Consider the following 72,089-nt stretch of genomic DNA (forward strand, 5'->3'; position numbering starts at 1 on the left):
GAGATAGTGATAGGAGAAGAAAATCATCTACATGTTTATTTAGTCGTGAATTAAGTTTTCAGTTATTAACATGTGTTTTGGCGGGAGGGGGCACTTGGAAGTTGATTGATTTTAATATCTTGTTACCTGATATCCATTTTAAGAACATTCTTAAATAATCATGTTGGAAAAAACACAGATTTGGTATTTCTTAGGTACTGACTCTTGCAAATTCCAATAACTTCTCCATCCTTCTTCTGCAATACCTATGTTCTCACTCCAAAGAAAGTATCAGTTATGAAAACTTTGTATTGATTATAACCTAACTTCTTTTCTATTAGTCGCATCTTTCCTTTTCTCTTCTCCAAGTGTTTCTCCTTAACCTGAAAAACTTACACATAGCTATCTATCCTGTATTACTCTTTAAATAGTGATAAATTTCAATAGAAGATGCATTTTTTTAAAAAATTGAAAGTGAGCTGTTTATAAACTTTAATGTGTCAGAATCACCTGTAAGGGGGTGGTGGATATATAAATAAAAATGCCTATGCTCCATCCCTTAAGATTTTCACTTAGCCGATCTTGATTTGAGCTCAGAAACACCTACATGAGAAAACCCTTACTCAAAGTCCAAGAAAAGTTAAGCCAAGACTAGATTTTTGAAAACACTAATTATCAGAAAATTCAGAAGCCCTTAGAAGTCAATCTGTTTTCAAGATCTGAAAGAAATAGGGTTTTCCAAATGGCCTCTTCATCTCACATCCCACAATAGAAAGGTGATTTTCTTAGCAATTACTACATGTTTTAAATATGTTTTTAGGCAACCTTTCTCATCTGTTGAGGTGGATACTTGGTAAGCCATTTAAATCTGGAAACATAGGGCACTCAATTCTGGGAATATAAAATAAATTTCTATGACAATATCTTCCCCAGTGTTTTGTCTATTTCTGAAATTTTCATTAATTATATATGACGTCCTGAGTTGAACCTGCGATCTTTTCATTCCTGTTACACATTTGTTTATTTAGTTGTACTTTCCGGAAGTTTCAATCAGTTTGATCTTCTCACTATTTATTGATTTTTCTAACTTCTAACTATCTTAGTTTAAATTTTCATGTTCCGTCTTTTGTTCTCTTTAAAACATTTTTTCCATTTTTCATAGAAGCAGTATCATATATTTTTGAAATTTATTTTTTCTCATTGTTTCTGCTTCCTCTACTTTTTTTTTTCTTCTTTAGTCTCTCTCTTATTTTTTTTTTTTTTTTTATTCTTGGAGGCTTTCCTCATATATCTGGTAACTCATGGCTGGCATTTCTTTTGGGGATATATTGTATTGAAATTAGAAGTCCTATTTAATATTTCCATTGTGTTCCTCACAGGAAGGTGTTGAGATGACCAGCCCACTTTTATTTGGAGGAACCTAAAGTATTCATCCATCTTTTCTGTAGGTAACTTAGTTTCCTCTGCAAAGGTCCTGAGAGCAAAGTATGAGACTGGCCTGCAGTATTCTGGAGGTGGGACTGGGATGAAGGAGTTTGGCCCCGCTAAGGGAGTAGTCACACTTACTGTTTAAATTCCTGATTCTATTCCTGTGCCATAGCACTCCCTCCTCTGTGCGTGCAGAACCTCCCTATTTTTAAATTTCTGAGAGACTGCCTTTAGAGACTGGAGAAGGGAGAGGAGGTATTGTTTGTCTGCTCCATGAGGTGGGCGAGAAATTGGGACTCTCACAGCATTTGAATCAGATGATCTGGCAATCCTTTGCCTAGATTTTCCTCCAGGACATCTGGTGTTCCCAGATCTTAAATCTTTCTGGGGTCCTGTGGTGGGTACGTTAGCTTCACCATCATTAGTACATTCCTCTACACTGCTTGGAGATCTTGTCCCTTTATTGATTCTCCCAGGTTGTTTATTATTCCTACATCTACTCTTAGGAGTTAAGGATATTTTCTACTCTGTTACTTCACTGAAGGCCACCGCTCTTATTGAGAAGCTTTTTTCTTACAAGTATTCTTCCAGATTCCATTAGTTTCTCCTTCTCTTTGCCATGTTCAGACTAGGGCTGGTACCTCCCTGATGTTACTAACCAGAGGGCACTGCAATATTCTTTGCTGTTTTTTCTTAATCCTGTGACAACAGCCTCTTTATTGAACTCCCTCAGTTTCTCCATCTGAGGGTAACATGTTTTCTGATTACACCCCAAATGGAGAAAATAGCAAAACAAAAAACCATAATCTATGACATATTAAATGCTATGTATGTGATTTTACAAGATTTTACAAGAAACCAACCTGTCACAATCTACAGTTACCTGACTGAATCCATAATAATAATAATAATAATAATAATAATAATAAGGCAGATTTAAACAGAACTGACAGTGTTTCAAAGCTGGGAAGACTATAAAAGTTATCCGTTGCAATGATCCAGATGTAATTATTTTTCTCTAAGATCATTTGATGAATGATCTCCCTATTTGTAGCATGTTCTGCTCTGTGGGTCTTTTCAAGGCACTTACTCCTAGTAAGTGATCACAAAGAGCAGGAGCGGGACCAGACCACATTTTATCCAGAGTTCATAATTAGCATTTACTTACTGACAACATGCAAGTGTATAAGATGTGCTATTGTGCACCTGAAAACAAAGCGAAAGACATTCAGAGATTTTGAAATAAGAATCTGTGGGTCATTTCTATCATGAAAAAACTGAAAATATTTCTAGCATGTTTTATATAGCAGAACCTCATAATAGGCTTGGTAAATTTTAACAATGCTCAGCAACTAACTTAGGAATTGGGATGGATGCCTGACCACACATGTCAGCCTAAGACAAGTATTAAAAATTGACCCTCGGCCGGGCGCGGTGGCTCAAGCCTGTAATCCCAGCACTTTGGGAGGCCGAGACGGGCGGATCACGAGGTCAAGAGATCGAGACCATCCTGGCTAACACGGTGAAACCCCGTCTCTACTAAAAAATACAAAAAAAAAAAAAAAAAAACTAGCCGGGCGAGATGGCGGGCGCCTGTAGTCCCAGCTGCTCGGGAGGCTGAGGCAGGAGAATGGCATAAACCCGGGAGGCGGAGCTTGCAGTGAGCTGAGATCCGGCCACTGCACTCTAGCCTGGGCGACAGAGCGCGACTCCGTCTCAAAAAAAAAAAAAAAAAAAAAATTGACCCTCACAGGAGAATGGCGTGAACCCGGTAGGTGGAGCTTGCAGTGAGCCGAGATAGCGCACTGCACTCCAGCCTGGGTGATAGAGCGAGACTCCGTCTCAAAAAAAAAAAAAAATTGGCCCTCATAGCACATCACTACCACAACATTTTAGTTCCTCCAAACCCACTTGCAACAAATTACCAAAATCACAATTAATTTACTTATGTTTTTTCTAGAAAAATCCTACATCTTCTGAGTATACTTACGGAGAAAATATATTAAAAATACAAAAAAACAACATTACTATATTGCAAGTTTTAATTTAGTATTTTAAACCAGACCTTGCAGAGTTTTTATCTATTTACTCAGACTTATCTCCAGAACAGTTGTAAAGTGAATCAAATATATGTAGGGCAACTGCTCTTCAAAAAACAAGAAGTGCTAACAGATAAATGCAGTAAAGTTGTTGACTCCTCATAAATTTAGAAAATGTATCTATTGATGGACATTCTGCAATATCCATCCAACTTCCCTAAATTGCTTTCTAATCTGTTCCTTTTATATTCAACAATAAATCAAACAATAATAATAATATGCCATAGTCATTTCTCTTATTTTCTTTGTTACTGAGTCTTAAAGAATAAAGTCAGTTATTAGAAATGTAAATTATTCGTTTGTGCCTTTCAGTTCTTTTGATGTTAAATCCGAATCGATATTCCACATAAGAAATATGCTAAGTGATAATTAGAAAGTTAACATTTTAATAGGTTTATATAACACTTATTTTTAACTCCTTTATTGTTTTTGGATAAATATAGAATTGATCATTTTTCCTATAATTACTATATGGAAATTTTCTATTCATTTTTCTCCTCTGTACATAATAGAGAAAAATATTTTGCTTTGAAAAACTTTCCCTAACATATTTTGTCTTGTATTTGTTTCAGGCCTCAAATTGTACTTGAGAACAAAGAAATCACATACTTGGCATATACGAAAGATGTGAAACGATTCCAAACATAAGAGTCTTCTTGTCAATATTCTGTCAATACACTCTCTGGCTTGTGCATTACAAAGTATTGTTATTCTTGTTCCTAAGTATAGTTCTTTCTCTCTACAACTACATGGTGACTCTGAATATTTTGGTCTGTTTGTGAGTAGGCCAGATTTTAGACAATTGATGAATGCCATTTTGTTTGTAAAGGAATTGGAATATATTTTAGAACTAAGCATTAATTTTGTAAAATATGTTAAGGAAAGTAAAAATATAATAATTGTTCCTTTGGCTTGCAGGGCAATAAATTACAACAGTGGAAAATGAATGCATTTGCTTGCAGGGCAAATGTGTACAGCGTGACTTATTTAAAAAGACACCTGGAGTAAAGAAAGTCCAAAAATGAACTAATGGGTCATTTAGGGTAAAACTTTTTATCTTTTTGCTGAGCAGAAACACATTTTGTTCAGGTTACACTAAAAGGAATTGTATATCTGGCAAAGCTATGAACAGTACCAATTCTTTCAACTTCTCACCGAAGAGCATCCAGGGAGTACTTTTGTGCTCTGCTCATTTTCATATCCAAACTGAAATGAATTGTTTTACAGTTTATGAGACATTTCCCTAAGCTGTCAAGTTTGAAGTAGTCTGCTTGAGAATAAGACTTATCTAAAAACGTAAGCTCCTGCAGCCCTGAGGCCTTCTGGATGATATAAGTTTAGAAATTTTAGAATTGAGTGAAATCGAAAAAAGAAACAAAGCAAAGAACACTTCCTAGTGAGACTGCTATTGCATGGCTAAACCAGGAAAGAAAAATCTGATGCTTGGTTTGCTTGTTTATCCTGATTCCTATCTTTTTGGTATATCTGTATGATTCCGTAAATACATAAAGGACATATTTTCTAATTTCTCTCCCAGGAAGTGAAAAATAATGAATCTTTGTAAACTTTGACCATAATGTGGGATCTCGTGGACAGAAGACCTACCTGGATTGTTGGAGGTCTCTATCCTTATAACATCTGGAAAAAGCACTTTTAAGGGCTGAATGTCCTTTTCCCTCATTGGTGGGGATATCCTATAAAGTTGTCTGAGTCATAGTTGTAATGGTAGGCTGGGCCCCACCTGTTTGCTCATCTGCTTCAAAGTACCAAGGTGGCAGTGTCAGCTTTGAATTGCAGGATCTCTTACAGGTTTTATGATCAATGAACTCAGACAGAGAAAAAGCTGGGGTTCACATATAATAAATTTTGAACTTTTTCTTTAATATGGAATATAGACTGGAAGAAACTTTCAGACCAGTTTCTATCTGATGCTCTCCTGGCCTTTTTAATTTTTTTTTTTTTTTTTTTTTGACAGAGTCTTACTCTGTCACCCAGGCTGGAGCACAGGGGCATGATCTCAGCTAATTGCAACCTCCACTTCCTAAGTTCAAGCAATTCTCATGCCTCAGCCTCCTGAGTAGCTGGGATTACAGGTGCCTGCCACCACACCCAGTTAATTTTTTTGTATTTTTAGTAGAGACAGGGTTTTGCTGTGTTGGCCAGGCTGGTCTCGAACTCCTGACCTAAGGTGATCCACCCACATCAGGTGATCCACCCACCGCAGCCTCCCAAAGCACTGGGATTATAGGCATGAGCCACTGTGCCCGGCCTAATGATTTCCTGGACATTTTTTTATTGCACCTAAGGAATCTATATCGGAGACATTTTGTCTCTTAATAGTTTCTAAAATGTTCATTCAGAGAGACAGCCTTTGGCCTATTTCCAGTCTGGACTGGTACAAGAGATTCTGGAGAGAGGCAGGAATATAAAGAGTATGGTCTATAGGAATATTTTAAGGCAAAATTGTATTCATTAAATTTGGGCATAAAAGCATTCCTAGCAATTATAAATATGTAAAAGGCTGTTTTATAAGGGTAAACATAAATATTATTGTCTAAAGTGAGACTCATGTGAAAAGAGACACTAATACATAGATATATAATTTATTTCTTCACATAATGATTCTATTACATAGGGAACTTAACAAAATATTTCCATTTAAATATAACTTTAAGAATAATTTTTTTTTCATAAAAATTAAAATATATTCATATGCATCAAAGGAAAAACAATTCCTTATATTTATTATTTAAATGTTAAATAATATACAGGCTTTGTGTCAGAGTTAGGTCTGTTAATCAAATTCTTAACAATATCCTTGCTAATGCCCTTCCACTGGCATTTTTATAACAAAGGCAGTTTATAAAAATATACTTTTGAATGTACAATATTTTAAATCATTAACGGAAATTTTTCTTCTAATTAATGTATGTATTTTAATTGACAGAAAAGTATATATAGTTATCATGTACCGCATGGTGTTTTGAAACGTGTACATTCTGCAATGTCTTAATTGAGCTAATTAACACACACATTACCTCACATACTTAATTTTTGTGGTGAGAACACATAAAGTCTACTCTCAGAGATTTTTCAAGAATACAACACATCGTTAATAACAACAGTCAGCATGTGTACAATAGATCTCTTGAATTTATTAAATTATTTTCAAAATTTCCAGTCTATGCTTTAAATATTTGAAATAGTTGAAACCTTTATTTAGCCTTTTTATTCAACTGTGATATTTAGTTTTAATTGAGAAATGCTTTATCTACAAGTGCAGAGGTACTTAGTAAGCACACAGAAAATTCTAAGCGGAAGATATTCTCAATTCTATGTTTTCACACTGAAATGTGCCAATATTTCGATCCAGATATTTTCATAGATAGCATTTTCTCCTATCTACTTGTGGCGTTTATTTATGAAAAAACTTTTATAACCAAAACTTGTTAAATTAGTGCTCCTATTGAAGTTTTTTGCAATGATTTGCTTCATTTAGATGCTGCACAATTATAGACCAATTAATTTTATTCCATTGAAGTTGAAATTGTAAATTTATATAAATAAAACTATGAACTCAATCAAGTATTATTACTAACCTCAAGATATGCCCAAGAACAAGTAACAAAATTAAATACTAAATTTTATTTTTGTATACCACTTGAGCTCTCACTACTTAGTATTTTTCTGTTTCTTTCCTTTGAAATAAAAATAAACTTAAAAATTCTCCTTTTTGCAATTTTTGTTTCCAAAAATTATGGAGGTGTTCTAAGAAATGTTTTCAAGTGAAAACTTTCAACACTTTTGAAGTAATTTTAAGATATACCATTATAATAGATTCAAGGCAAGTGCATAATGCTCAGTGACTTACAAGGTAATTATTAAAAGCCTCAAGTCTTTCTAGAATCTGATTAATAAGGGAGAGAAAAGAACATGTACACTGTTTTGTTGAATATTTTTGCACATTCAGTATCAGCTTCATCACACAATTTTGTAACTTAATTACTCTATTTGCATATACATAAATATATGTCAATTACTCTGTCAAATTACAGCTTTTTTATTGAACAGTGCAGCTTGTTTGGAGATATGATGTGTGATGTATGAATGTTTCCAGGTACATTTTGTTTCCAAACTTTCTTAATTTGGTGAGAATAGTATTTTTACCATGACTGTGTTCTACCAACATGCATATGTTGTGATGATCACTGCAAAAAAATAAAATAAACTTACTTTAATGGTTAATTTTTAAACTGAATTTATACTACTAGTCACTATAACATAAGACCTTTTACCTTTAAATTATTTTAATTTCATTAATTGAAAAATCTGACTTCTTAGAATTAACTTAACTGATTAATTTAGCTGATCGGATTTTTTAACTCTGCAAAATTCACCTCAAATTCAAAATGGAATTATTGCAGTAAGAGTTATAACTTCATTTACATATTTGCAAAAAAATTAGAATAAAAATGAATAATGTTAAATTAGAAAACATTCATTTAATATAAATGAAAAGTCATGCTTATGGAATGATGTGTAAATACACTTTCTGAAACCTCAGGAAGTAAATTGCCGGCTTTGAAAAAGCCTTCTTAAATAACCACTTTTTTTTTTTCTTTTTGAGACGGAGTCTCACTTTGTCACCCAGGCTGGAGTGCAATGGCGCAATCTCGGCTCACTGCAACCTCCACCTCCCAGGTTCAAGTAATTCGCCTGCCTCAGCCTCCCGAGTAGCTGGGATTACAGGCTCCTGCCACTACATCCTGCTAATTTTTGTATTTTTAGTAGAGACAAGTTTTCACCATGTTAGTCAGGCTGGTCTCGAACTTCTGACCTCAGGTAATCCACCCGCTTCGGCCTCCAAAAGTGCTGGGATTACAGGCGTGAGCCTCTGTGCCCGCAATAACCACTAACTTTTCAAGAAAATGATATTACACAATCCTTTCTTCTAGTTCTTACATAGTCAATTATATCACTGTTGTCTCCTTGTCTGGGTGATAATTGTCAACATTCTGTGCTAGTTACATTTTCATTAATATTATTTCAATTTATATATATTTAAGATATGCAACATGATATTTGATGTACATGGAGGAGCTTCAAAAAGTTCATAGAAAAAATCAAATTAATAGATAAAGCCAAAACATATACACTTTATTTCTCAACATATGCAGTATCAAGTTCAAGTCATTTTTGTAAGCAATAAGACCAGTCATTTAGTCCATTTCTATAGAACTGAAGGTTCTAGGAATTTAACCAGATCAGTGTGGTTTGTTTGTTTTAATTAACTGAAGGAAATGAGTGCCCTTTACAGTTTTGTTGTTGTTGTTGTTTTGTTTGTTTGTTTAAGATTAGAAAATAAAAGAGCCAAACCAAAGCTGTGAGGTGGACGCCTTATGATTTCTCATTGGAACTCTTGCAAAATTGTCCTTCTTTGATAAGAGGAATGAGCAAGAGCCTTGTGGTGGTGAAGAAAGATTCTCTGCTGAAGCTTTCCAGTAATATTTTTCTACTCAAGCTTTGGCTAACTTTCTCAAAACACTCTCATAATGAGCAGATGTTACTGTTCTTTGGCCCTCCTTACAGTTAACAAGCATAATGCCTTGAGCATCCTCCCAAAAAAACTGTTGCTATGACCTTTGCTCTTGACTGGTCTGCTTTTGCTTTGACTGGACTTCTTTCACTGCTTCTGGCCACTCTTAGGAGCCATTGCTTGGATTGCGTCTTGTCTTCAGAATCATATCTGTAAAGACATGCTACAATTATTCAAAGAAATGCTTAGGATCTTGACCTCACTTATTTAAAATTTCCATTGAAAGCTCTGCTTTTCTCTGCAGCTGATCTAGTTCCAACTGTTTTGGCCCACATTGAGTGGAAACTCTGCTCAAGTTAGATTTTTCAGTAAGAATTGTGTAAGCTGAACCAAAGAAATGTCAGTGGTGCTGACTATTGTTTGTGCAATTAATCATTGGTCCTCCTCAATTAGGGCACAAATAAGATTTTTTTTCTTACAAATCAATGTGGGTGGTCTGCTACTGCAGACTTCTGGCACCATCTCATTCCTTCTTAAAACAAGTTATTCATTTGTAAATTGCTGATTTCTTTGGGGGCATTGTTCCCATAAACTTTTCACAAAACATCAATGATTTCACCATTCTTCCACCCAAGCGTCATCATAAATTTGATGCTTATTCTTGGGTTTTTTTTTGTTTTTTTTGAGACGGAGTCTCGCTCTGTGGCCCAGGCTGGAGTGCAGTGGCCGGATCTCAGCTCACTGCAAGCTCCGCCTCCTGGGTTTACGCCATTCTCCTGCCTCAGCCTCCCGAGTAGCTGGGACTACAGGCGCCCGCCACCTCGCCCGGCTAGTTTTTTGTATTTTTTTTAGTAGAGACGGGGTTTCACTGTGTTAGCCAGGATGGTCTCGATCTCCTGACCTCGTGATCCGCCCGTCTTGGCCTCCCAAAATGCTGGGAGTACAGGCTTGAGCCACCGCGCCCGGCCTTGATGCTTATTCTTGCTTCAATTTTAGCAGAATTCATGTTGCTCTGAGAGGGATACTTTTCGAACCGATGTCTTATTTTTCTTGGTGCCTCAATTAGAGACTCTTCAGATATGGTATAATAAGTTAGTATCAGTTTATTTTGGTGCTGCAAGAGAAATGAAATTCATGCATACTTTTTCATAATATGCATTTTCTATGAAATTTTAAAGATCTATGATACACAGTGAAATGATAACTCTAATCAGGAAAATTAATATATCTATCACTTAACACAGTTCACTTTGTGTTTGTGTGATAAGAGCACCTAACGTCTAACCTTTCTTTAAATTTTCAATATAGAATATGCGGGTTGGTGCAAAAATAATTGCAGTTTTTGCCATTAAAAGTGCAAATTACCTTTGCACCAACTTAACATGAACTATAGTCCTCATGCTTGCACAGTAGATCTCTAGGCTTATTCATCCTACATAACTGCAACTTTATACTTTTTGACCTACATTTCCCCATTTGCCCCCGCTCCACACCCCTGGTAATGACTATTCTGCAGTCTGTTTCTATGTATTTGACTTTTTAGAAACTTCTGCTTATAGGTAAGATCATGAAATATTTTTCTCTCTGTGGCTGCTTATTTCACTTAACATTATGCCCCCCAGGTTTATCCATGTTGTCCCAAGTGGCATATTCCCCTTTATTTTTAAAGGTTGAAAATTTAATTGTATACCACAATTTCCTTATCCATTCAATTATTAACAGACATCTAAGTTATTTCCATATCTTGATCACTGTTGAACAATGTTGCAATAAGCATGGGAACATGTTGAATAATGTTGCAATAAACATGAGAACATGAAAACTCTACAAGGTGATAATTTTATTCCTTTTGGGTATGTATTCCAAATAAGGATTGCTGGGTAACATGGTAGTTCTATTTTTAATTTTTTGAGAATCATCCATACTGTTTTCCATAATGGCTATACCAATTTATATCCACCCCACAACAGTGGACAATGATTGCCTTTTCTCCATATCCTTACCAACACTTATCTCTTGTCTTTTTGATAACAATCATCCTAATTGGTTATATGGTAATAGTTCATTGTGGTTTTGATTTGCTTTCCACGATGATTAGCAACTTTTTAATATAGCTGATGGCCACTTGTATGTCTTCTTTGGAAAAAAATGTCTATTCAAGTCTTTTGCCCATAATAATTTAGTTGTTATTTATTTATGTTATTGAGTTGTACGAGTTTTGTATATATTTTGGAAATTAACTTCTTATCAAAAATTTGTTTGTAAATATTTTTCCCGATCAATAAGTTGCTTTTTCATGTTGTTGACTGTTTCATTTGCTGTCTGGAAGCTTTTTAGTTTAATATAGTCCTACTTGTTTATTTTGCTTTTTATTTGTATATTTTTATAATATTCTTGATTAATAGAAATTCAGTTAATCAAGAAATTCAGTATGCTTTTTGTTAACACAAGGTTTCAGTTTTTAGTTTGTTGATGTAAAACCAGTTTTAACAGAATAAAAAGCATTGCCAAACAATCAAATGAATAAATTATTTTGGTTTTACTACTTTTTACCTTGCAATAAATTTCAAAATCCCAGTAGGTGCCTTGCAATAAATTGCAAAACCCCAGTAGTCAGGTATTCAAACCATGCCTTTTCTAAGGCAGGGATCCCCATCCTGTCACTTGCATTTGTTTCCCTTAGACCTAACCTATTATTTTCCATCTTTTTTCATTCTTTCAAAAGACTGGAAGCCTGGGAATCAGGGACCTAATAAATTTCCACTATAAGAATGGCACTACTGCTTATTATACCAAGCAGCCCCCTGACACAGGCTAGACTACTTCTCTCACCACCAAAGAAGACTAGAAATAGCTGGTTATCTCACCCCAGTCCTGTTCAAGCACACTTTATTCTATCTGTGTGTCCTCTGAATTTTGCCCTTTAAAGTAAGATGTTAATTAAAATCTGTCTAGAAAGGGTCAAAAAAAGACAAGTGACCTCTTGCTGTCTTTCAGGTTTTGCCACATGTTCAAGTACGAAAGTTGTTCATTGCACGTGTATCTCAACAATACTAGAAGGGAAACTTGTACAGACTAGCAGAAAAAAATATAGGGGGTTAGACCAAGCACAGCCAGGCTTATTTTAATGCAACCAGTAATTTATTTATTTTTAATTATTTTTATTTTATTTGTAGAGACTGAGTTTTGCCATGTTGTCCAGGCTCATCTCAAACTCCTGGGCTTAACTGATCCCCCGACCTTGGCCTCCTAAAGTGCTAGAATTAAAGCCATAAGCCACCATGCCCAGTCACACTATTAATAATAATACATTAAAATAGGAATTTCTGTCATGAAACCTAAAGTGGATGTGGTTCTTGGACAACAGGCCAAACTCAGATATATATATAACACTAGCTATAGGATAAAATGATAATGGACGTTTTAGTTTAAAAAGGAAAAAAATGAGCCGGGCGCGGTGGCTCAAGCCTGTAATCCCAGCACTTTGGGAGGCCGAGACGGGCGGATCACGAGGTCAGGAGATCGAGACCATCCTGGCTAACACGGTGAAACCCCGTCTCTACTAAAAAATACAAAAAACTAGCCGGGCGCAGTGGCGGGCGCCTGTAGTCCCAGCTACTCGGGAGGCTGAGGCAGGAGAATGGCGTGAACCCGGGAGGCGGAGCTTGCAGTGAGCTGAGATCAGGCCACTGCACTCCAGCCTGGGCGGCAGAGCGAGACTCCGTCTCAAAAAAAAAAAAAAAAAAAAAAAAAAGGAAAAAAATGTACAAATGCACAATTGTGGGTTCAGGGGACTAGAACTATGTAAATAACCAAGTTAAAAGAGTGGTAATTTATTTTTTAAACAAGACTATCAGTGAAGAGCCTTTAGTAAAGGTCATTGTTACCTAAGAAGCTCCGAAGAGCTCCGTTGCTGTATAAGCCCCACAAATTATCCCCCTGTCAAGGAGGCAGAACTATTTGACCAAGACATTTGCTGAGTTTGCATAGATCTTCTTGCAGATTCAGTCTCAAACCTCAATAACTTTTATATCTTCAATCATAGAGCATGGCCACACTCATTTTTTAAAGCAAAATGAACATGTAAACATGTACAAACATAGCTTTAGGCTCAAAGTCTTTATAGAGAAATATAGACAGAAGTTAATGAAATAGCATCAAGTAGAAGCAATTTATGGGATGAAATAAAGTCAGGATTGTGTACAGCTGTAGAAATGTGAAGTGGGTAGAAGTCAGAATTTCTGAAAAGAGGCAGAATAAAAGAGTCTGGGGAAAGAGCATCTGGCATTGGAAGGTAAATCACTATCCACCATCATGCAATAAATGCAATCAAATGAGAAATGTTATTTTTATTTGATTTAATGAGGATACTTGTGCTGCACTCCATGGGTGCAATGATGTGAGGAGAATACAGAAGATTCACGCAGTAGTAACAATTTCAGCTCTGCATAGACAGATGTGCCTCAGCCTGTTTATCACTGTGACTTTCTTCAGCTATTTTAGAAAATAATTTACACTGGTCTGTGGAATGATTAGCCTGCCAAAGATAACTTATATTAAACGAAGCTTTTTTCCCTGCTTTGATAGAGAAAATGCATTAGTATTAAATAATATAAATGTGGTGTTCAGAGGTGCAGCCAAATTCTGTTATCTGAGGAGAGTGGTATGGAGGATTAGGGGTGGCGATTCTGGGGTGAAGCCCTCCCATTTTTTGATGAGTTAACAGGAAGGTGAACACTTCATGTTCACTTTCTGTATTTGTCACACTTGTCTCACAGTCTTGCTTCACACTGTGACCACTAATGTCATCCAATAACAGTGCTAATAACTGTAATGTCAACATATCCTCTTTAAGGATGATGAAGTGGCTGTGAATGTGAAGAAAGTATTCAGAGAAAGAAATTGCATCAGCTGCTCCCTGCTCACCTACCCTTCTGGTTGTATTCAGCACATTAAGGGAAAGACAGAGACAGTGATAGAGAGGAATGCTTCTTATGTCCATCACACCTGACCTTATTATTTCTGAGTATGTAGATGGAAAATTATGTTTGAGGTCATAATTATCCCTCAGGTCTATTGCTGCTGAATGGAAAGTATTTCTCACTGCCTTTACTTCATAGCTGAATTATCTGAAATTTGTTAGCATCAATAGCAAGGAGTCCATTTAGATAGATACCTGGACACATGATTGATTGATAGATAGATAGATAGATAGATAGATAGATAGATAGATATACACACACACAGACAGATGGATGACACATGTATGTAAGTGCAGGGATTTATATTTTTAAGTATATCATGACTGCTCCTGTTTGTGGTATTGTGTACCAGATAGACAAATATCCTAGAAAATGCTTTATACAAAACAATTAATAGGTTCCCATAGTGTGAAAATTGTAAAGTAAGATGACTTTTCTAGATTTATTAAGCCAATTTGTTAAAGCTGGGTTTAGCTTTCTGTGACTTAAAGCCTGCTTAGGAGCAGAGGCTGTTAAACAGTATATGCATTTCAGTGCATGGTGACATTCTCCATCCAGCCACGCAGGTGAGACCTCAGGAGGACTTCTCCATCATCGCCAAATCAAGTTTATTTATAAATTAGCTGTTGGTTCTGCCTATGCTCCTCACATTGTCATTGGAAACTTGGAATCTCTCTTGCTTTAATGTAGAGCAATTTATTCTCTACTTCATTCATAGCTTACTTTGAAAGTTCAAAAATTCACTAAGAACTTCTGATAAATAAAATCCCTACCTACTATGAAATGTATGTTAGAAAATCAGAAGAAAACTATCTGAAATCTGTTTTATAAAGGCGTATTTGACTGTTTTACTGCCTGTCTTTGTCAATAGAAAGAAGTAGCATCAGGATTTAATTTTATCCTATTTTAAATTATGTCACCATATCCTATTAAATTTTATTTCAATAGATTTTTTCATCTTTTTCCTCCATATTCATTCTTTTATCGTTTGTTTGTTTTCTTTTTGAGACGGAGTCTCGCTCTGTCGCCCAGGCTGGAGTGCAGTGGAGCCATATCGCCTCACTACAAGCTCCGCCTCTGGGGTTCACGCCATTCTCCTGCCGCAGCCTCCCGAGCAACTGGGACTACAGGCGCCCGCCACCACACCCGGCTAATTATTTTGTATTTTTTTAGTAGAGACGGAGTTTCACCGTGTTAGCCAGGATGGTCTGGATCTCCTGACCTCGTGATTCGCCCACCTTGGCCTCCCAAAATGCTGGGATTACAGATGGGCGTGAGTCACCGTGCCTGGCCCATATTCATTCTTGAAAAATCTCATACGTACATAAGTGTTGCATTTTCTCAAACCAAACAAGATCCTATTTGTCTTTGTCAGCATGATTCGTGAATACTGTTTTAAGAAATGAGCTTTCTCTTTTTGTACATACATGACAGACTCCAAGCAAAAGAGCTAATAACTTTAATATGTGTAATTTATAATTATTATAGTTCCATTAATGTGATCTGGTATTCCAATCAAAAATCAAATGAGATACAGATAAGGTTCTATATGTATTGCATAAATCATAAGGAATGCAAGTAAAGGGGTGGCGAGTTTAGCGTGAAAAGAAATAAAGAAAAAATAGGGAAAATCCACCAGGTAAATGACTAATTGTTATTTTTATTATTAAAGAAAACCTGCTCAGTGAATAAGAATTTGAAACTTACAAGGTTTATGAAAAAGAAAGATTAATAGGGAAAGAAAACCATTCCAATATGAATTGTAGCTTAGGGAAAGCTTCAGAGATGTCAGTAAGATGAACAGTTGTAAGGCAATAGAGAAGCATTGTTTTGGAAGAGACGAGCACAACTTAGCTGTAGCATGACTTAATATGATGTGTTTTGATGAGAAAGTGTGAAGGAAAATATAAAATCTATTGCCTTGAGATTTCTATCATTTTATCAGATAATAAGATGTATATAGAGGAAAAATGAGTTTAAAAAGCTAAAGAGTAAGGAAAAAATGATAGGTAAATAAATATTTTATGACTAACCTCATGCATCATCAATTACTCCAATGTTTATGGCTTCTTTGCATTTTTCCGTCCATTGAATAGAAATTTGCAAGTAGATTTTCTAGTTTATTCCTTAACTAGATCAAAAGCTCACAAAGAGGAGGAACTGTGTTTTTTGGAAAAGTGTAGCTCATAAAAATATGTGGAATTAATACTAAATTAATGATTTTCAGTAAAACATTTGACAAAGCTTGAAAAATTATTTTAAGATTTAATTTCCATATTTAAAATTGTATTTGAAAAATGTAGCTCATCATATCTGGATAGGGCTAGATAATATACAAAGGCCTCCACAAAACAGGTCAAACACAAAACAAAACTAACTGGATACCAAAGGAGCACCACCACCACCACCGCATGCATTGTTATGGTTAAGAAGCCAACAAAGGGCCAGGCGCGGTGGCTCACGCCTATAATCCCAGCACTTTGGGAGGCTGAGGTGGGCGGATCACGAGGTCAGGAGATCGAGACCATCCTGGCTAACACAGTGAAACCCTGTCTCTACTAAAAATACAAAAAAATTAGCCGGGAGTGGTGGCGGGCGCCTGTAGTCCCAGCTACTCAGGAGCCTGAGGCAGGAGAATGGCGTGAACCAGGGAGGCGAAGGTTGCAGTGAGCCAAGATCATATCACTGCACTCTAGCCTGGGTGACACAGCGAGATTCCATCTCAAAAAAAAAAAAAAAAAAAAAAAAAGAGCCAGCAAAAAGAAGCAGTAATACCAAATCAACTTGGAATCACTAAACAAATATTTCTGATGACAGCAAAGCCTATACCTTGGGAATATTTCTTTCAGATGTCCTTGGATCTGCATATCTGTGACATAGTACAACCCCATATTCACATAGTTGTCCCTTCCTTTTACAGTTTAATCTGCTCAGATCTGTCATGATGTTTCAGTTAGTTCAACCAAAAATTAATTATCTATCAATCGAGAATCCTTAGCCGAAGGAGAAAAAAAAATCATCATTAGGTTACCATTTAAATATCCTAGTTTAAAAATAGTCCTCAGTATTCAAGGAAATTATCAGTACTATAACATTTACTCAATCTAAAATTGAGAACTGAATTTTTTAAAAAAATATTAAAAAGCCAGCCAGGCATGGTGGCTCACATCTATAATCCTGGAGCTTTGGGAATCTAAGGTGGGAGAATTACTTGAGGTCAGGAGTTTAAGGCCAGCCTGAAAAACATAGTGAGACCCTGTCTCTACAAAAAATAAAAATGAACAATTATCTGGGTGTGGTAGTGTGTGCAGGTTGTCCCAGGTACTTGAGAGACTGATGCAAAAGTATTGCTTGAGACTCAGGTTTTGAGGCTGCAGTGAGCTATGATTGTTCCATTGCACTCCAGTGGGGCAATATAGCAAGACCCTATCTCTAAAAATCAAAACAAAAAATTTAAAGCCTTTTATTTTTACTTTATAAAGTCATTTTACATATTTGGAAATTTATAATGTCTGATAATCAGCTATAAATCTTACAAAAATGTATTTATTAATTAATTAGTTTAGTAATGTATTAATGGATATTTTTGTACTTCATTTTTTATTTCAAGATAAGGTCTGATGTATTAAAAGGCAAACATTGTATTTTGAGTATATAATATAGTATATTTTAAGTATATAAAATGGCAAAAGATGCAGAGAGATCTGTGATTTGGATACTAAATAGCAGGAAGTTTAAAGAAACAACATTGAACTTGGGAGTCTTTTCCATAAGCAATAATACAAAGTTTATGTAGAGCATATAAAAATTTATTCATCAAAGTAAAAGAATTGGAAAAAACAAATACTTCACAGATTCTAATTTTAGGAGTAATCACAACGTGAATGCTTTAGGAATTAGATAGAAATAATAAAATATCTGTAAAAGAGGAAGAATTACTAAAATGAAGCATTAGGTAATAATAGAAGAATATTCTCAAAGAAGGCTATATGGAAAAACAATAAGGGTCAAGAAAATAAAAAAGAAGTATGCCAAGAGCATTTATGTACATAGATGCCAACGACTATGAGTGCCTTGAAGTGGGAAAATATTATGAAACAATATTTAATTTAAAAAAGGGAGGAAACATCACCTATATACTATTCTTGCCAAATATATTTAATCTATACAAAATCATGAGGAAAATAAAAAAAGAGACTTTTGAAAAACAAAATTTATCTAAACTCTTCAAAAATGTCATTCAATGATACTAAAGACAAAAGAAGATGGAGACAATGTTCTAGATTAGAGAAAATTAAAGAGACAGAACAACTACATTTTTCCCATAAAACATGATCATCTCATGGATCGAAGAAAACAATAATCAAAAATGAGTTTGGGAAAATTGTAGAAATTTAAATGGGGACAGAATAGTAGATAATAATATTGAGAGGTGAAGCCAGTTGGACTTCTGTGTCAGGTGGGGACTCGGAGAACTTTTCTATTTTACAAGAGAAATGTAAAATGCACCAATCAGCACTCTGTACCTAGTATTGTAAAATGCACCAATCAGTGTTCTGTGGCTAGCTAGAGGTTTGTAAAATGTGCCAATCAGTGCTCTGTGACTAGCTAGAGATTTATAAAATGGACAAATCACCACTGTGTAAAATGAACCAATCAGCGCTCTGTAAAATGGACCAATCAGTGCTCTGTAAGATGGTCCAATCAGCAGGATGTGGGCTGGGACAAATAAGGGAATAAAAGCAGGCCACCCCAGTCAGCAGTGGCAACTGGGGGTGGGTCTCCTTCTGTTCTATGGGAGCTTTGTTTTTTTGCTCTTCACAATAAATCTTGGCTGTTGCTGACTTTTTGGGTCCATGCCATCTTTTAAGAGCTGTAACACTCACTGCAAAGGTCTGCAGTTCCGGCGAGACCACGAACCCACCAGAAGGAACCTACTCTGGACACAATATGGCAATAGTGAATTTTTTTGGCAACTGCGATGGGATAGGCAATAGATTTCTTGAGTGTGATAATTTTATTAAGGTTTTGTAGGAGAATTTGCTTGGTTTTAGGAAATGCATGCTAATTTTTTTAACAGTACGTGTTATAATGTATGCCACTTTCAAACTGTTCCATAAAGACCTATGTAAATCAATCTATTCATCGATTTATCAATCTATCATCATTCGTCTGTTAGTCTAGACAGTGTGACTACATCTGTCTATTGTTTATGTATCTATCTCTCTCTCTCTCCAGCTATCTACAGAGTTATCACTTACCATATATTCAGACAGAGATAAAGTGAATGTGGCAAAATATTAAGTGGTCAATCTAAGTAAAGAGGGTATGGGTGTTTATTGAAGCATTCTTTGAAATTTTCTGTACATTTGAAAAAGCAAAAATCTGTAAAAAACGAAATAAAACACAACTGAAAGAAGAGTTAATTAAAAGCAAAAAATAGCAACAACAAAAAAATTAGAATCACTTAAAATAAATTTTAAGAAGGCTTTAGTTTACTACTTAAGAAGCCAAAAATAAATTCAGTTCTTTAAAGAGTTGATATTACCTCTCAGTTTTTCATACAGAGCTCTTCTCCTAGAGTTATAAAATCTTTATTTCCTCCTATTGATACAGGCATTGCTCTCAGAACAGGCAAATCAGGCAGCTTAATTATTCAATTATGGATTCCTTTCATGGAGCATGTAAGACCTCCCTTTATTGAGGCATTTCTAATTTTAAAACTCTTGAATATTAGAAATCTGTATGAGCTCACTGGCTGCTTCTTGACTCATCTCAAATTTGTTCAGGGACTAAAATAAAACTGTAAGAGAGCTTGCTAGGGTTTGACAATACTCATTCAAAAACAGAAGACAGGCAGTTTTGTACAGTGGTTTTCTCTTTGTTTGGCTGGAAATGTCATTCTTTTAATTGATTAAATAATTGGCCAGGCACGGTGGCTCACTGCTGTATTCCCAGCACTTTGGGAGGCTAAAGTGGGCAGATCAAGAGATCAGGAGTTCGAGACCATGCTGGCTAACACAGTGAAACTCCATCTCTACTAAAAATACAAAAAATTAGATGGGAGTGGTGGCACCTGCCTGTAGTCCCAGCCATTCCGGAGGCTGAGGCAGGAGAATTGCTTGAACCCAGGAGGTGGAGGTTGTAGTGAGCCGAGATCATGCCACTGCACTCCAGTCTGGGCTACAGAGCAAGACTCCATCTCAGAAAAAAAAAAAAAAAAAAAAAATTAGCTCCTCATTTTTATTTTCCTGTCTAGAGTGCTAATAAATGTGTAAAATATATTTTGTGAGCACCGAGGCTCATATATGAAAAAGGGGATAATGGAAATTAAGGTGATGAAAACAAGAGAACGAGACAAAGGCTTAAGATACATTTACTAACTAAAAAGCAAGAATATTGAATTTTCCTTAACTCCAATTTAACTATCAATAGTAGTTCTATCATAAAGATATTCTTTTAGGTATCCTTAAGTCAGCTGGGTACTGCTTCCCACTCCTGATTAAAATGAACCTTCCAGGCTGGGTGCAGTTGCTCACATCTGTAATCCCAGCACTTTGGGAAGCCAAGCAGGGGTGGATTTGTTGGGAGCAGGCCCCTCAAAATCTGGCCATAAACTAGCCCCAAAACTGGCCATAAACAAAATCTCTTCAGCATTGTGACATGTTCATGATGGCCATAACGCCATGCTGGAAGGTTGCAGGTTAAAGGGAATGAGGGTAAGGAACACCTGGCCCGCCCAGGGTGGAAAACCGCTTAAAGGCATTCTTAAGCCACAAACAATAGCATGAGCCATCTGTGCCTTAAGGACATGCTCCTGCTGCAGTTAACTAGCCCAACCTATTCCTTTAATTCGGCCCATCCCTTCCTTTCCCATAAAGGATACTTTTAGTTAATTTAATATCTGTAGAAACAATGCTAATGACTGGTTTGCTGTTAATAAATACGTGAGTAAAACTCTGTTTGGGGCTCTCAGCTCTGAAGGCTGTGAGATCCCTGATTTCCCACTTCACACCTCTATATTTCTGTGTGTCATTAATTCCTCTAGTGCCACTGGGTTGGGTCTCCCCAACTGAGCTGGTCTCGGCACGAATCACCTGAGGTTGGGAGTTCGAGACCAGCTTGACCAAGATGGTGAAACCTCGTATCTATTAAAAATACAAAATTAGCCGTCGAGGTGGTGCATACCTGTAATCCCAGTTACTCAGGAGACTGAGACAGGAGAATTGTTTGAACCTGGGAGGTGGAGGTTGCGGTAAGCCGAGATTGCACCGTTACACACCAGCCTGGACAACAAGAATGAAACTTTGTCTCAAAAAAAAAAAAAAAAAAGAAAGAAAGAAAGAAAAAAGGAACCTTCCAGGGGAAATGTTCCTAGTCTTCAAAACAATTATAATGCTAATTAGTAAGTTAACTGATGAACACTGCAAAAGAATATTTTTCTACTGCCCTAGTTAGCTTGGGATCTGCTCACATTTCATGTGTTCAATAATGCTTTCTGTCTCTCATGTTTGTTAAAAATTGTGGTCCATATGACAAATGTATGAGGTGGTAGGCTATTATTGTTTTGGGGATTCTTTTCTATTTTCAAAAAAAATCAAAGCCCCTAAACTCCTACATTTATCTTCAGTATATGGATACTCCTGAAAGGTAAATCTCTTTGCGAATGAAAAAACAGCTTTTTCTAAACTTCAAACACTACAATGCTCTCAAGGGACACCAATTATTTGTAAAGTATAGTAATTTACAGAGCATCCCAATTTGATCTTTCTTTTTTTTTTTTTGAGATGAAATCTTGCTCTTCTCCCCCAGGCGGAGTGCAATGGTGCAATCTCAGCTCACTGCAACCTCACCTCCCAAGTTCAAGCGATTCTTCTGCCTCAGGCTCCTGAGTAGCTGGGATTACAGGAGTCTGCCACCATGCTAGACTAATTTTTGTATGTTTAGTAGAGGTGGGGTTTCACCATGTTGGCCAGGCTGGTCTTGAATTCCTGACTTGTGGTGATCCACCCACCTTGGGCCCCAAAGTGCTGAGATTACAGGCATGAGCTACTGCACCTGACTCCAATTTGATATTTCAAATCCAAATTTTAAGGAGTACTGGAATCCTTAAAGAGTAAGAGTGTTTTGTCACAGGGAGTGATTCATATTATAAGCCAGGTTGACTTGCTCAATTTTAACATTAAGAGGACAGATCAGTTCTCAAATAGCAATATTTATTTATGTTAGCCCCCAAGAGGAAACAACCAAAATGTTCGTCAAATGGTGAATGGATAAAAAACACATGGCATAAACATACAATGACATGTTATTCAGCAATAAAAATAAATGAAATACTTATAGTAATATAACATAGACAAACCTTAAAAAACATGCTAATTTACAGGAGCCTGTCACAAAAGACCGTAATTTTATGATGCCATTTATACGAAATGTCCAGAATAAGCAAATCTATAGAGACAGAAAGTAAATCGATGTTTACCTAACTAAGGCTGGTGGGAAATGGGGAGTGGCTGATGATGGTCACAGGATTTCCTTACGGGATGATGGAAATGCTTACTGTTGTGACAGTTGCCCAATTTTGTAAATACATTAAAAACAAGTGAATTATACACTTCAGGTGGGTGAATTATATGGCATGTGAATTATATTGTAATAGAGCTGTTTTTAAAAAATAAAACAACTTGGTTAAACGTAATTGTGTATCAAAACTTTTACCTGACATTGTGCAAATTCAGAGAAAATGAAAGACCAGGATAAATCTAAATAAACGATTGTTTAGATAAAGTATGACTGCAGTATGAAAAATGCTTGCTATGATGGATATTTGAAAAATTTCTTTTTGAGTTTGTATATGTAAGCAGTGGTCAAATACATATTTAATTTCTCAAATAAAGCACACTAAGGAAAAGGCCCTGTAATACATGGCAAACATCATATTCCTGATTATAGTTAATCAGCTTTCTGACAGTCTATGGGAATTAAATGTTGCAAAGCTGTAATACATTATCAGCAATTCCTCATAGCCCAGTCTTATGTTAACACTTTACTTTCTGCCTTTTAAAAGTCATTTTTATTATTAACAAAACTGCTTTCTTGTGATACTTGGATTTTTTCTTTTTTGTTACTTTTCTGATTATTTTTAAGGACAAGACTTCCAATTTCTTCTAACTTTATGATTCTCATAAAAATAAATCTCATTTATTCTGTTTTTTAATCCTAAGAATAACTTTAGCTCTTATTCTAAGATACTATTTCTAAGCATAGTGTTTTGGGTTTTGATAAATAACCCAAGCTATACAGAGAACATTCAGATGGATTAAAAGTGAAGAAATAAGAAAAACAAGCCAAATACAGTATTTTTTTTTTTTTTTTCTTATCACCAGGCTTGTCCTCCGGGAAAGGCTAGTAAATCGCAGATAAAAATTTCAAAATCGCTTTGCGACTCTCTGGGGAAGAGTTGTTGGAGGAGGGCACTAAGATTGCTGGTTAAAATTATTCCAGACAGATCTGTGGAATGGATGGATGATGCTCAGGTGCATTTGGTTTAAAGTTTCAAAATCTTTGCTCCAGCTAGAATCAGAATGTGTCATGACTACAAATAATTGCTAAATTTACCCCGTTATTTAAGAGATGACAAAATAATGATTCAGTGCTAATAAGTCACTTTTCCCTGGGGCCTCCGTTAGCTATAACTGAGAAGCTGTGACTCAGACATCATAAGCCATTTTATTGCGCAACACCACAAGGTACAGCTGACACTCTATGAGATCTTGTAGTTTATAGAGAAAGCATCTTATTCCTTATATTCTTTTAGCCTAATAGGAATACTCTCCAGTAAATCAAGAACCTAAGAGATGAGGAAATGGAATTTCAGGATGTAAAGAATTCTTAAAATTGTATGTTGCGTGGGCATTCATTTTGAATACACGCTTTTACTTTCTCATTCCAGGACTCAGTCACCATCGACACAGTTTCCAGTTCCACGCCACACCCAAATAATTCAAGCCATAGATAAGAACTTTAAGTTGGCGCAGGAAAATGCCTGAATGGTTCCTTACAGGAAGGATGGGAAAAAAGGGAGCCCATTCTGCCAGGGAGGAGAGATGACTCTCAAATTGTGACTGAGTCCTCACCACACCCTAGTTCTTTAGGAGGCTGCCCCAGGCCATGTTTTCCCTGGAACAGTGCGGTGGGGTGTAAGGGGTGGTTTGAACGAGAAGAGTCAAACTTTGTAAAATATTTGAAGAGATTTATTCTGAACCAAATATGAGTAACCTCTCAGGAGGTCCTGAGAATATGTGCCCCAGGTGGTTGGGGCGCAGCTTGGTTTTATACAGTTTAGAGCGGCATGATATATCAAACAAATACATTTAATAAATATATTGGTTTGGTAAAAAAAACAAAACAAAACAAAACAAAAAAAACATGCAGGACAACTCAAAGCATGGGGGCTTCCAGGCTATAGGTGAATTTAAACATTTTTTGGTTGACAATTGGCTGAGTTTGTCTAAAGACCTTGGATTGATAGGAAGGGGATGTTGAAGTTAAGATAAAAGATTGTGGAGACCAAAGTTCTTTTGAAGTCTTATAGTGACTGTCCTTAGAGACAATAGATGACAAATGTTTTCTATTCAGATCTTAGTTAATCTCTTTGGGATTGGGAAGGTCTGGCAGAAAAAGATCTAGCTATGTTAATGGAGATTCTCTCCGCGCAAATTTCCCCCCCACACACAAAGAACAGCTTTGCTGAGTCATTTCAAAACATGTCAAAGAAACACCTTTTGGGGTAAAACAATTTGATTTCTTCCTTGTCTCATAATGTTATGCCAGAGTCAGGTTCGAAAGTAAGTCACGATATATGGGAATAAATAGAACCCAGCTGATGAGAATTTATGATTTGTAAGGCATGACTCCCCAGGACTCTTAGATAGGAGTTTGGGCAAGATAAAAAAAATCAGAGTTTAGTTCAAAGGGGTGTACAAGGTGAGCTCTCTCATTACCAGAATGATGTTTAGACATGAATAAACTGATCAGGAGTCAGAGAAGAGCCACAATGGTATCCACCAGTATAAACAAGTTTTCCATGTGAGGGGCCCTCTATTTCAGGCAGGACAACTAGGCATTAGGCCATCCACCAGGTTAAAAAAAAAAAAAAAACCTCCCGTGAAAGGCTCACTGTAAGCACCCATGTCCAGCTCTTGTGTATTTACCATTAGGACAGAGTTGCTGGTCACCCTGTTGCTCTGGTATTGGAACCCCAAGTGAGCTGGGTACTCTCAGAACACAGAGCTGTTGACAGTACAAGTGTTCAGAAGTTAGTCCTGAAATCTTTGTCTTCTGATGCTCAGCAAGGTATCTTTCATTCATTGAGGTTGTTTTCTAGAAAACAAGGTCACTTAATTCAGATGTAAAGTGATAAACTTAGTTTTAGATACACATATTCCAAAGCATTGAGTTTTGTTTTGAAATGAATTTGACCAAGTTTGAAAAAAACAATTTCTTATTTAATTATTGTTCTATTGGATTTCTTTTGTATCTGAAACAGCTAGGAAAAGTAACAATGATTTATTTTTCATTCTGCAGAATATGTTGAATATTCATTTAATAAGTTAACCTCAAATTCTCCATGAAAATGGAGTCCAAATTGGATTTGGACCACGTTTTCAATTTTTGTATTACTGCTTCCCTCAAGAAAGATGACATGGTAACATTTATTCGATAAATATTTATTTACTATTCTTCACATATGGTAGACACTGTTTAGTCCTGGATATATGATAATAGAGTAAATGAGTCTCAGTCCTTATCAAGATAATTTTTCCTGTTCTTGCAGAAAAGGAAAAATTCAATAAGGCATATAACACACGTGAACATATTATTTTCCTTTTAGTTATGATACTGATGCTCTTCAACACTCCTAAACCTGTAATGAGTTCAGTAATCAATTGCCTCTGGCAAGGGAAAAGATGCAACTGACAGCAAATCATATTTTGCTTGGTTTCTACTAGCTATAGGTTAGAGACTACTAATTTGATCTTTGCCAAGTGAAAGCCTCAGAGGAAGACACAGCTTCTGAGTACTCTACTTAGAATGAAAGTCAACGTATCTAACTCAGGTAGGCTAGTTTCCCTCCAGTTGGAGAAGTCTCTAATGAACAATTGACTCATAATTGTTTTCCTCATTTGCAAATTAAAGGGCAAGAATTAGGATGTGATTAGGATGTGATTAACAAATAAAGCCAGTGACTTGTCTTAGTACCAGAAGACAATACCTGCCACTATCTATTCAAACAACTTAGAGGCTACTGTCATGACACTTCCACTGCCTCTGGAAGGCTTGGAAGTGGAGTGAGAAATAGCATTTGTGTTATGGGTTACTTGGACTCGGGAAGGGGAATATCACACACCGGGGCCTATCACGGGGAGGGGGGAGAGGGGAGGGATTGCATTGGGAGTTATACCTGATGTACATGACGAGTTGATGGGTGCTGACAAGTTGATGGGTGCAGCACAGCAACATGGCACAAGTATGCATATGTAACAAACCTGCACGTTATGCACATGTACCCTAGAACTTAAAGTATAATTAAAAAAAAAAAAAAGGCAAATGCAAAAGATGGAAAAAAAAAGTTTTCATATGAATGAGGGTCTGTGCCCCCTTAACTTTACCTTTAAGGAGTAACTTTTTGCTTTTATAAAGCCTTTTTGTTAATTTGCTACAAGTTTTCTATGGCCCTAATCTATGACAGATGCTGAGCCCCAAACAATGAATAAGGCATATCCCTTGCCTTCGAGGATCAATGGGCAGAGAAAAGGGTTAGAGTGCATGCCATTTATGTGTTGTATGAGATAGCTGTAGTCACCTTTTCAATTCTAAATATGTCAAATTCGTGAATAGGAAAATAATATCATTCCATCTCTGGAAATTATTTACTTAAATTCACAATTACAAGAAAATTTAAATGCATAATTTACAAATTTTGCATGTACAACACACGTATCAAGAATAGGATGCTGGCCAGGCATGGTGGCTCACACCTATAATCCCAGGACTTTGGGAGGCCAGGATGGGCGAATCATGAGGTCAAGAGATCGAGACCATCCTGTTCAATATGATGATCCCTGTCTCTACTAAAAATACAAAAATTAGCTGGGGGTGGTGGTGTGCACCTGTAGTTCCAGCTACTCGGGAGGCTGAGGCAGGAGAATTGCTTGAATCTGAGACATGGAGGTTGCAGTGAACCAAGATCACACCATTGCACTCCATCCTGGCAACAGAGCAAGACTCAAGTCTCAAAAAAAAAAAAAAAAAAGGATGCTTGGCATCTTGCACCTGTTCTGGTCTATAAAGAAATAAACATTTTAATATTACAATATTATTTATCAGACATGAGTTTAGTAAAATTAAAACATAGTCTTTATTTTGTATCACTATGTGATCTATCTCATAGTGGATGAAAGAAAATATGCCTGGGCTCTGGAGCAGAAATAAATCATGGTGCGTAATCACAAGCCATCTCTTATTAGTTGTGTAAACATAGGAAGAACATTGAATTTTATCTCTTAAATGAGATGAATACTTATTTTAGAGGAGAGACTAGTAATACAGATTAAATAATATTGTGGCAGTAAATCTCCTAATATAAATCTGTTTAGTGGTAGGCAATTTTGGTATGTATAAATAGATACATATTAAAATATCTAAAACAGTAAAGTAGCAATAATAAGGGTAAGTTTAGGTTGAAATATCCACACATATTATTTCAGTCATGTATTTTTGTCAAATACAATTTTCGTTCATCATTTGGAGTTAACAAAACGAATTAATGCATACCTGAGCTAGCCTTGTCATCTCCCAGAAGACAGGAAGCTTAAATTTCTCTTAGGTGGGGTTTGACAACTGATGGGCTCTAGCATTTTCTCTTCTTGAAGAAGACACAAGTTAGTACACTGAAGAGTTTCTACTTCAATAATTCTTTCCTTGTATGTATATAAACTTAAAAAAGAAAACAGTAATATAAATATAACTACAAAGAGTCTAGAAATCATGTCTTCCCTAGATAGTCATTTATCATATGGCAGTGACTGGCTGTGATGTTTTCCAGTTATATAATCCATTGAGTTTAGAATCTGGCCATCATTTAAACAATAACTAATTTAAAACATTATTTAATAATACGGGAGAAAGAAATTTGTCCAAAAACAGGCAGGGGTGTAATTCATCCAACCATGAGTAACTCAATGATGTACCCTCCATAGTTGGGCCAATTAATATTGATCCAAATGCATTTAATCTGAGTTCAGCAATGCCAGCAATCCAATTAAGCTCAAGATTCTATAAAAGCTACATTTTATTAATCAAATGACATTTAAGGATGCTTTATTTTGTTCTTTACTTTCTTTTTAAGGAGGAACAGATTAGAAACTTGGATGTTTTCCAGTAACTCAAAATATTCAATGTCAAATGAGTTGTTATCTATTGATTTTTTAGAAAGACTTAAAATCAAGCACAGTATAACATTTTAGAACTCACTTCAAAATAATTAAATACCATATATATTTTGCTATAAAGAAACAATTAAAAGCAGATGTATTTTTTAATTAAAACACAATAAGCCTAGTGAATCTCAAAAATATATTTCTACAATCTAAAAATTATATTTCATCTTTTAGCTTACATTTTAAACAATAATTGCAGCTTATAATGTAGCTTACAGTGTAACGTGACACAAGTTAATAGTATATGTTATATTTAAATATAATATAATATATGAATATATAAAATATACATGTCATATATGTTGTATATATTTATTATATATTATATAAGGGTTATATTGTATATATTTATTATATATTATATAAGCATTATATGATATATAATATATTGAACTTTTAATTTTGTATATGAATATATATTTATCTATTCATGGATATGTAACTAAAATATTAAATAACAAATTTAAATTTCCTTCTGTTGCAAGTAGTTTCAAAACTTGAAGGAAACTGGATCCAACAAAGCCATACTGCAAAAGATTTGCATGAGTTATCTTCATCCTTCGGGGTTACCAAAAGTAAATAAATAGCCCCAAGAAGATGAATATCCAGTTGCTTAAATTACTGAAGTCATAAAACAATAATGATATTAAACTGAGAAATATGTCTTCATAAATATAAAACTTTAAGAAATCTTTGAGACCTGAGTCTCAGTCCCATGGCTGCTTAAATATTTTCACATGTTTTATTCATATCTTTTGATATAACTTTATTTTATTTTATTCAATTGATGGTGTATTACATTGACCAATTTTCAAATTTTAACAAAATTTTGCTTTCCTGGGATAGAAACAAAAGCTAGGTTTTAATTTCATTTGTTTTCTCTGTTATTGATTTCCTTGGTATCTTTATTATTTCTTTTCTTCTACTTAGGTTTAATTTGCTCTTCTATTTTTAGCTCTTTATGGAAAAGAAAAATGCTCTGAGCAGCCTGAACTATATGAAACATGCAAAACTTATTAAGTCCATAAAGACATGAGTATGGAACTTCAGTCACACCACCCCCTCCACACACCCACACTGGGGGTGGGGTGGGGTGTAGGAGGGTGGAGGGTTGTCGGGAAGGGGAATTGTTTTAAGGCATTCTGCTCCTGACTCACCCATTATTTTCATGTTCCCAGAGTTTGTGATACAAAGAACAATGTGTAACAAAACAATAGCCTATATTATTTCAATTTATATTATTTTATATTTTTATAATATAAATTATAATATAGAATACATATTATAGTATATAATGTATTATAATGTATAATATAATATAAATTATATCAATAAAAGTTTTATTTTATGTTATATTTTATTTATATTATATTTTATTTATATTATTTTAATGACAATTCTTGGTAAACAACTTAGAAACTGCTTCTCTCCTTTTTTTCTGTAAAACCCAGTTGTAATTGCTGCTAATTGGAGTATATATTTATTGCAATTTTAATATCTGCTCCCTGGTGGCCATTCTCAAGCTTTAAACTAGAATAAACTCTACACCTAATCGTATTTTCTAAATCTCATTATTTAAGGTTAACATTTTGGCAACCATGAAGCGATCTAAAGCCCAGCTTCAGTAATTCCCACTGGTTCATGTCAATCAAAACCTCGATACTACCAAGTGTGGTGGTTCACACCTGTAATCCCAGCACTTTGGGAGGCTGAGGATGGTGGACCAACTGAGCTCAGGAGTTTGGAACCAGCCTGATCAACATGGTGAAACTCCATCTCTACTAAAAATACAAAAATTAGCCAGGTGTGATGGTGCATGCCTGTAGTTCCAGCTACTTGAGAGGCTGAGGCAGGAGAATTGCTTGAACCCAGAAGGTGGAAGTTGCAGTGAGCCAAGATCATGCCACTGCACTGCAGCCTCGGCGTCAGAGTGACACTCCATCTCACATACACACAAAAAAAGTCTTGGTACTAGCACGAATGGCTATTTCACTCAACCTCATGGGAGCTGGCAGGAATCTCCGGAAAGGCCCCTCTTGGGATCTGAATCCAGCTGACTTAGGTGAGAATTAAGACCTTGTTTAAGGCTGGGCATACCGGCACATGCTTATAATCTCAGTACTTTGGGAGGCTGAGGTGGGTGGATCACTTGATCTTAGGAGTTTGAGACCAGCCTGGGCAACATGGCAAAACTTTGTCTCTACATTTAAAAAAAAAAAAAAAAAAAAAATCTGGTCTTGTAGTCCCAGCTACTCCTGGGTCAATGAGGTGAGAGGATTGCTTGAGCTCAGGAGTTTGAGGCTGCAGTGAGCGGAGATCATGGCACTGCACTCAGCTTGGGAAACAGGGTGAGACTCTGTTCCAAAAAAAAAAAAAAAAAGACTTTATTTAAGCCATACACAGTCCTACTTGATGGGGTTGAAATTAAGCTATACTGAAAGATAGAGCTTCTCTAGGTATTCTGATCATTGCAGATTTGAGATTTTCACTTTTCTCTGAGGTTAAAGTTGTGTTTGTCTTTCATGCTAGAGTTTGCAACCTTTCCTCTTACTCAAAATTTGGTCAGGCAAAAACACAGTTTTTCTCTCTAAAAAGAGGAAATAAATGTTTATGGCTTAAGTGTTAGTGGTAGTGAATCCTATAGGTCTGCAGTGATGTCAATTCTTGCTACCTCCTAAGAAGAGATTTGACTGAGGGGCATAAAGCAGAAGGAGGAACTAACGAGGGGTTTAGAGCAGGAGTCAAAGTTTATTAAAAAGTTTAGAGCAGGAATGAAAGGAAGTAAAGTACATTTGGAAGAAGGCCAAGAAAGTGACCTGAGAGATCAAGTGTGTGGTTTGACCTTTGACTTGCATTCTTCCAAGGCCTGCATCTCTTCTCCCTTGATTCCTCCCTTGGGTTGAGCTTTCCACATGTGTAGTGTCCTGCCTACACTTGGGAGGGGCTGCATGCACAGTGTGTTTAACCAAAGTAGTATGCATGCCCACTTAAAATGTTCTTCCCCTCCCAGTCAGGTGTTCATAGAAGGTTACATACCAATTAAACTCTGCCAATTTGCCTCTTAGTGTACATGCTTGAGCCCACTTGTCCAACTCCTGAGATCTTAGGAAGCTGCTGATTAGCAGTTTGAGGTTTTTTCTATCTATTGGGAAACTGCCTTTCCCTGGCACCAGTTGCAGCCAATTATTATTTTAGAAACACAGTTAGAGGAACAGCTCCAGTCTCCAACTCCCAGTGCGAGCGACACAGAAGACCGGTGATTTCTGCATTTTCAACTGAGGTACTGGGTTCATCTCACTAGGGAGTGCCGGACACCTGTGTGCTGGTCAGCTGCTGCAGCCTGACCAGCAACAGCTGAAGCAGGCATGCAGGCATCCCCTCACCTGGGAAGTGCAAGGGGAAAGGGGAATCCCTTTCCTAGCCAGGGGAACTGAGATACACAACACCTGGAAAAATTGGGTAACTCCCACCCCAATACTGGGTGCTTTTAAGCAAACAGGGCACACCAGGAGATTATATCCCACACCTGGTCACAGGGTCCACGCTCACCGAGCCTCCCTCATTGCTAGCACAGCAGTCTAAGCATCTCAAGGCAAGGCAGCAGCTGTGGCTAGAGGCTCGCCATTGCTGAGGCTTTCTGGCAGTGTGCCGCTGGGAAGCTCAAACTGGGTGGAGATCACAGCAGCTCAAGGAAACCTGCCTGCCCTGTAGACTCCACCCTCTGGGGGACAGGCATAGTAAACAAACCACAAAAAGCAGCAGAAACCTCTGCAGACGCAGTCCACTCTGTCTGACAGCTTTGAAGAGAGCAGTGGATCTCCCAACACGGAGATTGAGATCTGAGAAGGGAGCACTGCCTCGCTCAAGTAGGTCCCTGACCCTGAGTAGCTCTGCTAACTGGGAGACATCCCACTAGCAGTCTGACACCCCCACACCTCACAGGGTGGAGTACACCCCTGAGAGGAAGCCTCCAGCAAGAATCAGATTAGACACTCGCTGTTCAGCAATACTCTATCTTCTGCAGCCTCTGCTGCTGACACCCAGGCAAACAGGGTCTGAGGGACCTCAAGCAATCTCCAACAGACCTACAGCTGAGGGTCTGACTGTTAATGACAGGATCAAGTTCATACATAACAATATATTAACCTTAAATGTAAATGACCAAATGCTCCAATTAAAGACACAGACTGGCAACCGGATAAAGAGTCAAGACTCATCAGTCTGTTGTATCTGTGGGAGACCTGGCCTCACACGCAGAAACATACATAGACTCAAAATAAAGGATGGAGGATTTACCAAGCAAATGGAGAACAAAAAGCAGGGGTTGCAATACTAGCTCTGATAAACAGACTTTAAAACCATCAAAGATCAAAAAGAGACAAAGAAGGCCATTACATAATGATAAAAGGATCAATTCAACAGGAAGAGCTAACTATCCTAAATATATATGCACCCCACACAGGAGCACCCAGATTCATAAAGCAAGTCCTTAGAGACTTACAAAGAGTATCTCTAGACTCCCATACAATAATAATGGGAGACTTCAACACCCACTGTCAACATTAGACAGATCAACGAAGACAAAGTTAACAAGGATATCTAGGAATTGAACTCATCTCTGCAGCAAGCAGACCTAATAGACATCTAGAACTCACCCAAATCAACAGAATATACATTCTTCTCAGCACCACACGCACTTATTCCAAAAATTGACCACATAATTGGAAGTAAAGCACTCCTCAGCAAATGCACAAGAACAGAAATTGTAACAAACTGTCTCTCAGACCACAGTGCAATCAAACTAGAACGTGGACTAAGAAACTCAATCAAACCGGCCAACTACATGGAAACTGAACAACCTGCCCTGAATGACTACTGGGTACATAATGAAATGAAAGCAGAAATAAAGATGTTCTTTTGAAACCAATGAGAACAAAGATACAACATACCCAGAATCTCTGGGACACATTTAAGTTAAGTGTAGAGAGGGAAATTGATAGCACTAAATGCCCACAAGAGAAAGCAGGAAAGCACTTAAAATTGACACTCTAACATCACAATTAAAAGAACTAGAGAAGCAAGAGCAAACGCATTCAAAAGCTAAGCAGAAGGCAAGAACAATCTAAGATCAGAGCAGAACTGAAGGAGATAGAGACACAAAAACCCTCCAAAAATAATGAATCCAGGAGTTGCCTTTGAAAAGATCAACAAAATTGACAGACCGCCAGCAAGACTAATAAAGAAGAAAAGAGAGAAGAATCAAAATAGACTTAATAAAAAATGATAAAGGGATATCACCACCGGACCCCACAGAAATACAACTACCATCAGGAGAATACTATAAACACCTCACGCAAATAAACTAGAAAATCTAGAAGAAATGGATAATTTCCTGGACACTTACACACTCATTCAAGACTAAACGAGGAAGAAGTTGAACTCCCTGAATATGACCAATAGTAGGCTCTGAAGTTGAGGCAATAATTAATAGCCTAACAACCAAAAAAGTCCAGACCAGATGGATTCACAGCTGAATTCTACCAGAGGTACAAGGGAGGAGCTATACCATTCCTTCTGAAACTATTCCAATCAATAGAAAAAGAGGGAATCCTCCCTAACTCATTTTATGAGGCCAACATCATCCTGATACCAAAGCCTGGCAGAGACACAATAAAAGAGAATTTTAGACCAATATCCCTGATGAACATCGATGCAAAAAATCCTCAATAAAATACTGGCAAACCGATTCAGCAGCATATCAAAAGCTTATCCACCATGATCAAGTGGGCTTCATCCCTGATGCAAGGTTGGTTCAACATCTACAAATCAATAAACATAATCCAGCATATAAACAGAACCAAAGACAAGAACCACATGATTATCTCAATAGATGCAGAAAAGGCTTTGACAAAAATTCCAACAGCCCTTCATGCTAAAAAACGCCAATAAATCTCGTATTGATGGAACGCACTTCAAAAATAATAAGAGCTATTTATGACAAACCTGCAGCCAATATCATACTGAATGGGCAAAACTGGAAAAATTCCTTTGAAAATTAATAAGACAGGATGCCCTCCCTCTCACCACTCCTATTCAACATAGTGTTGGCAGTTCTGGCTAGGGCAATCAGGCAAGAGAAAGAAATCAAGGGTATTCAGTAGTTAGGAAAAGAAGAAGTCAAATTCGTCCCTCTCTTTGCAGATGACATGATTGTATATTTAGAAAATCCCACTGTGTCAGCCCAAAATCTCCTTAAGCTGATAAGAAACTTCAGCAAAGTTCCCCTGTGGATACAAAATTAATGTGCAAAAATCGCACATTCGTGATACAATTCAGTAACAGACAAACAGAGAGCCAAATCAGGAATGAACTTCCATTCACAATTGCTTCAAAGAGAATAAAATACCTAGGAATCCAACTTACATGGATGTAAAGGACCCTTCAAGGAGAACTTACAAACCACTGCTCAGTGAAATGAAAGAGGACACAAACAAATGGAAGAACATACCATGCCTCATGGATAGGTAAGAATCATATCGTGGAAATGGCCATACTGCCCAAGGTAATTTATAGATTCAATGCCATCCCCATCAAAACGTCCAACAGTTTCTTCACAGAATTGGAAAAATGTTTTAAAGTTCATATGGAACCAAAAAGAGCTCTGCATCTCCAAGACAATCCTAAGTCAAAGAACAAAGTTGGAGGCATCACGCTACCTGACTTCAAATCCATACCACAAGGCTACAGTAACCAAAACAGCATGGTACTGGTACCAAAACAGAGATATAGACCAATGGAACAGAAACTGAGTCCTCAGAAATACACTACATTCTACAGCCATCATCTCATCTTTGACAAACCTGAGAGAAAACAAGAAATGGGAAAGGATTCCCTATTTCATAAATGGTGCTGGGAAAATTCATAGCCATAAGTAGAAAGCTGAATCTGATCCTTTCCCCACTCCTATACCTAAAATTAATTCAAGATGGATTAGAGACTTAAATGTTAGACCTAATACCATAAAAACCCTGAGGAAAAACCTAGGGTAATACCATTCAGACATAGGCATGGGCAAAGACTTCATGTCTAAAAACACCAAAAGCAACGGCAGCAAAAGCCAAATTAATAAACGGGATTCATTAAACTAAAGAGCTTCTGCACAAAAGCAAAAGAAACTACCATCAGAGTGAACAGGCAACCTACAGAATGGGGAGTAGGTAACTTTGGTAATCTACTCATCTGACAAACGGCTAATATCCAGAACCCAGAACTAAATAAATTTACAAGAAAAAACAAACAACCCCATCAAAAGTGGGTAAAGGATATGAATGTATATTTCTCAAAAGAAGACATTCATACAGCCAACAGACACACGTAAAAAATGCTCATCATCACTGGCAATCAGAGAAATGCAAATCAAAAATAATAATAAGATACCATCTCACACCAGTTAGAATGGCTTATCATTCAAAAGTCAGGAAACAACAGGTGCTTGAGAGGATGGAGAAATAGGAACACTTTACACTGTTATGGGATTGTAAACTAGTTCAACCATTATGGAAAACAGTATGGTGATTCCTCAACGCATCTAGAACTAGAAGTACCATATGACCCAGCAGCTTATCCCATTACTGGGTACACCAAAGGATTATAAATCATGCTGCTCTAAAGACACATGCATCGCATGTTTATGCATTATTCAATAATAGCAAAGACTTGAATCAACCCAAGTCCATCAGTGACAGACTGATTAAGAAAATGTGGCACATATACACCATGGAATACTATGTGGCCATAAAAAAGGATGAGTTTGTGTCCTTTGTAGGGACATGGATGCAGCTGGAAACCATCATTCTGCAGCAAACTATCACAAGAACAGAAAACCAAACACCGCATGTTCTCACTCATAGGTGGAACTGAACAATGCGACTACTGGACTTGGGAAGGGGACACACCTGGACCTATCATGGGAGGTGGGGAGGGGAGGGGGGAGGGATTACTGGGGAGTTATAATCGATGCAAATGACGAGTTGATGGGTGCTGACGAGTTGATGGGTGCAGCACAGCAACGTGGCACAAGTATACATATGTAACAAACCTGCACATTATGCACATGTACCCTAGAACTTAAAGTATAATAATAATAAAAAATAAATAAATAAATGAATAATTTTTTTTAAGTTAGTAAAAAAAAAAAAAAAAGGAAAGAAACACAGTTAACAACCACCTGACCATCACCTGATAGTTACCTGACATTCCTGGTTGTAGGGGTTGGGGTTACCCTCCTGCCCTGCTCATGTCTGACTACCTACCTACTGTAACATAAGCGAACTTTGTAATCTCTTCACGTGGTCAGATTCTGAATCTTGGTTCAATTTTCTAAAACTAAATCTTCTTCTTTAAAGAGAGATCAACCATTAGAAACACCATCTGGGTTTATGTTTAATACTTATGGCATCTCTTCAGGAAACTAGAAAACTGGTTACATATAACTTGTGATGATCAAACAAGGTATCATTGAAACACCCAAATTCATTTATCTGCACACACAATTAGAAAAAGCTGGTTTTGGAACCAGATATATTGAATGGGAGATTTGCTTGCAACAATAGTTAAATGCTTCCTTAAAAAATTCTAAAAGAAAAAAATTGCCTCCATTGAAGAGGTAAACAAAATAATATTTGAAGCTATGTGTAAATTAAAAGAGTTTGCAGGCTTTGTCAGTTTCATTTTTAACTGCTCATTCTTCTACCACTGTGATCCGACTTCATCCCTTTCTGCTGGAACCCTTAACTCTTATACATTGATCAGGCAGAGATTTTTGGAATTCCACAATGCACAGATTTTATTCTCTCAAAATGAAGGAAATGTATTTACATTGGGAAGAGAGAGAAAAAAAGGGAGCAATGACAGAATGACAATGAAACTACTCAGATTATAAAATACAGATCCCACAAATTTTTTTCCTCTCTAAATGAGAGCTGATGATTTGATACTTACGATATACTGACCCAATATCAGAAAATACCCTTTAAATGCCCTGCTGGACTTCCCAGTCCCTTGATGTAAACCTTGTCATGTCTCTGAAATGGTAACAGCCAGGGACTTAGCTAAACAGCATGCCAGCTGAGGTCAAATGTGAAACAAGTTAAAATCTTTTAAATATTCAAACTGCCTGCTGTAGGTCTCTATCAGGATTTACAGAAGCACTCCAACCTTGGTCTAGTGGCTAAGGTTCTATGCCTTCATTGCTGTAGTCCATAATTGATTGCTGGTTTATTTTAAATTATTAGTCTAACTGTTGACCTGTTGTGGTACTGCTTTGTAACAGATCTATTTTCTTTCCATGGACAGCTTTTGATTTCTTGTCTTTTTCTGTTTGTGGGGAATACAGGACTTTTGGGCTTTCCTGCACAAGTGCTTGGCTAAGAAGTTGAGATCCTAGAAAATATGGCCAGCAGAAATGTGGGCTGTATTTTATTTGTGGCTAGCAAGGCTTAGAATTGTCTTTTAGGTGGTTCTGGATCTTGTGAGGATTGCTTTGCACCTCTTTGGAGATGCCTATAGGGGAGCTATAGGCTCTTGGCCCCCTAAAGGTTTGCTCAAAAAATTACTGACATGAGGCCAATTGATTAATAGGAGAAAAGGCATAAAAATTTATTTAACATGTATACACAGGAACCTTCAGAATGAAGACTGAAATTTCCAATGAGTTACAGAAACTTACTCATCCTGAGCCTACAATAAAGAATGCAGACTCAGAGCATGGCCAGAAATAGGTAAATCACATTTAGAGGAAATGTTACAGAAAAGGGGTCCCAATCCAGACCACAGGAAAGAGTTATTGGATCTTCCACAAGAAAGAATTTAGGGTGAGTTCAGAGTGCAAAGCAAAAGCAAGTTTATTAAGAGAGTAAAGTAGTGAAAGAACAGCTAATCCATAGACAGAGTAGGACATTGCTGAAAGTAAGAGGAGGAACATGTCCACCCTAGATACAGTTCTTATATATATACACAACATAAAAAAAAGATCTTGGGGAGATGTGCTCTGCTACAAGGGCTTGTGACAAAGGATTAATTTTCTTAATTACTATATTTTTTAAGAATCAATATTTTTACCTTTAAAGCAAAGTTCAGAATGCCTTTGTTCTGATATTGGGATATCTGCACACTCCCAAGTCTGGTTCTGTTTAGTAAACATTATTAATTTGTCCCCTTAACTGTAAACATCTAGAAGCTAGAAATGCCTAACTTTTTGGGAATCCCACCCAGCAAGTCTCAGCCTCATTTTCCCAGTCCTCACTCAAAATGGAGTCACTCTGGTTTGAATGCCTCTGACAGAAAGACAGGTTAATAGAGAGAGCAAGGAAGAAGCTTGACTTCAAAAATGGCATTGTTGTATAGATGAAAACTCTCTCAGACAGAATAGATGGTAAAAGTTTCTTTTCAAACTTTTACAAGTGTCAGATTCTCAAACTCTGTGGGATCAAGGGAAAAGCATAGAAAGGAAAGGGGGGCATGGCTGCATTGATGGAGATTATCTACAGACACAAATTTTCACCACTTAGGCTTTGCAAGGCCTCTTCTGCATGCTGGCCAAGTGGAAGCCATTGAAAAATGTGTCAAATAAATACATTTTGGGATAAAATATTTTAATTCTTTCATCTAGTTAATCTTTGGTTAAGACATAACCTTGGGTAAGACTAATTGGCTTTGATGAGTCACTTGAAAAGATACCTTTGATTTAAAAAACAGAAGGTTGGATAAAGTGTTTATCAAAGATAAGCTCTCAGATAAAGTGAGCTTGCTTCTTTTTCAGTGTACCATGCTGATGCAGATACAGAAAATGCTTTCCTTGCTATTCATTAAAGGGTCCCATCCCGAAGTTAATAATAATATAATAATAATCATAAAACTAAATTAAAAAGATTATTTATCTAAATACGTTGGCCCCCAAAATAGGACTTTCTGGCATTTATCTGGCTGTTTGGAAACTCTTTGTAGAAGAAATGTACTTCTATAATGTAAATTTCCATTTGTAAGGCCATCTTCCTCTCTGCAGGATGGGGGACATTGGCTTAAAGTTTATATAGCAAACTTTATCTTCGTTTAGGATTCTTTTTCCCAGAAACCATGTCTTGAATGGACCTTCACCTACACCCTTCTTTGTATTAGCAGACACTGGTGTTTAGACATAAGCTCTGTGCATTTTGGATGCAAATTTTTACCTAAGAGTCATATCTACAAGTGCAAATTTAGGGTTGCCTAACTAACAATTGTTTAGATCTTGAGAATCTAAAAGGAGGAGATTATTTGAAAACTGACACATAACCTTATAAAGTTCTCTTTCTGTGTATCCTTATGTCTGCATTTCTGTTTGTTTGTGTTTCTCTGTTTTTTTGAGACAGAGTCTTGTTCTGTTGTCCAGGCTCTACACAGTGGACCAGACTCTTGCCTTGCTCAGTGTGGTTTTGATATTTATGCTCAGTTTTTAGAAAAACTTAGAAATAATTCCCTTCTGATCTTAGCTGACTTGATTACACACAAAATTTGTTTCATAAGATTAATCTTCCACAAACTTTCTACAACATGCACATGTTGAACCAACTTTGCATCCCAGGGATAAAGCCTACTTGATCGTGGTGACTTTGCTTTCTGATGTGCTGCTGGATTTGGTTTGCTGATATTTTGTTGGGGAGTTTTGCATCTTTTTGCATCTATGTTCATCAAGAATATTGGTCTGAAGTTTTCTTTTTTTGTGGTGTCTCTGCCAGGTTTTGGTATCAGAATGATGTTGGCCTCATAAAATGAATTAGGGAGGAGTCCCTCTTCTTCAGTTTTTTGGAATAAGTTAATTAGCAATCCTTCTATCTTATTAATTAAAAAAGAAAAAACAATTTCTGAACTCACTGATTTTTTTGTTTGTTTGTTTTCATGTCTCAATTTCAGCTCTGATTTCAGTTTTTGTCTTCTGCTGGCTTTAGAGTTGGTTTGTCCTTTCTTCTTTAGTTCTACTAGTTGTGATACTAAGTTGTTAACTTGAGATATTTTTAACTCTTTGATGCAGATGTTTAGTGCTATAAACTTCCCTCTTGACACTGTCTTAGCTGTGTCCCTGAGATTCTGGTGTGTTGTAACATTGTTCTCATTAGTATTGAAGAACTTCTTAATTTCTGCCTTATTTTCATTATTTATCTAAAAATCATTCAAGAGCAGGTTGTTTAATTTCCATGTAATTGATTAGTTTGGGGTGATTTTCTTAGTATTGAATTCTATTTTTATTGCATTGTGGTCCAAGAGTTGTTAGTATAATCTTAATTTTTTAAAAAATTTGTTGAGGATTGTTTTATGTTTGATTATGTGGTTGATATAAGAGTATATACCATGTGGCAATGAGAAGAATGTATATTCTCTTGGTTTTGGGTGGAGAGTTTTGTAGATGTTTATTTGTTTTTTTGGTGAAGTGTTAAATTCAGATTCTGAATATCTTTATTAATTTTCTGCCTTGATGATCTGTCTAATACTGTCAGTGGGATGCTGAATTATCCCACTATTATTATGTGTGAATTTAATTCTCTTTGTAGGTTTCTAAGAACTTTCTTAATGAATCTGGGTGATTCTGTGTTGGGTGCATATATATTTAGGATAGTAAAATCTTCTTGTTGAATCAAAACCTTTACCATTATGTAATGCCTTTCTTTGCCTTCTTTGACCTTTGTTGGTTTAAAGTCTGTTTTGTCTGAAACTAGGATAGCAACCCTTCCTTTTAATTTCCCATTTGTTTGGTAGAGTTTTCTTCATCCCTTGATTTTTAGCCTATGGATGTCATTGCATATCAGATGAGTCTCTTGAAGACAGCATACTATTGAGTCTTGCTTCTTTATGCAGCTTGCTATTCTTTGTCTTTTAATTGGGGCATGTATCCTATTTACATTTAATATTAGTGTCAATATGTGCAGATTTTATCCTATCATCATGTAATTAGCTGGCTATTGTGCAGACTTGTTTGTGTGATTGCAATATAGTGTCACTAGTCTGCGTGCTTAAGTGTGTTTTCTTAGTGGCTGATAATCACCTTTTCTTTCCATATTAGTCCTCCTTTCAGGACCTCTTATAAGGCAGATTTAGTGCTAATAAATTCCCTTGCCATTTGATGAAAAGGATCTTATGTCTCCATTGCTGTGGAGCTTAGTTTGGCTGGATATAAAATCCTTCATTGCAATTTTTTTCTTCAAGAATGCTGAATATGGGTTTCCAATTTCTTCTGGCATGTAGGGTTTCTGTAGAAAGGACTGCTCTTAGCCTAATGGGTTTCACTTTGTAGGTGACCTGCCCCTTCTCCGTAATTGCTTTTAACAGTTCCTCTTTCATTGAGACTTTGGAGAATCTGATGATCGCATGTTGTGGGATGGTCTTCTTTTGAAGTATCTTGCTGGTGTTCTCTGCATTTCCTGAACTTGAAATTTGGTCTCTCTAGCAAAGTTGGGGAGATTTTCATGGACAATATTCTATAATATGTTTTCCATGATGCTTGTTTTCTCCCTGTCTCTTTCAGGGACACCAGTGTGTCATAGATTGAGACTCTTTACATGATCTCATATTTCTCGGAGGTTTTGTTCTTTCTTTTTTATGCTTTTTTCTTTTTTTTCTGACTAATTTCGGAGTTAGTCTTCAAGCTGTGAGGATTTTTTCCTCAGCTTGGCCTATTCTGCTACTGATACTTTTTATTGTATTATTCAGTTATTGTGGTGTGCTTTTTTGCTCTATCAGAACATTTTTTTTTTTTGTAATGGTTATTCCATCTATTATCTCCTGTATCATTTTATTGTAATCCCTAGATTCTTTAGACTTAGATGGCAACTTTCTCCTGAATCTCAATGATTTTCTTTCCTATTCATGTTCTAAATTATATTTCTGTCATTTCAGCCATTTCAGCCCAGTTAAGAACCCCTTCTGGGAGACTAGTGCAGTTGCATTGAGAAAAGAAAACACTCTAGCCTTTTGAGTTGCCAGAGTTTTTTGCTGTCTTTTTCCTGGTGTTCCTTGAACTGTGATGTAATTTGAATATAGTCCGTAGATTTCTTTTCAGTGTGTTTCCGGAGGGGAAAAGCTTTGTGCAGTGTCTTTATTTATAACTGAATTCTTCCCTGTGGTTTCACAAGAGGGTATTTGGTAGAGTATTTTTGGTGTTGACATTTTGGTCTTTGATCAAGTAGGTGGTGTTTAAGTGAAATGACCAGTAGGTAGGCTTTTGCTCAGGCACCTGGCTCCTCTACATTTCCCTGTGATTGCAGCCCTGATTCCTCTCACTTCTCTGAAAGTATGAGCTCCTCTCCCTCTTGTGTGCTGGCTGCAGATGTTGGCTTGGCACTCCCAGGCTGGATATCGCAGCTCTGGGATGAACTCAGGCTTTATGTCCCCTCCCCAGCTTGGAGGCAACAGGGGAAGGAACCTTAGAAGTGGTTGGTGCAGAGGGCCTTTCACTTGCCTCTTTGGGCTCCACTCCAGAGAAGTGCAGAGCCATTGTCAATTAGTGCAACTGGCCTGGGATGGGGCATCTGCCATATGAGTCTAAGGATAGGGGTCTGGGGTTGCCTGTTAATGAACATGGGGTGGGGTGGGTATTTCACAGGAGAGACAGACTAACCTCTTTAAAGCATTGGCAGTTTTCTGGAGTTGTGGTTAAAGCACTCAAGATCTTTGCTTCTCTCCCAGTCTTATAACAGCAAGGACAGCCCCACTGCAGTGGCAGTGGGAGAGGGGCTTTTGGTTGCCTCTAGGAGCTCCTCCTCAGGGAAACTAGAAATGTTCAGCCAGGGGATGGGTCAACTTCACTGCTGGCCTGGCTCTGCTTGTTGAGGAGTGAGGAATCAAGGGCTCACAAGGAGAAGAGCCTAAATTTTCTCTCCAGACAGTGACTGTGGCATGTTGGGAACAAAGGTGAAGTCTTCAGGTACTTTGTTTCTTCCCTACACTGAGGGGAGCAGGGGCAGAACCATTGCTGTGGCAGTGGCAGAAGGGCTGTCAGTTGCCTCTGGGAGCCCCTTTCCAGGGAATCTCAGAGCCACTGATACAGGAACTAAAAAGAAGTGATTTAGGCAGTTAAGATAAGAGAGTCCTCTGTAAGGTTTCCCTTTTAACAAAAATCAGCCCCCAAATTATTGTTATTTTTTTAACTTTATTTTTTTAAATTATACTTTAAGTTCTAGGGTACATGTATACAACATGCAGGTTTGTTACATATGTATACATGTGCCATGTTGGTGTGCTGCATCCATTAACTCATCATTTGCATTAGGTATTTCTCCTAATGCTATCCCTCCCCTGTCGCTCCCCCCAACCCACAACAGGCCCTGGTATGTGATGTTCCCCATCCTGTGTCCAAGTATTCTCATTGTTCAATTCCCACCTATGAGTAAGAACACGTGGTGTTTCGTTTTCTGTCCTTGCGATAGTTTGCTCAGAATGATGGATTCCAGCTTCATCCATGTCTCTACAAAGGACATGAACTCATCCTTTTTTATGGCTTCATATTATTCCATGGTGTATATGTGCCACATTTTCTTAATCCAGTCTATCAATGGACATTTGGATTGGTTCCAAGTCTTTGCTATTGTGAATAGTGCCACATGTGTCTTTATAGTAGAATGATTTATAATCCTTTGGGTATATACCCAGTAATGGGATGGCTGGGTCAAATGGTATTTCTAGTTCTAGATCCTTGAGGAATCACCACACTGTCTTCCACAATAGTTGAACTACTTTACACTCCCACCAACAGCGTAAAAGTGTTCCTATTTCTCTACGTCCTGTCTAGCACCTGTTGTTTCCTGACTTTTTAATGATCGTCATTCTGACTGGTATGAGATGGTATCTCATTGTAGTTTTGATTTATATTTCCCTGATGGCCAGTGATGATGAACATTTTTTCATGTGTCTGTTATTTCTTTTCTGACAAAGAGCAGCCTGTAAAATCAAGCTGCAGACATAGAAAAAAAGCTCTAGCTTGCATGGGTGAATGCTGGCAGCTATTCCAATAGGAAAAGGCTGCCTCAGTGCCAGGCATGTTCAACATGGAGGCTCCATCTTCCATTTACTTTGTCAACCACTTGTACAGTAAGGGAGCAGGCAACATGGCTCTGGACAGATAAAAAACCATCTGCATAATAAAAGATTGGGGTGGGGAGGCCAGCTTCTTCAGGAGCTATGTAAATGGCACACCTGGTCCAACTAGTCTTTTGGGCTCTATGTAAATCAGACATTGCCTCCTCTAGCTCTTCTACAAAACCCTTTTCATTTCATTATGGAACTGGAAGACCCACTCAGGAGCCCCTCTCTCTGCAGGAGAGAGCACTATTCTCTTTCTTTTGCCTATTAAGCCTCTGCTCTTAAACTCACTCCTTGTGTGTGTCTCCATCCTCAATTTCCTTGACGTGAGGAAATGAACCTTAGGTATTACTCCAGATGAACAACACCACTTCACAACTACCAGTGGGTGTGCTCAGAACATGGTGGCTGTTCTGCGTTCCTGTGCTGAGAATACTGCCTGGTGAAGACTGACTAAATTTATTTCCACATGGTGGCTGCCAGCATAGAAACTATTAAATAGGCCCTTTGTTTCTTTCCCAGCCTGAGGGCAGTTAGGGTGGTACAACTGCAGCTGCAGTGGTGAAGGCATTGTGGGTTGTCTCTGTAATTTTCTTCTCAGAGCACTGAAGAACTGCCTCCCATTGAAGTGTTCAGGTGGAGGCAGGTTAGTTGTGCTGTAGTCCTAGGTCAGGAGGTTCCACCTAGTAAAGAGAATTGGGATCAGGGACCCATATGGAAAATGTCTGACCACTTTTTCCATGAGGCAGCTGCTTTGTGCTGGAGATCTACACCAGTCCCTAGACACTGGGCACCCTGTGAAGCCTGAAGGCAACAGCAACAGAAGCCAGGGCTGCAAGACAGCAAAAATGATGACTTTCCTCTCCCTGTGGGAGCTCCATCCTAGGGAATTGCAGAGCTACTATCAGCCTGAGAGCCTCAGTGGTGTGTGGCTGGAGTACTGGGTCAGTGAGCCTTATCCTGGGAGGTACAGTAGAGGTGAGGCCTGAAGTCCACCACTGCTCAACCACCTGAATTCGGCCCCTTTCATGATGGCATACAAGGGAGCCTGACCTCCCATGTTGTCAGAGCTGCAGCTTCTAATGCCAGGATGCCCATGGATCCAAGGCTCCTGGGACTCTACATACGTTTGAGCAGCGTTCTGCCCAGACTCCACATAGCTCTGCATGACAGTCTGAAGGCCTCAGCAGGGTGGCCTCATGAGGTGATCCTCCTGGCCTCAGGTTGCAAAGGTCTGTGGAAGAAGTATGGGTCCCTTGGTACTCTCACTCACTCAACATTTCCCTACAGTAGGGAAGCCCCCGTCGGGTTCCATGTCACTCACAAGTGGGTGGTTGTCCTGTCTCGCTCCTCCACATTCTCTGTGAGACAATTTTGTTTCCTTGATTAATCCCAGTGTGTCCACCTGGATGTTTCAGTTGAAGATCCAGTGTTTACTCACTACTTTTTCTTCTCTCTGTAACAGTAGTGCCCACTAGCTGCTTCTAGTCAGCCACCTTTACTCTCTCTCTGTTATCCTATTTTAATCATGTGTTTTAAACCTTACTTACTATATTATCAAGTGCTTTACACCTTTAGTATTTGACATACTTTCCAAAATTGTATTTCCAATTATAAAATTAAATCCTTTAATCTAAACTAACTCATACATAACAAATAGGAATCTCTGGAAGTTCACGTGTTACTGGTGGAGGGTCTTGACTATGAGTATAGGTTCTTGGCATTTTGAGCAAATAGTTGGACAAAACCTATAGCAAAGCAATGAAAGAATGAAGCAGTGAAAGCACAGATTTGTTGAAACAAAAGTAGACTCCATAGAGCAGGAGTGGGCTTGAGTAGGTGGATGGAGAGAACCAGTTACAGAATTTTCTGGGGTTTAAATATCCTCTAGAGGTTTCCCATCAGATACTTGGTTTACACCCTATGTCTATGAAGGGGTGGCTCATGACCAGTCTGATTGATCATGGAAGGTGACCAATCAGAGGCTGAAATAAGGTTACAAAGTTACACCCTTATGCAAATGAACATTTGGTCCATAACCAGTCTGATTGGTTGTGGGAGGGGACCTATCAGAGGTACTTTCCATTCCTCATCTGAGATGCAGAAAGCAGGGGTGGAGGGGTTGAAAAGGGAGTAGCCTGTGTTCTTTTGTTACTTGGGTATGGAAAGCTGGGGTTTTCCTTTTGATTTACTTATAGGAAGACAATGTGAATTGGCCTTAGGTTCCCTGCCTCCAGATCCTATTCTCCTGCATCAGTAGAGAGATATAATAGGCTTATTCAGTGTGTAAAAATCATATGGGAAACGTTGTCAGGTAAGAATAGTGTTTAACTTCCTTCACATTGTATTTGTATAAGAATGTTATTAATATGACTTCCAAAATTGTATGAGAGCCCTAAAATTATGCTATGCTCTGGTATATGTTATCAGTCATAATTATGATAATTATGTTAAACTGCTGTATACCACACACACACAAAAATTTTCTTGCCAATTGCTTCTTTAACCATGGTTATTCTAAGCATTTTTGTCCTCCACAGATAATTATTATTTTACTTTGAATCTTCTCAGAAAGCAATTTATAATCAGTTACTGTCCAAAATTTACTACTTCTTAAAAAATATTCATACAAAAGACCCTGACAATTCCTCTTGAATACAGGTTACTAACAGCTTTGGAGATAATACCATTAGACTAGACAAAAACTTCAAGAATTTTTTTAAAAAACTGATACTTTTGTAAACATCAAAACCTTCACAATCTATACATCTGAAAAGAACGAATGTCCAGGATCTACAAAAAACTCAGACAGCCGGGCGCGGTGGCTCAAGCCTGTAATCCCAGCACTTTGGGAGGCCGAGACGGGCGGATCACAAGGACAGGAGATCGAGACCATCCTGGCTAACATGGTGAAACCCCGTCTCTACTAAAAAATACAAAAACCTAGCCGGGCGAGGTGGCGGGCGTCTGTAGTCCCAGCTACTCGGGAGGCTGAGGCAGGAGAATGGCGTAAACCCGGGAGGCGGAGCTTGCAGTGAGCTGAGATCCGGCCACTGCACTCCAGTCTGGGCGACAAAGCGAGACTCTGTCTCAACAACAACAACAACAACAAAAAAAAAACTCAGACAAATCAGTAACAAAAAACAAACAATCCCATCAAAAATTGGGCTAAGGACATGAATAGACAATTCTTAAAAGAAGATATACAAATGGCCAATAAACATATGAAAAAATGCTCAGCGTCATTAATGATCAGGGAAATACAAATCAAAACCACAGTGCAATACTGCCTTACTCCTACAAAAATGGCCAACAACAACAAGAATGGCTGTAATCAAAAATGCAAAAAATGGTAGATGTTGTCATGGAAGCACTGAACAAGGAACATGTCTACACTGCTGGTGGGAATGTAAACTAGTACAGCCACTAAGGAAAACAATGTGGAGAATCTTTAAAATACTAAAACTAGAACTGCCATTTGATCTGGCAATCTCACTACTGGGTATCCACTCAGAGGAAAAGAAGTCATTAGTTGAAAAAGATACTTGCACATGCGTGTTTATAGCAGCACAATTTACAATTGCAAAATAGTGGAACCAACTCAAATGTTTATCAATCAATGAGTGGATAAAGAAACTGTGATATACATATATATGTGTACACACACACACACACACACACACACACACACCATGGAATACTATACAGCCATAAAAAAGAATGAATTAACAGCATTTGCAGTGACCTGGAGGAGACTGGATACTATTATTCTAAATAAAGTAACTCAGGAATGGAAAACCAAACATTGCATGTTCACACTGATATGTGGGAGCTAAGCTATTCCTATGCTAAGGCATACAAATGATACAATGGACTTTGGGGACTTGGAGGGAAGACAGGGAGGGAGGAAAGGGTTGAAAGACTATAAATATGGTTCCGTACATACTGCTCAAGTGATGGGTGCACCAAAATCTCACAAATCACCACTTAAGAACTGACTCATGTAACCAAATATCACCTGTATCCCAATAACTTATGGAAAAATTAAAAAAAAAATTCTTTATGATCTATTTATAGCTCATAGTATGTGTTTAATGTCTACTTTCGTCAACAAAATGGAAACATTTGCCTTTCTCTCTACCTGTTTTGTTAAGAACTTGAAAATTCTTTGTGAGTATTTTGTTTTAATTGGGGCCTTTCTTTGTTACCCAGGCTAAGGTGCAGTGATGCAGTCATGGCTCACAGCAGCATCAAACTCCTAGGCTCAAATGATCTTCCCACATCTGTCTCCTGAGTAGTTGAGATTACAGTTGCATGCTACCATGCCTGGCTAATTTTTTTTTTATTTTTTATTTTTTAGAGACAGTGTCTCACTATGTTACCTAGGCTGATCTAAAACTCCTGGACTCAAGCAATCCTCCTGCCTCAACTTCCTGAGTTGCAGAGATTACAGGCATGTGCCACTGCAACTACCTGTTTTAACATTTATTTTTAGAGGCAGGGTCTTACTCTGTTGCTCAGACTGGAGTACAGTGGCATGATCATAATTCACTGCATCCTTGAGTTCCTGGTCTTAAGTGATCCTCCTGCCTCAGCATCCCAAGTAGCTAGGACTACAGGCACAGGCCACCGTGCCCAAATAGATATATTTTTAATTTTTTGTAGAGATATAGTCTCAGTATGTTTCCTAGGCTGCTGTCAACTCCTAGCCTCAAGTAATCCTCCCACCACAGCCTCTCAATGAGTCCAGATTACATACATGAGCCACTGCACCTGGTTCAGTATTCTTAATTCATGGCAACATGCTTATTTGCATAAGTCCAATAATCTGTTTTCTTTTGTAATACAGCAAAATTGGTGTATTAGTTCCCATGCTACTAATAAACACATATCTGAGACTGAGTAATTTTATAAAGAAAAAGAGAATTAATGGACTCACAGTTCCACATGGCTTGGGAGGCCTCACAATCATGGCAGAAGGCAAAGGAGGAGCAAAGGCACATCTTACATGGTGGCAGGCAAGAGATTATGTGCAAGAGAACTTTTCTTTTATGAAATAATTAGATCTGATGAGACTTATTCACTATCACAAGAACAGCACCTGAAAAACCCACCCTTTTGTTTCAATTACCTCCCATTGGTTCCCTCCCACAACATGTGGGAATTATGGTAGGTTCAATTCAATGTGAGATTTGGGTGGGGACACAGACAAACCATATAATTCCACCCTTGAGCCCTCCCAAATCTCATGTCCTCACATTTCAAAACCAATCATGTCTTCCCAACAGTCTGCCTAGTCTTAACTCATTTCAGCAATAACTCAAAAGTCCCCGGTCCAAAGTCTCATCTGAGACAAGGCAAGTCCCTTCCACCTAGGAGCCTGCAAAATCAAAAGGAAGTTAGTTATTTCCTGGGTATAACGAGGGTACAGGCATTGGATAAATATACCTGTTCCAAATAGGAGAAATTGGTCAAAATGAAGGGGCTGCAGGCCCCATGCAAGTCCAAAATCCAGCAGGACAGTCAAATCTTAAAGCTCCAAAATAATCTCCTTCTACTCCATGTCTCACATTCAGGTCACACAGGTGCAAGAGGTGGACTTCCGTGGTCTTGGCCAGCTCTGCTTCTGTGGCTTTGCAGGGTACAGCCCCCTTCTGGTTGTTTCATGGTTTAGTGTTGTGTGTCTGTGGATTTTCGAGGTACATGGTGCAAACTGTCAGTGGATCTACCATTCTGGGGTGTGGAGGACAGTTGCCCTGTTCTTACAGCTCCACTAGGAAGGGGCACAGTGGGGACTCTGTGTGTGGCCTCCCACCCCACATTTACCTCTGCACTGCCCTAGCAGAGTTTCTCCATGAGGGCTCCACCCCTACCACACAACTCTGCCTGGACATCCAGGCATTTCCATAGATCCACTGAAATCTAAGAGGTGGTTCCCAAATCTCAACTCTTGACTTCTGTGCACCTGCGGGCCCAATACCACGTGTAAGCCACCAAGACTTGGGGTTTGCACCTTCTGAAGCAATGGCCTGAGCTGTATGTTAGCCCCTTTTAGCCAAAGCTGGGATGCAGGGCACCAAGTTTTGAAACTGCACAAAGCAGCAAGGCCCTGGGTCTGGCCTACAAAATTATTTTTTTCCTCCTAGGCCTCCAGGCCTGTGATGGGAGGGGTAGCCACAAAAGTCTCTGACATGCCCTTATGACATTTTCCCCATAGTCTTGGAAATTCACATTTGGTTCAGTGTTGCTTATACAAATTTCTGCAGCTGGATTGAATTTTTCCCCAAAAAATGCGTCTTTCTTTTCTATTGCATTGTCAGGCTGCAAATTTTCTGAACTTTAAGCTCTGCTTCCCTTTCAAACATAAGTTCCAATTCCAAACCATATACTTGTGAATACATAAAACTGAAAGCTTTAACAGCACCCAAATACTCTCTTGAATGCTTTGCTGCTTAAAAATGTCTTCCTCCAGATATCCTAAATCATCACTCTCAAGTTCAAAGCTCCACAGATCTCTAGGGAAGGTGCAAAATGCCACCAGTCTCTTTGCTAAAGCATAACAAGAGTCACTTTTGCTTTAGTTCCCAAAAAGTTTCTCATTTCCATCTGAGACCACCTCACCCTGGACTTTATTGTCAATATCACTATCAGCATTTTGGTCAAAGCCATTCAACAAGCCTCTAAGAAGTTCTAAACTTTCCCACACCTTTCTGTCTTCTTCTGAGCCCTCCAAACTGTTCCAACATCTGCCTGTTACTCAGTTCCAAAGTCACTTCTGCATTTTCAGTTATCCTTACAGCAGTGCCCCACTACCTGGTACTAATTTACTGTATTAGTTTGTTCTCATGCTGCTAATAAAGACATACCCAAGACTGGGCAATTTATAAAGTAAAAGAAGTTTAATGGGCTCAGCTCCACATGACTGGGAAGGTCTCATAATCATGGTGGAAGGAAAAGGAGGAGCAAAGGCATATCTTACACTGTGGCAAGCAAAAGAGTATATGCAGGGGAACTCCTCTTTTATGAAACCATCAGATCTCATATGATTTAATCACTCTTACGAGAACAGCACAGGAATAACCAATCACCATGATTCAATTACCTCCCAAGGGGTCTCTTCCATGGTACATGGGAATTATGGAAGCTACAATTCAAGATGAGATTTGGATGGGTCACAGTCAAACCATATCAATTGGATACACTGCTTATTTTACCAAGACTTTGACTGGAAAGACATATTTTCAGATTTGATCAGACTGCTTTGGGAATTGAAGTTTCTTTATGAAGATGATAAAAAGCTCCCTGGTTAGCCTCGCATGGTGGTGTATGCTTGTAGTCCTAGCTACTTAGGGGGCTGTGGCAGGAGAATCACTTGACCCCAGGAGATTGAGGCAGCAGTGAGCTATGTTTACGCCACTGCACTCCAGCAGTCAGGTAATAAAGCAAGATCCTGTTTAAAAAAAAAAAAAAAAAAGAAAAAACTTTGGAAACATAGGTTAGCATGTTTCCCTTGCAAGGTCCCTTATAAATAATGTCACGTTCTGATAAGCCTAGGAGCCTAAATATATTTATGGATATTATGGGTACAGTCTGATGTCAAATCCTTGTCTCAACTGTCTAGCTTCAAGAGGGTTTTAAAAGTCTAATCTGAGACTTCGTATTAAAAGGTTTCCACAAACCACCTTCAAAAGGTCTTTATGAGTTGGACATGGTGGATCATGCCTATAACCCCAGAAGTTTGGGAGGCCAAGGGAGGAAGATCACTTGTGGCCAGTAATTTGATACTAGCCTGGGCAATATAGAGAAATCCCATATCTAAAAAATACAATAAAATATCTTAAAAGCCTATATGGCCAATCAGTCTTTTTGTTGCAACTGTAAGAGTGATTGCCCATATAGGCTTTTAAACAATAATCATGTCAAGTATGATTAACAACTTATTTTATAAATAAATTGATCCCATTAAAATGTATGTTTTATAGAAATGGGGAGCTAGAGAGAGGAAAAAAATGTGTTTCAGCAGAAAACTGCTATATATCTTTTATTAGATTCCAGCCCTTACCACTGTTTTTGAGATTTTATTATTTTCCTACAGTTGGGACGAAATTCTAAATTATTTCCTGGCTATAATACATTTCTATAGGACAACATTTTAATTTTTTAATGATGTTTTTAGTTGACTGCCAAATGGAAAAGAACTTTTTTCATTCTGTCATACAAATTATCTCTTTGATTACAATTTTTCTGTGCATTATATCTCTACCATGTACCTCGTTTTTTATCAAAGAAAACTAAACTTGTGGCATTCCAAAGACTAGAGATGATTCAACAAGTGACAGCAGCTGTATGAATTAGTAACTTTTCTGAGGTCTCATTTTTGCCACCCTGTTATGTCATCCCAATTCAAATTTTGGTGCTCTTGAAATTTCTAACTGAGATGTATTCTCTCCCTCCTACTCCCTCACCATGAGACGGGACCATTCAGAAATTGGTCTTCCTGATGACACAAAACTAAGTTCCTAAATATAAAAGGAGCCAAAATCATTTGAGTTCATCCAGTATGGTTTCTTTGAAAGATCCTGATAAAAATGGATGAAAGTAAAAAAGAAAAATGTCAATTAGCTGGGCCTGATGGCATGCATGTGTAATTCCAGTTACTTGGGAGACTGAGGCAGAATTGTATGGACTTGGGAGGTGGAGTTTGCAGTGAGCCGAGATCATGCCACTGCACTCCAGCCTGGGCAACAGAGCAAGACTCCGTCTTGAAAAAAAAAAGAAAAGAGAAGAAAAGAAAAAAGTAATCACAAAATAGAAAAATATCTCAGAGTAACCTGAGCTGTCAGAAGTATGCACAATTTATCAGGCCCAAAGACACAAGAGTATGGAACTTCAGTCACATCCCCTGCTCTCATGCCTGTGGAGCAAATCCTTAAAATTATCTTTGTACTTGACTAGCTACCTCACTCATTATCTTCATATTTCTGGAATTTATGATACAAAGAACAATGTATAGCCAATCAATAGCTTATGTTATTTCCAGGGGAATTGCTTGAACCCAGGAGGTGGAGGTTACAGTGAGCCAAGATCCCGCCACTGCACACCAGCCTGTGTGACAGAGCGACACTCCATCTCAAAAAAAAAAAAAAAAAAAATGTTATTTTAATGAAAATTCTTGGTAAACAACTTAGGAAGTATCTCTCCTTTTTCCTACAAATGTGCTTATAACTGCTGCTAGTCAGTATATTCATGGAAACTTGAATATATGCTGATGGATGGCTATCTTTAAGCTTTGGGCTTGGATAAACTATATTTTGTCATATTTTATAAACGTAATTATTTAAGTTTGACAACACTTAGATCATTGATTTAAATGTGTCTTACTTCCTCTTCTTGCTGCTTAAGTTTTATGTGGTTTACAGATTACATGTAGTGAAAAGGTATAGTAACTCAAAAACCTCACTATTCACAGTTAGGCTCTTCAAGTTTAGCTTTCCTTCTAGTTTCTGACTTTTTTTTCTGGGTTTACTTGTATCTCCCATGCTGTATTATAATAATAAATTGTTAGATCTTTGTCTTAAATTCTGGACAGGGGTATTCTAAAGTCCTTGAAATTTTCTGAGTGATAAGAGTTTATTTTTAAGTTAGTGAGGTGACTAATAATGTATCCATAAATAACTACACGATGGGGGCTGATCACTACAGGGACCAACCATGTGGTGACAGGTTTGGTTCTTGACCACTTATCATCTCTGGGGAGGGGAAAGGGGATAGAGATTGAGTTCAGTCACATAACCAATAATATAACCAATCATGCCTACATAATCAAACCCCAATAAATTTTGAGACACAAAGTCTCAATAGAGCTTCCTGGTTGGTGAACACATTGATGTGTTGAGAGAGTGATTCTACAAAAAGAAGGAATGGAAGTTCTGCATTTCCTCCCAGATCTCATTCTATGCGTCTCTTCACTTGATTGGTTCTTGTGATTGTGCACTTTATAACAAAACTGTAATTGTAAGTACAGCTGTCTTCCTGAGTTCTGAAAGTCATTCAAGTAAATTAAACCTGAGAGAGTCATAAGGACCTAAAAATTTACAGCTTGTCAGTCAGAAATGCAGATGGCCTAGGAACCCCTGATGAGTGGCTGGAATTTGAAACAAGGGTAGCCTGGTTGGGAACTGCTTGCTTTAACTTGTGGTGTTTGCATTAACTCCAGGTGGTTAGTACCATAATTGAATTGCGATGCACTCAGTTGGGATTGAAACAGAATACATGTATATACTAGCTACATAGCCAACGATATTATTCATATTTTAGATTTCCTCCCTTCTACAGCTCCCTCATTTTCAAGATTCTTTCTTTAAGTTTCCAGCTGTCCTACTGCTCTAAATCCTGTCATCTTCCCCATGATCCAGTTTCCCACAGGAAGAGTTAGAGGGTGGTGGTGGTGGGTCCTTGAGTCTCTCATGAGAAAAACAGCAACAACAACAACAACAACAACAACAACAACAACAAAACAGTAAACCCACAGTTTTTGTAGAAGCAATAGCACTGTCTTCATAATAATCTCCTCTTATTTTCCTCTCACTTTTTCTGGGTCACTTTCCAATACCTTCAAATATTTGTTTTAACACTTTTGCCCAGTTTCTATAAGTGTTTTTTCTAGGAAGAATTGTCTAAGATCTTCACATCATTTATTTACACCATCAGAAATAGCAGGAACAATTTCCAGAAACCTTGTTATTCTTATCCAAATTTTTTCTTTTCTATTTGCAAGCTACTTCTATATTCCCCTATACTTAATTTTTCAAAAGACTAATAAATATTTATGATTTATAAAAATGAATGCTAGAAAACAGGAAGGGTGGACAAAGTTTGCAATAGAGGAGGACATTCTATCCAAGGAGATCACTCACTAAGTTGCCCAAACTCTGTCATCTCTTAGTGTATCTTCTAAATAATTAAACAATGACCTCCCTCCTCTTTTGTCTAGATATTAACTTAGAATCACTGTGTCTGGGAGAATAGTTACCTCTAGGTTTATCTGGCACAGAAATGGATGTAAGATGAGACAAATATAAATATACTTAAGCATTAACTTTTCTCCACCTCATCAAAACTCTCCTTTTGGTAATTCTTTCAAACAAGTTTTCCAACACCATGGAGAGCAGCAGATAATAAAATTACATACAGAAAATTACTTAATGTTCCCTTAGTGTAGCTTAGTGTTCTCATTCTTGTTATATTGTTGTTATATTGTAGTTATACATGTATAAGCATGTTTTTCAGTATTGTTTTATAAAATCAGTTTGAGCAGAATCCATGTTTTACCATCTGCATTTGTATAGCCCCTGAGACAGAGCAGCTAGCACTGAGGCACAGAGAAGAAAGAAATAAGAAAAGGAAAGAAGAAAGGAAGGAGGGAAGGAAAAGGAAAGAAAAGCAAAGGAGAGAGAAAGCAATGAAAATGATAAAGAATAATTGTCTTCAGATGAAAATCTGTAAAGAGTTTTGTTTCAATTCTTTATTGCTGCATAACAAACTTTCTTAAAATAGAGTGCCTAAAACCAATAACTAGTTAAATATTTATTTGCTCATGATTTTCAGTTTCTTCAGGACTCAGCAGAGACGGCTCATCTTTGCTCCATGTCTTCTTGGTTGAGGGCTTATTTGACGTTGGAGAACCCAAGATGGCTTCCTTCACATGTCTGACACCTCAGTTTGGATGTCTGGAGTGGTTGGAAGCTGGCTGGACTATTCTCTTTTTTTCTTCCATCCTCTATGGATTCTTGATCTTTGTAGGACCTCTCTCTAGCAGACTAGTTGTTTTTCTTGGCTGTGTGAATGTTTTCCAAGAAAAAAAATAAAATGAAAACAGGAAACTGCAAGACCTCTTAAGACTAAGGACTGAAAATCTTAGAATGTCATTTTTGGCATATTCTATGAGTCAAGAGAAGTCACAGGGCCAGTTTGGCTTTAAATGGAGGAGTAAGAGACTCTCATCTCTTGCTGGGAGGAACAGCATGTACAGGTATGGGAGGATCTATTAACAACAGCCTTTGAGGACAATCTACCACAGTGTTAACAGCCTATTACTGGAGTATCATAGAAAACTATTGTGAAAATTTAACCTAGAAACAACTATAACTCAGCAATTCCTAGTTCATTAATAGTTCCTAGCTCTTTTTAAAGAGCACAATATAATATTTACTTTAATACTTCAACTTTGACTAAAAATTGTTAATCAAATGTGTCCTGAAACCATTTCAGATAGGATATATTGTGTCCAATGGCATCCATAAATACAGATAAACTATAAACTGTTGTAGATAAATTGTGAATTGCCATATCCATATAAAAGTATTCACAAAAGTAGATGACCAATGATTGAAATAGGGAGGTAATGTGTAAAAAGTACACAGATAGTCCTTCTTTTCTTCTAAGCCTAGAACCTTAGCCTATTTTTCTGTAGCACAGAGCTAGCTGAAGGATTGTGTGAAAGATTATTTTAAATGTAATAGCATTTGTTTTGTTTTGAAATGTAAGCTATAATCAGATTGGTGTAGATGAATTTCGCCTATATTTAAATGGTGAGGTTTGTAAAAGAAAATCTAAAATAAAAAATTGACATCATTTTTTCTCATTTTTGTTTTCAGTTCATAGTAACAATAAAATTTGCTATATCATTAAAAGGAACTACACACACCTAGGCTTTATAAAGATTTGTAAACATATGCTATGATAGATACATTTCTATCATCAAATCAGCACTTCAATCAGAACCAATTTGATTGTAATAAGATTGACTTTCTTTCATGAGCACATATATCATGAAGGTTCAGGGAATTTGTCTAGTATAGAACACTGTTAAAAGGGAGATGGCAGACCACGAATTAATATCCATTACTGGTCATCCATATGGTGAAAATGGATATTAGTTGTGGTTTTATTTTATATTTTAAAAGAGGATATTAGAAAAAAGTCTAGTAAATTATTTTAAATTGTTTTTGTTTCAGAAGTTTTTTAAATGAGATTTCTGGCGATAATTTATAAAGATTAAAATATGCCCATTTAGAGCTTGTATTTAATAAGTTAAAGCCATTAAGAAATTAGAAAAGCCTCAACAAGCTATGTTGTCTCGGGAGATATAAATGTTTATTAATATGTTTATTTTTAATACAAAAGGATTCTGCAGATAATTTTGTTAACTTCACTGTTTTTAGAATTCCACATTTATTAGGAAGATAATACTTCAAAGTAAGAGCTTATTCAACAACCTCATTTACCTTTTCCTTGCTTTTGGTAACCAAACCACTGAGCAAACAAAAAATAATAGGTTGATAATACAGGCTATTTCTGCTTGGCTGCAATTGCCCGGAATTTCTATTTCAACTCCTTTCCTCTCAGAGTGTTGCCACTAATGTGACAATCAATCCATCTGTGCTTCTGGTTATTAAAGAGAACCTGGCAACCACTTTAATCAATCACCTTGCTGTGAAAGGAAGCGGTGAGAAGGTTGAGGGGAGAGGTGAATTACCTCAAAACTAAGGTTGGTAATATTGTTTGCAGAGGGGAAGCATCCTGGGGAGTGTATAACCTACGGTGAGTTTTTATTGGTCTCCTTCAATTTTTTCTTTATTTTGAAATGACCTTGAACACATATCAGATAATTCACACAGTCCAGGGAGCAATCGCCTATTTCCTCAAAGCTTTTAGGGTAAGAAGCACATTCATTCAAGGTAATGCATTTTATTTGTAACTGCTTTCCACAGTTTAACTTTACTTAGCTTTTAGGTGACCTCTTAACCTATCATTTTTCAAAGAAATTGTGTGTGTGTGTGTCTGTGTATATGTGTGTGTGTGTGTTTTGAAGAACCTTTTTTCTAGCCAGGGGACCTGGATTTTCTTTTGACTTTTCATTTTCATTACCACTCTAATCAAGGAAGCATGAAAATACTTATTACCTGACCTTGGAAACCTAAATGCTCTCATTTGGCTGTCATTGATTCATTGATATCACCCTTAACTGTCCATAAAGAGTTTTAACTATTCTAACCCCCAATACATAATTCTTACTGTAGATGTCCAGGTCTGCTTCATGTTGCATATACAATCCATTTCAATTTTCACTTGTATGTCTTTGCTTTCGCTATTCCCCTAGGTTTGCACTTGTCCGAACGCTTTTATTCATTACTCATGCAAAATGTGCCATTTCTCCAAAGTCCACCTCAGCCTTTCTAACATTACGACCTCTTCTGATGAACACCACAGCTTCCTGTCCCCTCACAATATTTATTTTTTCTGAACTAAAGTGATTGAACTCAGTTTAACAAATGATCATATAACGCTGTATCTAAGTTTCTTATGATGCTACATCTGTCGGTTTGTCTTTCAAGGTTGTACATTTGCTGAAAATGAGGACTACATTCCTGCAACATATATTGGGGAATTAGGGTCCCCAGGGTGCTCTATAACCCTTTCCTAATTGATTTCTGCCAGGCACTTAATAATTAACACAAAATAAATCTTTTTTTAATCACTATATATGAGTCCATAACTTATTTTGAAGTTAAAAATGCCTTTCCACCTATATGGTAGGCAAGAAGAGTTTAAATTCGTTGTTTTGTGTTTGCTTTGTAATAGATTATATTTTAAACATATCACAGGCAAGATAAGTTTGTCATATTTATAGATTTATTTATAGTACTGCCTGTGTTTGCCACTATTGTTTTCTAATTTTGTTGTTGTTGTTGTTGTTGTTTTTGAGACAAGGTCTCACTCTGTTCCCCAGGCTAGAGTGCAGTGGCATGATAATGGCCCATTGGAGCCTTGACCTCCCAGACTCAAGCAATCCTTCTACCTCAACCTCCTGAGTAGCTGGGACTACAGGCATCTGCCACAGCATCTGACTAAATTTTCAAGTCTTTGTAGCAATGGAGTCTTACTATGTTGCCTAGGCTGCTCTTGAACTTCTGGGAGCAAGTGATCCTCCCACCTCACTCTCCCAAAGTTCTGGGATTACAAACATGAGCCGCTGCACCCAACACGCTATCATTATAATGCCCTAATGTTTGCTAGACTGTCTTAATTAAACGAAATTCCTATTCCATTGTTGGTATGCAAACATTTCAGTGGCTGTAACATCATAGGTTGATCTTTGCTGTGTCTATTAAAAAATGATTTTTATTGCTTATGGACAATAAGTTGGGATAAGGAGAACACTGATCTAATTTTAGTATTTGTGATTTAACCCTTTCTAATTCTGATTCATATTTTCTATTCTTATCAGGTCTATAAGAGCATAAAGTACAGTAGCAAAACTGGTAAAAAAAAAAAAAAAAATGACTAAAATAAAACCGTTCTCTAGCAGGAACACTTCACTCTAGGACATTATGCTATGGTAAGGAAAAAGTCTATTTAAAAATGTGATTGCCATAGCATCTGATTTGCTTTTATAAAGCAGAGTTTTTCTGGCAACAGGCAAATGGCAACACCAAACACAAAACTGCCCCCAAATTTAACGTTCTAGTACCAAACTGAAAATATTGCCTATTTCTTGTCTTTAAAAAGTAAATAGCTGTTTACAGTAATTGTTTTAAAAATGTAATTGAGAGCATTACTGAGAGTAGACAATAAAATACATAGCTAATCACAAGCTTTATGTTTTTGGGTAACAGCCCCAGTTAACAACTCATTTGAATGTCTACAATTAGACATTGATTGGCAGCTGATTGATATGTGAAAGGACAAGGAAAGCTCATTTGATCAGAAAAATCATGTTGCTTATACTTTCAAATGAAACAATATTTGAGCAGGTTGAGTTCTTGGAATTGATTAGGAATTAGAGCAAATAAATAGAAAATTTCTCAGACAATTAAGATTTAATCAGGCCTTTCATCACCCCACTACACTGCTGTGCTTGTCCTTGTTAACTTTGCCCTCTTTCTGCCCTCTGTGCCTCATCGGAGTTTTAATAAATATGTGCCACTTCCCAGCTTCAGAGTCTGCCATGGTGGTTCTCAGAATCTTCATAGGCAGGCATTGGTTGTGTCAATGTCCTCAGGTTAGAATTATCCATCTTTCTCTGGGTGCCTATGGTCCATTCTGATTATGGAAGTCCCTGCAGGATTTATTGTTTCCTACCTGCTTTAAAATCTGCTTCTTTCTGAGATGGCTTGTGGGTACCTGCATGCCTTTCTTTCTCAAATACATTGCTTACCTCACTACAAAATTTTTTTCTGTCATTTTTTTTTTCTACACCCTAATTTGAACAAATAATTAAGTTCTTTTCTGGTGTTAGGGCACTAGCAAAGAATGACTCTGAAGCTATTTTCTTAATATACATCTCCAAAACAGATTCTGTCCTTCAGTGCAGATAGTGTTAGGCACAGATGGGAGCCTGGCTGGCTACCTTCAATATTTTGTTTTCCTGATTTAACACCCAAGTCTGGAATGGTGACAGAGACCCTTGTTCTCAGTGGATTATAAAACTATATCATGTCATGCTATTTTTCTACTAGTCAGTGGATAGATATCAGAACATTTTTTTTTTCTTCAAATAGAGGAATCTGCTGGACATTGTGGCTCACGCCTGTAATCCCAGTACTTTGGGAGGCTGAGGCCAGTGGATCACGAGGTCAGGAGATTGAGAACACCATGAAACCCTGTCTCTACTAAATATACAAAAACTTGGTCACGCATTGTGGCATGCACCTGTGGTCCCAGGTCCCAGGAGAATCGCTTGAACTCAGGAAGCGGAGGTTGCAGTGAGTCGAAATTGTGCCACTGCACTCCAGCCTGGGTGACAGAGTGAGACTCCATCTCAAAAAAACAAACAAACAAAAAACAGGAATCAATACATATGAACATGGAGGAAGAGGAAGTAAGGTGCTATAGAAAAGACTGCCTTAGATTTATTAAGCATCTTCCCACATAAAGTTACATTAGGGCTCAGAAACCCAATACCCTCCATATATGACATTTTGGCATGCTTAACTAAAGAAGCCTCAAGGTTTTCTGACCAACCACCTTCACCATTTCCCCCAGAGAAGCTAAAGTGTGTGTGTGTGTGTGTGTGTGTGTGTGTTTTAATCTGCCTAAGATCCAGACCCACTAAGGAAAATAATTATATTTTAGTTCCTCTCCCTGTTAGTTCACTATCTACTGCAGAAAAGAAGACCAAGATGTGAGCACATCTCATCAGAACTTTTCACAAGTATAATAACTCTCTTTAAGGACTATTTAAATTTCAAAGAAAACTATTTCCAAGTTAATCTCTGTTCTTTGATCTAATCATTCTCCCTAGCAATTATTTATTGCCCCTCAATAGAATTCCTCTTCTCCTCCCACCCATAACCTGTCTTACCAGGATAGATGCCTTCATTTTTTCTATAACCTCCAAATGGTATATAAGTTTCTGAAACTTACTGTGAAGTTGAGTCTTTATTCTGAGGGCTCCTGGGTACACACGTTAAGCAAATTCGTATGCTTTTTCTCCTATGAATCAATCTACTTCATCCCAGTGATTTTTCAGTGAACCTTTAGGAGGACAATAGCCATGACCTCCACAGTTAATATAATGAAATTTTCTTCAAGGATTAAGCCAGATGCCTCTCCTATGGTGTGTCTAAAGTGTATCTTTGGAAACAAAATAATCCCAATGAGAGATCTAACCTTTTATAATAGCATGATGGGTTCCTGTTGCCTGATGCACAGATAGGACCAATTCAGAGAAAGCAGTATTTCAGTCAAGAAAGAGTTTAATAAACTCAGAGCTAGCCAAATGGAAAGACAGGAGTCTGTTATTCAAATCAGCCACCCCAAGAACTCTGAGGCTAAGGCTTTTATGGATAATTTGGTAGGCAGGGGGCTAGAGAATGGATGCTGCTGATTGGATGGGGATGAAAGCCTAGGGGTGTGGAAAATGGCCCTGATGCACTGAGTAAGCCTCTGGGTGAGGGCCACAGGACCAGATGAGTCTTTGGTCCAGATGGAGTCAGTTGTTCAGCAGAATGCAGAAGTCTAAAAAAACCTCAAAAGACCAATGTTAGGTTCTGCAATAGTGATGTTACCAATACAAACAACTGGGGAAGCTACAAATCTTGTGATCTCTCATGCAGTAAACAGTTACAGAAAAACAAGCTATGCCTACATCTTAGCAGAACTCAGGCCTGTCCCATAATCCCAGTCTTGTGGACTTAAATAAGTCTTAGAAAAGTGGTCTCAGAACAAGGAGGGGGTCAGTTTTAGGGAGAAACTATTATTATCCTTGCTTCAAAGTTAAACTGTAAACTGAATTCCTTCTGCGGTTAGCTTGACTTACTTCTAGGAATGAGTGAGGACACCCAGCCTCTGAGGCTAGAAGCAAGACAGAGTCAACCGTGCTAGACTTTTCTCATTGTCATAATCTTTGCAAAGGTGGTTTTATTTCTAGTTCTTGTATTTTCTGGTCTCTTGACATGTTCTTTCATTCTCTGCAGAATTATTAAGCTAAGGTAATTTAATTCAGTAAATCCTTCTATCTCTTTAGTAGCTATGAAAAAGATTGTGGTGGGAGTTTGAATGAGCTAGCTAAATATTTCATGGATGGTGATTATGAGTGCTTTTCAATACTAAATTACTCTGGGGAGTTTTGGTGGATTTCAGTTATCCGTTATGTTTGTGGTTACTCTCTGAATACTCTCTTACATTGAGTTTAGTTAAAAAAAAAACAGAGAGAAAGGTAAGCTATGCCTACATCTTAGAATTCAGTCCTGTTCCATAATCCTACCCATTAGAATGGCCAAAATACAAAACACTGACAATATAAAATGCTAGTGAAGATGTGAAGCAACAGGAACTCATGCATTGCTGCAATCATACTCCTTAGCATTACCCAAATAATTTTAAAATTTATGTCCACACAGATACTGGCACACAAATGTTTATAGCAACTTTATTCTTAATTGCCAAAATTTAGAAGCAACCAAGGTACCTTTTGATCAGTGAGTGGGTAAACTATGGTACGTTCATACAATGTAATAGTACACAGTGATGAAAAGAAATGTTATGAGATCACAGAAAGATGTGGAAGAACATTAACTACATATTGGTAAGAAAAAAGATGCCAGTCTGAAAAGGGTGCATTCTGTATGATTCCAGTTGTAAGACATTCTGAAAAAGGCAAAACTATAGAGACAATAAGAAGATCAGTGGTTGCTAGGGTGGCAAGGAGAAGGAAGGGATAAATAGGTAGAGCATAGGGGATTTTGAAGGCAATGAACCTCTTCTATATGATACTGTAAAGGTGTGGAAAGGTGACATTATACATTTATCAAAACCCATAGAACTGTGCAACACAAGAGAGTGAACTGCAGTGTAAACTATAAACTTTAGTTAATAATTGTGTATTCATATTGGTTCCTCATTTGTAACAAATGTATCTCACTAATGCAAGATGTTAAGAATAGGGGTTACTGTGTGCAGAGGCAGAGGCAGTATGTAGTTACTGTCTATACTTGCTGTTCATGGTTTCTGTAAACCTCACACCGTAAGACATAAAGTTTATTAATTTTTTAAAACTGAGAGAGAAAAAGGAAAATAAAAAAATTAGAATAATATTGCCTATTGCCTCATCTCAGTATGAAAAAACATCATTCAACTGTGAAAACTCAAGTGATAGACATATAGTTACTAGCTTGATTACAGAAGTGCACTTTAAAGTATAGTATACTGACTAGTACCAAGTTTTTAAGGAAGAGGAGGAAGCAAAAAAAGAGAAAACATTAATTTTATCATTGTTTGCATTAGGAAGTCTTTAGATCAACCATAGATTAAATATGTATACACTATACATATGTATGTGTATACATATGTTATATACTATATGTGTTATATGGTAACATTACCATATACACAAAATATAAAGTGATCACAAAGCTAACTCCTAGTATAAATATATTTATTTTCTTAAATATTAGATAATTCAAACACATGTGAGTGTGCCTGTGTATACACACAAACATGCACACACAAATAAATGAACTGTATTAGGAAAAGATGATAAACATGATCCAAACAAAAAAAAAAATTGACATATGGCCTAGACCATATACATTAAATCTTTTGTCTTATATTATCTAATGTAAATGGACTTACTTCCTTGATGAAAAATTGGATCACAAAACAAAATTCAATTCTTTCTATAAATAAAGGTCACCAGCTAAGCAATGTGATCCTTAAAGGTTGAAAATAAAAGGAGATGCAAGCACACTCCAAGCAAATGCGTTTTGAAAGAAAGCAGAGGTTGCAATCTTCATACCAGAGCAGGTGAATAGCAAATTCAGTCCTGCCTGAGAATAACAATGAGGCTGGAATTCTCCATCATATAAGATCTATGGTAATTAAGATAGAGAATTTAGGCATAAAGACAAACAACTATAGTAATTTGATATAATATATAACCGAGATGCAGATGCATGAATATGTAAAAACTTGATTCATAACTGAGCTGCCACTGAAGTTTATTGGGGAAATGACTGACTCATCAATAAATTGTTCTGAGAAATTCTGCTATCTATTCTGGAAAAACAAATACCTCTTTCAAAAGGAAAAAAATGCTCAAGTGTAAAAGGCGAATTTATAAACTTCATGAAGAAAGTGTGAAAGGTTATACCTATATAATTAGACCAGGAATATGTGTTCTTTTACAGAAGTGAGGAGAGCTTAAACCATTAAAATTAATTCATAAATTCAAATATATTAAAATGGAGAATTTGCTACTTATCAAAAAGTGAGTATTAAAACATGCCACCGGCCGGGCGCGGTGGCTCAAGCCTGTAATCCCAGCACTTTGGGAGGCCGAGACGGGCGGATCACGAGGTCAGGAGATCGAGACCATCCTGGCTAACACGGTGAAACCCCGTCTCAAAAAAAAAAAAAAAACAAAAAAACATGCCACCAACTGAAAGACATTTGAAAAAATAAACTTTATAAATCATTGGAAAATAAAATAAGCTCCATTTTTACAAAATGAAGCAAAGATTTATATAGCACTTCACACAAAAGACAAGTGAATGGCCAATAAACATATTAAAAATGATAACTTTATAAGTGACTAAGGAAATATATATTAAAGTCAAAGTGATATAGCCTTCCACACTCTTTATTTTGATGAAAATTTAAGTCAGACATTGGTTTTGGGGATGGATGTTTTTAAAAATGATGTTGTATTCATGACTGATAAGTTCAGTTTTCTTATACATTCTGTTCTTCTTTCTGTGTTCAATATTTAATTTAAAAAATATGGCCAGACGTGGTGGCTCATGCCTGTAATCCCAGCACTTTGAGAAGCCGAGGCGGGCAGATCACGAGGTAAAGGTATCGAGACCATCCTAGCCAACATGGTGAAATCCCGTCTCTACTAAAATACAAAAAATTAGTCAGACGTGGTGGCACGTGCCTGTAATCCCAGCTACTTGGGAGGCTGAGGCAGGGGAATTGCTTGGACTGAGGAGGCGGAGGTTGCAGTGAGCCGAGATCGAGATCCTGCCACTGCACTCCAGCCTGGCAACAGAGCAAGACCTCGTCTCAAAATAAATAAATAAATAAATAAATAAATAAATAAATAAATAAATAAAACCAGACTATAATTCTGTGTTAAAATCTATGATGTAAAACTGTGGAACTGAAAATACTTGCATATTTTATATCTCAGAAGTTGTGACAAGTAAAACATTCTGCTGTATTTGTGATTTTTAAATCCCCATTGAATAGCTTTCAATTTGGATTTATCAAAATACGTTCTATATGTGAAAGTGTACATTTTCCAAAAAATTAGCCAGGCATGGTGGCGGGCGCCTGTAGTTCCAAGTACTTGGGAAGCTGAGGCAGGAGAATCCCTTGAACCCAGGAGGTGGAGCTTAAAGTGAGCCCAGATGACGCCACTGCACTCCAGCCTGGGTGACAGAGCAAGACTCCATCTCAAAAAAATAAAACAAAATGAAATAAAAGTGCACATTTTCACATAAGCAAAGAAACCATGTGGGGGTGTGGAGAAGTTGGTCAAAGAGTAAAATGTTTCAGTTAGACAGTATACATAAATTCTGGTGACACACTGTGCTTCATGGTGACTATAGTTAATAATAATTAGTTACTTGAAAATTGCTAAGAGAGTAGACCTTAAATGTTCTAATCATAGGCACATACACGCAGACGACAAACAATAACTATGTGAGGTGATGGGTATGTTAATGAGCTTGATTGTGGTGATCATTTCAACATGTATGCCTATATCAAAACATTCCTCGTATGCCATAAATAAATTTTTATTCATCAATTATAGCTCAATAAAGTTCGAAAAAAAACTAAAATTAATAAAAGAAACCATAATTAAGATGAAGGATTGCTCTTGCTACATGTTTGGCATGCCTACTTGTGTTTGGGCAGGTGTGATTTTTTTCACATATAGAATCCAGTTCTCAGAATCTGATTTCTCCATAAGAAACAAAGCATGGCCAAGCGCGATGGCTCACGCCTGTAATCCCAGCACTTTGGGAGGCAGAGGCGGGCTGATCACGAGGTCAGGAGATGAGAACAACCTGGCTAACATGGTGAAAGCCTGTCTGTACTAAAAATACAAAAAAATTAGCCGAGCGTGGTGGCAGCGCCAGTAGTCCCAGCTACATGGGAGGCTGAGGCAGGAGAATGGCGTGAACCTGGGAGGTGGAGCTTGCAGTGAGCCGAGATCGCGCCACTGCATTCCAGCCTGGGCGACAGAGCGAGACCCCATCTCAAAAAAAAAAAAAAAAGAAAAAAGAAAAAAGAAACAAAGCATTCCCCCTGTTAATATATATGTGTCAAACTAACAATAGTTACAAAATATTTGCTATACCTCCATCAAGTAGGTCTAGTACTTTTCCCTTTGAGTCTGGGCTGCCCTTTGACTGCTGAAGCAATAGAATACAGTAGAATGGTACTATTAGTTCCTAGATTGGTAATCCTGAGATTCCATTTTTGAAGTCCTACTATGCTGCAGGATAAACAATTAGGAGAGGGGCTAAGACTGTGGAAAAGGAGAGGGACCCAACCAAGCTCAGTCTCTCAGAGTCTCTGTCGGGTTGGCAGGCATGTAAGTAAGCATTTTTTAGAATCTTCAAGTACTTACCATCAGCTGAGTGCCACTGAGTAACGCCAGTCAACCAGTCATAGAATAGAGTAAGAATCACCCAGTGAAACCCTTCCCATATCCCTGACCCACACAGGGGCCCGTATTTTGTGCCCAGCATAGGAGGTAGAAAGTGGAACAAAGTTCTCCATTCCCAAGAAAGTTATATTCTACTTATTGTAAACAAACTAAAGGACACATCAGCAAATTAATTTTAAAGGGTTATAAGCGCTGTGAAGGAAACATATATGTTACTAAGAGGGTAGCCAAGACATTTAATTTAGATACAGCAGTTAGAAAGGCTAAATGCCATCATCAAGATGATTACATTAAATTTGACATTAGATTGGCAAATAGAAAAGTGTGTTCTAAAGAGGAACAGTATAGTACTGACCAATTCCTTGATGTAGGAAGCAATTTGATCAAGTGGGAAACTGAATTGCAGTTGGTCGTCTCTGTAGTACGGTTAAATAAGGATTTCAGTGGCCCAAGTAGATGGTAAGATAAAGTAGGTATCAATTTTTGCAAATATTTAACCATGGTGGAGTAGATGTTGGGATTATTTTTTTTTCCTATGAGCAATAGAAGGCAATGGATTATTTTAAACAGAAGGAAGACATAATTCTAAACATATTTTAAGATAATATTTTTGTTATATTGAAAACAGATTGAAAAAGGATGTTGTTTAATAATTACTTAGTCATCCTCCCAAATCTTATAGCAATACTTATGTAAATACACTGTTTATATAAATGCATATATTGTGTGGAATGCTGTGCAAGACTGATGAAAAATCCAAAGGAGTCATATTTTTTCTTTCACTCGTTATTTATAAGGAAGGAGAGAGGCTGGTGAGCAATCAATGAAGAAAAAGCTTTACAAAACTTGACTTTAGAAAAAAAATCTGAAACCAGTCATAGTTGCAGTAAAAGAATATCATTGAGATAATGAAACTCTCACACAGTATGATGTAGTCTGAATTTGGACAGGATGTTGATGTATTCAAATGGAACACTCTCTAAAAAGAAGCCATAATATACATAGAAGGGAAAAATGAGATCTAAATCTCATCAAGATATAAATGTAAACATGGATTATCATAGGAAATGAATTACTGGCATAACATAGATCAAGTGTCAATCCTTTACATGATCTTTTCTCATTTATAAATTTTAGCACAATATTTAGAATATGATCAATATTGAAACATCTATTGAAATAATTGTCTTAGACAAATGTGTTCTTAAATATGCTTCATAGACCATTATATTAAGATGACTCTCATTAGACAAATAGCACATTAAAAATAGGCACTAGCGTTTTCACCATCTCAATCATAATGAACATACAGAGCACTATTTTAACACACAATAATATCATTTGTCATATTGTACTGTGTTTTTTAAATATCACACACTTGTTTTTATTACATTTATTGTGGTTGAACACTCAATATATGAAAGGTCCATCCTCTTAACACATTTTTAAAGGTAAAATAGAGCATTTTTAGCTGTAGGCGCTGTGGTGTACAGCAGATCTCTACAACATTCATCTTGCATAACTGAAACTTTATAACCAGGAAACAACTCCCCATTTCCCCAACCCCTTGTCCCCTGGCAGCCACTATTCTACTTTCTGCTAGTCGGAGTCTGACTCTTCTCGATACCTCATATAGGTGAAATAATGCAGTATTTGTCCTTCTGTAAATGGCTTATTTTGCTTAGCATGTCTTCAAGGCTTGTACATGTTGTTGCATATTACAGAATATTTTAAAGATTTAAAGACTAGTAATAGTCTGTTATGTATAAACTACATTTTCTTTATCCATTCATCTGTCAATGGAAAGCCCAAGTTGTTTATATACATTGGCTCATTAGACAAATAGCAATTTTTTAAAATAGTGCCACAATGAATACTGACATTCGATTATCTCTTTGATGTCTTGTTTTATGTTCTTCTGGATAAATGGCTGGAAATAGGATCATGTGGGAATGCTATGGTTAATTTTTTAAAAAAACTTCCATGCTGTTTTCCATGAAAGGTGCATCAGTTTGCATTCTCCCCAGTGATGTAGAAGAGGTACAGTTTCACCATATCCCCAGCTACATTTATTTTTCATTTTTTTAATAGTAGTCACCTTAACAGGTGTGAGATGATATCTCACTGTGGTTTTGAATATGCATGTCCCTGAAGATTAGTGACACTGAGCAATTTTTCATATACCCCTTGGCCACTTGTAAGTCTTTAGAAAAAGATTTATTCAATTCTTTAGTCCATTTTCTGTCAGGTTATGAGTTCCTTATGCATTTTGGAAATTAATTCTTTATCTTATACATAATTGCAAATATTATTTCCATTTGCATAGGTTGCCTTTTACTCTGCTGAATTATTTGCTTGCTATGCTGAAGCTTTTAGGTTTGATAGCACTTACTTAGTTTGTAGCTGCTATTGTCTATTTTTACTTTTTGGCTTATAGTTTTGATGTCATATCTATAAAATCACTGCCAAAAGTAATTAAAAAAAAACCCTTTTCCTTGTTTTTTATTTTCCCCTAGGAATTAAAAAAATTGAGCTCTTATGTGTAAGTGTAAATCTATTTCGAGTTGACTTTTTGTGTATATTGTGAGATATGAGTCTAAGTTTTGCATGTGGATATTCAGTTTTTTCAATATCATTTATTGAAGAAATTATCCTTTCTTCATTGTGAATTATTTACATTCTTATAGAAAAACAGTTGATCATATATATATGGTTTATTTCTGGGCCTTCTATTCTGTTTCATTGTTCTATATGTCTGCCTTAATACCAGTACCACACTGTTTTAATTACCATGGGTTTTTAATGTATTTTGAAATCATGAAGTGGGTTGTTTCCAATTTGTTCTTGCTCAAGATTGTTCCGGATATTTGTGGTTAATATCTAAAATATGCAATAAACTCCTACAACTTGATAACAAAATACCAAGTAATCTGATTTAAAAATGGACAAAAGGCCTCAATAAATATTTTTCAAAGAAGACTTACAAATTTCCCACAGGTATATAAAAAATTGATCAGTGTCACTAATCATCACTGAAATGCAAATCAAAACTACAGTAAGATATTACCTTTTACTTCTTAGAATGACAATTATCAAAATGATAAAAGATAACAAGTGTTGGTGATGATGTGCAGAAAAGGGAATGCTTACATACTGTTGGTGGGGATGTGAATTGGCATTGTTATTACTGAGAACAATATGGAGGTTCTTCAACAAATTAAAAATAGAATTACTATATGATCTAGCAATTCTATTTCTGGGAATATATCCAAAGGAAATTAAATTAGTATCTTGAAGTAATATCTACACTTCTGTGTTCACTATTGCATTAGTCACAAAAACTGTTATAGAAATAAACTAAATGCCCATTAATGAATTGATGAAGAAATGTGATATACACAGATCACATACATTGGAACAATGTTCAGCCATAAAAAGAAGGAAATCTTGACCTTCTTTAATTTCACATAATATCCTGCGGGTTTATTTATGTGACAACATGGGTAAACCCACAGGACATTATGTGAAATGAAATAAGCCAGATACAGAAAGACAAATATACCATGATCTCAATTATGTGTATAATCTAAGAAAGTTTAACTTATAAAGGCAGAAAGTAGAGTAGTGGCTGTCAGAGGAGACATGGGGAGATGTTCAAAGAGTGTAAACTTTCAGTTATAAGTTGAGTATGTTTTGGGAACCTAAAGTACAACATGGTTACTACAGTTGATAATACTGCATTGTTTACTTGAAATTTGATAACAGAATAGATTTTAAATGTCCTCACCCCCTTACACATGCAGAATAATTTCAACTACAGGTGGTGGTGGACATGTTAAATTATTTACCTGTGGTAATCAATACACTATATATACATACCTATATATACACACACACATATATACACATATATAAATGTGTGTGCATCAAATTACTATGTTGTATACATTGGGCATACACATTTTGTCAATTAAGTACAACTCTTTTTTCAGAGATAGGGTCTCAGTATATTGCCCAGGCTGGTCTCAAATTCCTGGGCTCAAGTGATCCTCTTACCTTGGCCTCTCAAATTGCTGGGATCACAAGTGTGAGCCACTTTGTGCAGTCAATCAGGACTTTCTATTTTAATATGTTGATATTATTATATAAATTTTTTCATGTATTAATGTGGTAAACTATATGTTTTGCTTTGCAAATGTTAAAGCAAATTTTCATTTTTTAAATAAATCAAGTTTAGCTATAATATATTATCTTTTTAAATAAAGGACTATATTT

Source organism: Papio anubis, chromosome 6, assembly GCF_008728515.1.
Source record: "Papio anubis isolate 15944 chromosome 6, Panubis1.0, whole genome shotgun sequence".
Lineage (NCBI taxonomy): Eukaryota > Metazoa > Chordata > Mammalia > Primates > Cercopithecidae > Papio > Papio anubis.